Source organism: Buteo buteo, chromosome 11 (assembly GCF_964188355.1).
Source record: "Buteo buteo chromosome 11, bButBut1.hap1.1, whole genome shotgun sequence".
NCBI classification, from domain to species: domain Eukaryota; kingdom Metazoa; phylum Chordata; class Aves; order Accipitriformes; family Accipitridae; genus Buteo; species Buteo buteo.
In genome coordinates this window covers 34,568,085-34,629,348 of record NC_134181.1, presented here as the reverse complement: position 1 = coordinate 34,629,348, position 61,264 = coordinate 34,568,085, and the positions used below count along the sequence as shown (strand labels likewise).

At 36.5% G+C, this 61,264-nt stretch overlaps 1 protein-coding gene across 4 annotated transcripts; it reads right to left on the bottom strand.

Moving 5' to 3' along the window:
* Nucleotides 1-3,803: 3,803 nt before the first annotated feature.
* On the bottom strand, nucleotides 3,804-53,494 carry SFSWAP (splicing factor SWAP). Of its 4 annotated transcripts, XM_075041464.1 has the most exons (20): nucleotides 53,080-53,220; nucleotides 50,985-51,121; nucleotides 50,478-50,600; nucleotides 49,767-49,904; nucleotides 46,484-46,569; nucleotides 42,185-42,410; nucleotides 41,610-41,725; nucleotides 40,595-40,730; nucleotides 37,712-37,949; nucleotides 37,251-37,382; nucleotides 36,793-36,886; nucleotides 34,299-34,476; nucleotides 31,485-31,718; nucleotides 29,750-29,940; nucleotides 18,923-19,188; nucleotides 12,514-12,669; nucleotides 11,074-11,199; nucleotides 7,224-7,394; nucleotides 6,555-6,627; nucleotides 3,804-4,217 (listed from the first exon to the last, which is right to left on the bottom strand). In XM_075041464.1, the coding sequence occupies exons 3-20, from the start codon at nucleotides 50,485-50,487 to the stop codon at nucleotides 4,152-4,154; spliced, it is 2,637 nt and encodes an 878-aa protein (XP_074897565.1). In that variant the 5' UTR covers nucleotides 50,488-50,600; nucleotides 50,985-51,121; nucleotides 53,080-53,220; the 3' UTR covers nucleotides 3,804-4,151. The 4 variants fall into 4 exon arrangements, with proteins under 4 accessions (XP_074897565.1, XP_074897562.1, XP_074897563.1 ...); XM_075041461.1 differs by lacking the exon at nucleotides 50,985-51,121 and having other exon boundaries at nucleotides 50,431-50,600; nucleotides 53,080-53,494; XM_075041462.1 differs by lacking the exon at nucleotides 50,985-51,121 and having other exon boundaries at nucleotides 12,527-12,669; nucleotides 50,431-50,600; nucleotides 53,080-53,494.
* Between the last annotated feature and the right edge of the window lie 7,770 nt (nucleotides 53,495-61,264).

Sequence of the window (61,264 nt, the reverse complement as noted above, 5' to 3'; positions counted from 1 at the left end):
TAATTAAACAGGATTTCCCAATAAAACTTCTTCACAAAAGATAATAGACATTGCCTTAAATCCAAGAAAACATGAATTCTAAATGTTATCCTTTGTTGTCCCACTGCAAAATGCAGAGTATGGTTTTGATTGTCTCTAATGCATGAAGTTTACAAATAAGAAAGTGTACATTCCAAACTAATTAGTGTCAAGCAAAATGTTACGATACAAAGAGTTCCAAGTGACAATAGATGTGAAATCATGATCAATGCCAAGAGACCACAGATACATCTCAATGCCTGTCAGCTTCTTGACAGAGCCAAATCGTTCAATGCCAAACCATTAACTCAGTTTGATAGAAGCTGCCCTACAACTGGAAGCAAGGTCTCTTCACCTGTTCAAAACCAAGAAGTATATACTGAGATGGCCAAATGATTTTAATTTTATTATTATTAACAGGCTACCCACCAGCTGACCTGAAGAGCCAAGTAGGAAGCTGTTGAACGCATTCAATTAATTCAAAGTAGAGCATCTGCAATACAAGTTATTAGGAATCCACATCTTGAACGATGAAGATTATACCTAGATGGGCAGATTGATCAAAGCTCATGGAGTCTGTACTGAGAAATATGCCCTGAAGGAAACTGGTCAGGGATTGGGGGACAGATGTATACCAGCACCTAACACTTACCTATTTCTCTTCCATTTGAAAAAGAAAGGTGGAGAACTTGAGGCTATACACTACCTTTGCTGTAGCAATGCATTTGCCCTATCATCCATCCCTGAGAAAGTATGTCTATAATACCTACAAATACCCAAGTCCGCAAATGATTTAGTGGTTCAAAACTTAACAAAGTTGTAAGTACTTTTTTGATATTTCAGTTGAACCTGAACCTCCACAGAGCAAAAACTGATACCTCTTGAACAGCTCCTACTGTTTTTCTGTCATGGAAATTTGTTTTGAGAAGGCTACTCTGCATGAATACAGAGAATAAAGTTGCATTGTATAAACTGACAATTTTAAAAAAAGTTTGTTCATCTTCCAAACTGATCTGGAACTCCTAAGACGAGGAAAGACTGGCTAGCACATTAGGGACAAAAAGGCCCTTCCAAAGCGCTTTGGAAACCTAGCGTTAATATTCCAAGTGCTTCTGATTTGTTACACACACACAGAGGAAATAATTCAAAGTACCTACAACTAAAGAGTTGCTTAAATTACTGTATTTAACCAAATTTAAAGCAAAGCAACCTCATGTTATATTGTTTCCACAAAACGGAGAAATTTGAAAAATTAAAACTAGTTGCTGACAACTCAGAGCTACCACAATCCCTTCCCCGTGACTACTCAAAAGCCCACTTTCTTCCAACTGAAGCAGTCTCAATTTCTTAACTCCCCGTTGCAGCAACCTCGTGGATTTCCCATCAGAAGCAATATTCTGGCAATACAGCCAGGTGATACAGGGACTCTTTAGGCCCCTTGGCGTGTGGCCAGATCGCAAGGAATTGAGTACGTACAGTTTTCGTGGATGGGAGGTGGGGTGCGAGATGCAGTCCCGTTTGCCTTTTCTGCAAATGCCAGACCTGCTGCCTGTCGTCCCAGATGCATAGATAAGCTCCTATAACTGGGTTGACAGAAAGGTCTCTTTCAGGGGTTGCATTGAAAATCCGTACCTGGAAAATAGAAATTTGAAAATTTTCCAATCTGAAGTTCTTAACACATTTTCCTGATACTGGTTACATTCTCCTGATGTACCAAACACCAGAAATTGTACTGATCGTATCACAAGCTCCATGCTGCATTTACAAGCAGTTACAACACAGCTAGTGCCTGTGAAGACAGACCAAAAAAGCAGCATCGATTTCTAAATGTGAATACATACAAAGGAATTATTCTGGTAAAGCAGTTCAAGCCCCTTTAATATGGTGAAAATGTCCGTTCTGGTTTGAAAGAGAAAAAATAACACAATAAAAACACTACTACTTTTTAAATTCTGGAGAATACAACTACCCATGAGAGAGTGCTAAATGCAAACAAACCTCAGTAAACAGTAAAGAGTATATAAAAATGTAGTTTAATCTAAATTTTCCTGGAGCTAAACGCTCCATCTCACTTCATACCACAAAAGGGAATAAGAAAAAAAAGAAAAAAAAAAAGGAAAAAAAGAAAAAAAAGAAAAAGACTTGCTCACAGGGAGGGAAAATATTTTAAGAAGTCATTAAAGCAACAACCTTCCCAAAGAGAATAAATCTGCAAAACAGCAGCAAAACAAGCTGCCCAGTCTATTTTATTAGAGTTGGGCTTTTTTCCTATTACATGACAAACAACTGGCATCCAAGCTGCCAATTATTTAACCATGGTGAGACTTTTAACTCCATTTAGGAGGGAAAAATATAGGTCCTGTAAATTTAACACTCCACAACAATCTACAACAGCTGCCTACAAAATTTACTTTATCTCCTTTTTTATCTCTGTGTCTACTAGTACTGTTTCATCAACACATACAGAGAAAATGTTCTCTCTCCTGCACTGGTTGAAAGTTATTTTTGTCCTAGTCAACACATTACAAATAACTTTGAAATAATAAGGTAAATGGTGGGTAACATGATTCTGCATTACCATTTGGATGGCTCTGTTTCATCATAACTAATGTGCACAATGAAATTTCTCTGCCTCAGACAGCATTCTATATTGCTTGTAGGAGTGTAAACTCTGCTAATTATTACTGGCCAAAAAATGAAAAGAAACCTGATTGATTATTGTTTCCAGTGGTTTAAATACTGTTCTTGCATTCCAGGTGAGCACTGGCAAGTGGCATACCAACTACCATTTTGACCATCATGTTACTCAAAGCTTGAGTTATATCAATGCATTGTTTCTCCTCCCCTTGCTTTAAACAAAAAGATTTTGCACTGAAGTTATTAATCTGTGTAGTTCTATGTAGTTAACTTACCAACTAGTCTGTGAGTAAGCGTAAACTTTACCACATTAATTTCTCTAATCCATCTCCAACCTCCACCTACTCTCTATAAAATTTGAGAAAATTAGGACATGAGTCACTGTAACCACAATCTTTCTGATTACAGACCACGGAGTTTTTCAGGGGTCTTTAAAAGCCCTGATTTCACGCTTTATGGAATCAGATAACTGGTAATAAAGGCACTTTTTGAATGCACCAACTATTACAAAACCTCACAGTTAAAGCAGCGTTGGGGAAAAATTCACACGTGCCTTTTTGTACTCATTTTAAGGATATTTCAATTAAAAAATTAAATAGTCTCAGTGTACAACAAAGAATAACCAAATGTGCAATTATACTGAGGCCACAAGCTTTCTGAAGAGTGTTAACTGGTATATGTCAGTAAAACATATTAGTAAGCATCTTTCCCAACTGTATGAAAGATGTTAAACCAGAAGAATGTTGGATTTATGTAAAGTATGCCTGTTGAATGACCACAAAAATATACTCTTTTCTGTAGCTAACTAGAGAGAGCAAAGCACATTAAAACAAAGGGCCTACTGACCATTAGTTATTGACCTCAATGGGTCAATTCCTCAAATGGAGGCTCAGAGATCTTTCTAAATGATGGACAGAAAAGCATGTCCCTTGCCCAATACCTGTCCACTACTAACATCCAAGCAAACAAACATCCTTCTTAGATTGTTCTGTGCATGAAGGAAGATAAAAAGTATTTCTCAGCTTAAGGTGGTCAGGCAGGCTAGACAGTTATTTTAAAAAGCAGAAAGTACTAAAGAAAAAGAAAATTAATTTGTAACAAAACTCAACCACAAACAATTAAGGACTCCACAAAAAAAATCTAGCTAATGAAAGATGTTTCCTTCTTTATTATTGTGTAATACTTCTTTCACAGAAACATGGTATTTACAAATATACACATATAGACTGCAGATCATAAAATGTTACTGAAGAATTAGTCAAAAAATCAATTTACAAAACCCAAAAACTTTCCAAAGATATTCTGGCTGAAAAAGTTTAATGAAATTTCAAGGAGACGCTTCTGTACAGAAAGATAGGTTTTAGCTCCTTGAGTTCTGGTAATATTAGGCGAGTTGTGAACCAAGTGAGCTAAGCTCAGCTGTACATTTGAGATGAGGCAGTTTTTTTTATATTGTTCTTTTTCACACAATTTCTTGATGGTCAGTTCAACAGGTCTCAGGAGGCACTAGTTTGTATGTTTTTGGAAGCTGCAAGCATTGCTCTCACTTTGGCCATAAGATCCTGTAGAAAACAAAAGGAAAATGATCAGACATGTCTGGGCTTTGAACAGAGCTAAAGCATGTGATTGCAAAAACCTGCATGAAAGGGTTAGCTTATGCTCCAGTCACACAGAATACTTAGATTCATGATCATCAGATATTAACAGTCCCTAGGCTAAATGTGCAAAATAATTTGGAGAGTTTGTATGACAGCAACTGAAGTCTGTTTTTACTACAATGCTACAAAGTTCTCTGCATAAATATTTAGAACAGTTTCTATGCAACAAAATACAGAAATCACATCAACTGAAATTGAAAGAAACTGTCTGTATCTTCACAAAAACTGTAATGAACATACAACTACCAACCACTGAACGTTTAAAAAAAGAAAATAAAAGAAAGAAAAGAAAAAAAGAGAGAGAGCTGGAAAGAAGAGAGTGCTACCAATTACTCTATAACAGAAAGCTTTTTTTGTTCACTTTGTAAACCTGAGCTAAAAATTTACATAGCAGCTGTATTTTCACATATGACAGAGTGACTGAAACATTAAGACTGTTGTGAAACCAAATAGCAACTCTCAGTCTTGTCTGAGTATCCAGTGGAAACAGCATTACAAAAGGACATGAAATTTCATGTAAATGGCATCAAATAATTGCATTTCAAAAAATGATCACAAAATAAAAAGTGTGTATCAGTAATGAATTAAAGTTACTTAAAAAGTTTCTTCACAAATGCAATATAAATGAATTAAAATCCTTAGTTCTTTTAAAGCGTTTTTCATCTGAAGCTCTCAAAACACTTCATGGGGAATTCAGCATCATTTTTCCACTTTACAGATGGAAGGATTTGAATGAGAAAAGATACTGAATTAGTCAGGGTCAGCAAGCACATTGGCAGCAAAATAATCATACTAATAATTAGGTAAGTTACATTTCTTTGGGCCCTTAAAGATAAAAAGATGCTAAACTAATCTATATTGGGAAATATCTTGCAGATTCACAAAAGTTTCATTCCTCTTTTTTACTTTTTACAAATAGTTACCAAGAACTGTATTTTAATATAGTAATCTTTCCTCCTCTTACAGCTGCGCTTCAAACAAGCAGACTAATATTTAACTAGCAAATGCTATGCCATAAGCATTATTTAACCCAAGAAATGCATGAACTAATTACCTTTCTCTGAAGGGTCTATGTTTTTAAAGGGTGGGATGTTTACTCTACTTTGAAGACCATGATGTAGTTCACATATTATTTCTCATACCAGGAATTTCCACACATTTGTTTGGTAGTCTAAGGAGTGCTATGGTGTTAGTACTCCATTATATTTCTCTGGTGCCTATACTTGTTATTTTCTATTCTCCTAAATATTCTTGTTTTGGGTTTCTCATCGAAAATGGATCAAATATGGTATGTAAGGTACTAGTCTACTAGTATTAATTTCCAACTACCACTATTTCCCTAGCAGAACTAAATCTTTGAACAATATTAATGTATTGAAAGAATAATCTATCCATCGAAAGAAATGAGAATATAAAAAGCAACTCTGATTTTACATTGTAAATTTTCCAAAGCATAATTAAGAGCCTTCCTCCTCTAAACTTGGCATATTCAATTGAAAGAAAGTTAAATATGCATGAAGACTCTAAGAGGACGAGTGAAATTAAGAATTTTGAAGAGTGATACCATGCAGTAGCTTTTAAAAAAGGAATGGAATTATTTTGATGGAGGGTGGGTATCTTAAAACTGCATTAGGGAAGCTGAATCCATTTAGATTGTTGCACAGTATATAGAGGCACCTACCTGATATGTCATGATTCACAGCAAACTTGAGTATGTCAAGGAAATCATAACAATAGTTCAGAAACATAAACGGCAACAAGAGTAAGATGAGTGAGTTGAAGATTCTGCTTAACGCAAAGCATACACTTACTTCAGTTTGCAAGAGGACATATTTTTCCTCTACTGCCAACAGTACAAACTTAGCCTTTGCCAAAATATTTCTCCTTCTTTCCTTTCTTCCACGAAATTTAGGAGCATTACATGGTAAGATGGGCTCTCAGTAATACCTGCTATTGGTAACTGGGGTATGGTGGCATAATGTGGACTTTCATATCTTAACAGTGGATATACTGCAGCATAATGAATTTAGCTTGGTCTTTAGAGGCTTGATTAAATTTGAAAGGACAGCAGCTAGAGAAGCAAGAAAATTGTTCTTCTCATAAGCAAACAACTTAAGAATGACAATGAACATGTCTCTACACCATATGCAAAGCTCAGAATTGTACAAGGTAGTAAGAGGACAAAATGATATGATGGACACACTTAATTAGGCAACATACTCTGAATTTGTTTATTTATACCTGAGTGATTTTACTCTGCACTGAAGACACAATTGCTGAAGAGATTTGGCCATCTTTTTCCTGAGAAACTCCCCTAAAAAAGTAAAATTAGAATCAGAAATTTATAGTAAATGTTTTAAAAATGCATTTTACTCACCATCACAGTTTTGGGTTTTATTGTACAAGTCTCTCATATGTTAGTCAACAGTCCTCTCAATCAACTAGAAGCCATGATAAGTCAGTCAGAAGAGTCACTCATACAAGTGATACAGAGAAATATGAACAGCAGCCTAGGAATTTTTAACAGGACTGTTCTATATTCTGTAGAAATAATTTAATTATGAATCTTGCACATACATTACAATTCAAACCACTCTATTAAAATTCTACTTCAAAGAGTTATCCCATTTAGTGAGAGTTTCCAATTTCTAACTTAGAATTAGGTTGCAGAATTTTCTGCACCAGTTTTACAGTAAGAGTATTGTCAAGATGTTTACTCCAGTAGGCAAGAGAGATCCAATGTCTTCATTAGACTGATGCACGTAGTGCTGTTCTCCCAGTGTCTTCTACTTTTAATATGCACACATTACACACACACACACAGTTCCTCACCATACAAGTTAGGTCAAAAGACACACTCACAGTCAAAAGACATTAGCACTGCAGTATTACAGTAAAAAATCATATTACCTGGAGCGTTCCTGGCTGGATTCCCTGCTCTCCACAGGAGAGACACTAGTTGAATGTACAGAATTTTTGTGTGTGGATGGTTTGCCTGGTGACATGGATGGTGAAGGAGACCTAGCTTTGGACTTGGTACGTGATCTAGACCGCCTCTTCTTCTTCTTTTCATGGGGACTTCTGTGAGAAGAAAATATTTTATTGAAGGATATTTAAAGCAATATTACACTAGCTCAGTTGAAGTTACTTTTCACACTTCTAAAAGCTTATGTAGTCCTCTTCCACAGGATACTTCTCATGCATTCAGCAAATATTAGTCTTACCCCAATACTGCGCTTCTATGGTTACGCAAAATACTTCCTCAGAAGCTCTCTTTAACATATTACATTAGCCAACTACCAGTACCTGAGGTTCTCACTTGGAATGCTGCTGCGTGGCTACACAGGAATTACTGGCCAGTATTTGATAGTTTGAAGGATGGCAATGAAAAGCCTTTCAATGGAGATTTGCAGCCTAACTTTGCTAGAGGGAAGTTCCTTCCCAAACATCAGACACAGAATATAATGAGAAATGTAGGAGTTTATATCCCTTACAATCTTCCTAGCTCATAAATGAGCAAAGCATGGAATCATAGCTATACAAAAGATCTACAAGGCAAATCCATGGTTTGTTTGCTTTTTAAAAGAAATTACCCTTTTCCTTGTGATCAAATCTATAATGCGACAAACCACAGGCTCAAAATTATAAGCAAGCTCTTGGATGCCACTCAAACCTAGACCTAGCAAAATGTTTTATGTGCAAACCATTTATAACTTGGAAATTAGATACACAAATGTTTGTCACTACGAGAGCTGGAAAAGAGGACTTACGGGTACCTGATGTGTTCATTATTGACAAAAGTGGAAAACAGAGGTAGCCTCCTCATATGCAATATTAAGCTCAAAGAGAATTCAGTTAGTAATATACTAGAGATGGAACTACCAAAACCTTGTATACATGGTTATGAATTTATGCCTGTAAGATTTACATACCAGTATTGATATTACTGTAATTAGAATTACTAGAGTAATGGCTTAATTAGAGTTAGGCAATACCTCATTGTAGGCATCTCTCTCTAACATGCACTGCTAGAAATTTATTCAGAAGAATGTTGTTGAAACTTCTAGAACATCCTAAAACATTGTAAAACTTCGAGCGATCTTTTAAGTATCACATTATTGGTTCCTTTATTTTGATTTTCTTAGGAATTTGCTACTTTAAAAGCAGCTATGCTGTAACATATTAAATTCCCATATAAATACTGTCTGATGCTTAGAATTTATCATACTAATATCTGATTTTTATACAGAATTTAGCATTCAAGACTTAAAATCGCAAAACCTCCTTCACTTTTCTTGCATAAATAATCATTAAGTGGCAGAAGAAAAACCCCACAGCTCTACTGGCCTCTAACATTTTCATGACTATACAAAAAACATCAGCTACAAAGTCGGCGATTCCTTGACTAGCTAATTATGTACTGTAATTGCTCAGTTTCTTAAAACATAATGTAATCAAGCTGTGAACATATTCCATATTTAACTCTTGAAAACCTCAACAAACATTCATCATGCAAGAAGAATATTTTACAGTAAGCTTTTTTGGTGTTTTTCATCTCAGATTATGATGTACAAACATCATAACAGCTGAATAAATGTGTCTATCCATTTTCTATTTTTACAACAGTCAATTTGCTAAAATTAGGCTTATTTTTTAGTATTTTTCTAGGTACAAAAGCTAGCATAAAAGAACTACCCATATTCTCTGTGGACAGTAATTCACTGCAGTCAGATTAAAACACTAATTTACGTTAGACTTCTTTTTAAAGTGACTATGATGGCAACTGAGGTACAGGACAAGCAGAAGAAAAACCAATTGTTGTGTTTATTCTGAAGTATACCTCATTCTACAAGCACTGAGCCAGTAATTCCCAAACAAGACAAAGTAAAGCATAGCTTCCTAGTTCTTACATATTTTCTTCTGGAAATAGACCTAAAAATTTACAAGCAATGCTGGCTATTTAGCACCACGACTGATATTAGATTAATGCCCTGAGCAAGTTTAAAACATTGCAGTATTTATCAATTCTAATTTTCAGTCCTCTGACAGTACTGCATTCTAAAGCTTGCCTCCTTACTAGTGTAACTATGGTTAATATAACCATTCAGCTGACTGCTGTCATGTAAGATTGAAACCTGCTCTCAGCTATCATGCAAAATATACATTACTCACTCATAGAAAGCCCAAGTAAACTAATTAGCTTTTAACAGACCTTGAACCGAAACCTTGCTTCCATTACACCATTGCAAAGAATCTATTCCATAAATGAAGATGAAAACTGGTCCATCACAGCATCTACATTTTTACCTGAAAATTTAGCATGTCAGTCCTAACAGGGCTGAAACAGTTGGCTTTCTGCAATCAGAGCTGCAAAATGTCCTCACCCATGTTTGACAACAATATTCTTTCTTCAGTCTGTTTTTTGCACTTACTGCCATATTTTATTGTATAGTGTTCTGTTTTCCAGTCTGAGGCCTAATAAAAGTTTACAATTTCCACCTATATAAACAATATTGTTTACAGAGGAATCTAGTTTGTTTCACAATGATCATCATAATTTACCACTTGGAGTGGCATTAACTCTAAACATAATTTATAGCTTAAAATGCTGAATGGTCAAGCAGCAGACACCAACACTGCATTAAAACTAGCACAGGGCTGTGAAAAAATTCTTCTGTGTGTTTACAAGAAGAAAAACATTTTAAGCTTCCATATTTTTTCTGCTTAACCAAATTCGCATGCTGAATTCTACAGAAGCCTCTATTATCTTGAGTTGATGAATGCGAAAAAACTGAATCAGTTGAAGTATACTAATGAAGTTTTCAATTATACATACCACATATCAATTAATTAGAGGCTGTCAGGTATGGAAAATTATCTTAAGAAACAATAGAAGTTTTTTAATAATCCTAAAGTTGAAAGTGATCTCTTTGCTTCTTATTCAACAAGAGATATGGAGAAACAGCTTAAAGACTAAATCTTCCCCAATGAGGAGAAAAATTCTGTATGCTCAGTTTAGTAACTTCAATGTGTTGGGTTTTGTGTACACTTCAGGTGTACATATACAAGCATGAAAAATTTTCACTTCCTTGCATGTTGAAGACACAACATGACACGATATTTCAAAGCCTTCTGGGCACACACTTCACAGATGTTTTTCTTCTGCAGTTGGTGAGCTGAAATAATGGTTGGTATGCCATTTTGATTATAATAGGTTCAGAGAGACTATATGCAAGGTGCTCTCAAAAAAGGCACCTCTTGTTTTGTATTTCACATTCCACTCTGCCAGTAAAATAATTGCTACATGTAAAGCATACAGTTTGCTAAACTGCAGTTTCCCCTTATTTGTGCAGATATGATGAGATGTCAAGCAATACCAGCAGGAATAACATAATACCACCATATGACCTCTGTGCAGAGGTCATATAGCTTGCACAATCAGAGCATGAGAAAATGACCCAACAAGAAGGAAATACAACAGTCCAAATAAAATATGAACTCTCACAGCTAGGAGATAGCAGCATATTAACATTCACTGATTTGGTTGTACTTTTAGTGTTCAAACATATGCAAGAATGGGGGAAGAAGAATGAGTGCTTGTATTATTTTTTTTCTCCACAGAAGTATTTGTCTATGCAAATAAAGCTCCAGAACATAAAAAAAAGTAAGTTCTACCTAGGGAGTATACAACACATCAGGGTATGTTTAAAGTCGCTTACGATGCCAGGACATAAGCTTCTCCAGGACCACGTATACTTACTTGGAACGTGGGCGTTTCCGACTATTTCCAGGACTATTACTAATGCGATAAGCTGTTGGAACACTTCTTTCATCTCTTCGTCTTTCTGGTGTGTGAGCCCTTCTCCTAGGTGACCTTGATCGTGACCTGAGCAGGAAAATAAACATCCAAAAGTTTGCTTTTTGTTACTTATTTCATTACTTCTATTTCAGTGGAATTGTGCTGTCACCAAACGCAAAAATAACACCTTTCAAATGCCTATTTTGTACCAACATGGGGTATTTAGTCTCCAAGACTTGTCAGCTGCATAAAAATTTCTTACCCATCCAGGACATTTAGGATGTAGTTATCCATTGCTTTTCACTCCCAAGAGGGATTAAAAAAAAGCAATTATTTTTTGGTATCGTGTGCTAATGTCAACTTCTGTACCAGTAGGTGGAAAAGTTTTACTTTAGTCCAGTCACCTTTTGTGGCAACAGAGTTTACTAACACTGGTATGCAGAAGTCCAATTTGGCTCGAAGCCTGGGATTCTCAGGCCTGACCTTGTCTTCTCAAATTAGAGGTATGTTTTTAGAACTGCTGCATCACAGAGGTAAATACAACTTTTTGCTTTCAGCGCACCTCCAACACTGACAAGTCCAGGAAATTTTGTCCCTGACGCTGCAGAATAATCCTAGCATAGCCAATACTTTCACCTGTGCAAGTGACCAACAACCCATGACCAGTGTTGTTTGGCACTAGCACTTCAACTTGAGATACTTTTCCTAGAGAAGTGAGAAAGAGAAAGAGATCAAGAGGGAAAAAAGAAAGCATGCCCAGTTTAGATCAGAGATCAACTTAAGAGCTTAACTCTTTCTCTCTATGATTTGGAAATAAGTGGATGTGCAAGTAAAACCTGAGTATTTCTTAATAACAAAATAAATGGAATGAGAAAAGCCCTGAGAGATGGAGGGGAGGGAGGAAGATGGAGAAGGGGGCAACTCGGGGACCCAGCTTGGAAAAAAGAAAGAAAAAAAAAACAAACCCAAATTCCTGATAGTAACAGTTAGTTTTGTTGTCACTGAAATATATAATTCTAATAATTTTATTTCTATATACTTATTTATTTTAAAGCCTTTCTTATTTATTTACTATAGGTATGTCATTCCATGTATACCAAACATTCACGTTCATGAAAATACCTAATTTGCAGTGACTAAAAGACAAGCCATTTGTGAAATCACTGATCTTCTGCAGACTCACACCATATATGTAATATACATACACACTCCTGAGCCATTTCTCTTACACCTACAACAAAAGAGATCAACTGAAAATGAAAAAAAGTAATCACAATGGCAGTTAAGTGTTGCAAATTAACTGCTTTGTCACTTAGAAATCTGATCTTTACCAGGCCATTCAGAAGGATTAAAAAAAGGAAAAAAACCAACAGATTATAAAGTTTGGGGTCAGTCAGACACCTTGACATTTTACCAGGATTTCCCTCAAAAGAGCTCCAGCAGTCAAATCTTTTCGTTGTCGAAGTTGCCTGATAATTTTCCCGCTCTGTTGCTGCTGCCATTGATGAGCTGCTCAGACTCGGCTCCATGCTCAGTGTCCCTGTGGATGCTGTGAGTCTGTGATACGGAGGCACACACTTCACATTCAGAATAAAATGTCCTAGTTTTGGTATTAACTAGAATCCTGAAAAGGCTCAGTCCCTTAACCAAAAGCTGAACCTTAGTGAAACATGCCTATATGGACCAGCCTAAAAAAAGTCCAAACAATCAGAAAGAAAAAGGCATTAGCTTCATTTTTATGAACTGACGTTTGTGGTTCTACAAAACTCCAATCACCAAATGTTAAGAATTTTGGCCATTAGCTTCCAACAATTAAAAACAGCTTAACAGTTTTACTGCAACATATCAATTATTACTTTCATTAGACTGTTATTTCAAAAGACACTTTGTTCCCTTAAAGTCAGTATCACTTGTGTTTAGTATGGACCCAAAAGTTCAAAGGGTTATGAAGCTTGGCATATCTCATTATAAATTAGGAATTAAAACTGTGTGAATAGACACTGCCTCAGCAATCAGAAAATCAGTTTGGAAGGAGGAAAAAACCCCAAGCAACCTTTTTTACAAAGAATAGTTACTTCCGAGTCTCTTAAATTTCTAACATCAAGGCAAAAAGTCTCACACAAACACACACACAGGTATACCCTATCCAAACGTATTGAAAAGTAACCTGTTAATGAAGTATGCCACTACTAATTACTGTTTATAACTCATTAACTGGATAAACTAAGTGGCTTAGTACTACTCTATTACTAGACAGTATAAAGAAAAACAATATCAAAGAGAAGTTTAGACTTTCCATCTCTACTCTAGTTCAAAATGAACATCCAAATTTCACCTAACCAAATCAATAAATCATTCAGTACTTAACGAGTGCCTCTGCTTTCCTTCCTCTCCTCTCACATACACACATAAACCACACTCACACATACAAATACATCATTAGCTTAAATCATGTACTACAAAGATCCATTGGTAGAAAACAGAGATTCAGATGAACATAGTAATTATTTACACTTACTGCCAACCAGCTGTGAAACCCAACTTCTCAGCTAGAACAGCATACTGAAAACTCCAGCGACTGACAACCTACACTTTTTTAAAGAGCACTACTGGTGGGTACATTTCACATCAAACTTTTTAATAGTGCTTCAAAGCCGATTAGAGAGGCGGGGGGGAAAGACGACACTACAGATGACCAAAGAGTACCAAAGGCTGTTTGTTTTCCAAGACAGATTTAACAAATGTGCCCTATCTTTGACATTAAGTACTTCTTTGTAATAACTAATTATCTCTTTGGGACTAACAGCTCCAAAGCAATCCACACTGCAATACCTTACAGCACTTTTGGACATGGTTTACTGTTTCCATGACTTTTGTTTAACTTTAATCTGTCATGTTGGTCTTGAATCAAAACTGTATGCTACCAGGAGCTTTATGGGACTAACTTTGGTACAGAAATTTTGTTCCAGAAAATAACATGCATTTATACAGCGAATTGCTGTTAATTGCTGCCACAATTAAGCCAATATATCTGGGTTCCTTACGCAGCTACAAGTTTTTAAACTTGTTTTTGTAAAACAGGTTTGGTTGTACTAACCAGAAAAATGAATATGGAAAACATGCTTTGAGTCAACTTCACGTTACTTGAACATAATTTTTCAACTTCAATACTGCTGAAAATGCATTAGAAAATATATAAAAATGCAACTGTACAAATATTGTACTTTACCACCAAAGACTATTTTTAAATGAAGCAGATCCTCTAGACCTCTAACAATGCAAAAATAAATTATAAACAAGTGATATAAAATGGTATACAGAGAAGCACATTGCAAAGTTCATCTGTAGGATTTCTACACACAATACGCATTTTGGGAAAAAAAAAAATTAAGATACACAAACCAAAAAGGAAGAGCTTGAAAAGTATACTGAACATCACTTGAATAAGAGCAAAGGAAGTTACAGCAAATTGCTGTGCTTAACTTCACTTCCCACGTCATTTCCTATTAGCTTGTCACAATAAGTTATATGGTAAAGGTGATTTTTAATCTTACTTTTTGAAACAACTTACACCATTAAATAGTAACTACTCAAAGTGTTTTTAAACAGAAGTTCAACTAGTGTCTATATGGAAATCTCACAAAATCTAAGGCTTTAAGACTGTTCCCCAAATACAGGACATGTATTGAGTGGTCATTATTACAATTTAGAAATTACGATTCATTATCATCTGAATGCAATATAGTCTAATGAAAAGTTACAAAATAAGCATAGCTCCTCTTTTGGCTGTCACAGTTAATTTAAAAATAACAGTTTAAATAACTTCAAATCCAAAATACTTATTTTCACTGTGCAGATACTTGAAACCTAGTAAGCTACTCTCTAAGAAAGTTATGAAAGTTTGTTTATTAAGAAAATGATCTTGCTATTCTGAATTATTTGATTAACAGGAACTGGAGCGGTAATTACTACAGAAAGGGAAAATTCCAGCTTTTTTCAGTCCAATCTTCAGGTAAAATAAAGCATTAATAATCACTTTATATTGAGATTTGTAGGTTAGAATATACATTTTGAACAGAATAAAATAAGGCAACAAAATCTCAAACATAAAACATTAGACTGAGACATTCAAATAAAGCACAGTTACTCAAAATAGGGATGTTCCAGTATCATTTATCATCAGTGTCCACACAACAAAGACTATCTCTAAACACCATCCACTTAATACAAGATGAACACATTAAACTCTACAAATAGTTTACACTTTATCCCAGGATGGTATGACTCTTCACATAACTATTCATTCAGCAGTAAGGTGTAACATCTAATGTTTTGGGAATCTAGGAAAAAAACATTGTTCTAGGTGAAGCACTGGGAAAACTGAAGAGCAAAGAGACGTGAAAGGTGCCATGTTTTGAATGAGACAGATAACGCAGGGAAATCATTTCCTCTGAATCAACACTGAATATATAAATAAATAAAAAAGGGAAATAAACCCAGTCATATCTTCTAGCTAGGCAACAACGTTTGCCTTTTTTTGTCAATTACTAAGACAAGGCATTATTTTTGCTTAAAATTTGAGAGACAAAACACATCAGTATCTGACTGGGTTATAAATCAGCCTCCCACTCTTGATTACTCTAAACATTTTCTCATTTCAGGGGCAAGAGCTTTAATTTTGGAAATACAATGAGTATGTTAAGGCATAGCAAATACCTTCAATAAAGCAAGCCTTCAATCATCACCACTTCTTGTATAATGTGAGACCACATGGACCCTAATTAAAAAGGCAGGGCTAGAAAAGAGTTCTAGAAATAAGACTATTCATTATTCTCCAAACTATAATTCTTGATACAGGAATTTTCCACAATGGAGTGTTCACAAGCTATATTAACTACCTTTACCACTGAGACACTAATAAATGTTTTCTAGCCTCTTTCTTACCAATTTAAATCCATTACTTATCATCTAAACCCCAAGGATTGAAGAAGAATGTTCTATCTCCTCTTTTTTGGCATACATGAAGATTCATTTCATCTTCCTTCAGTCTTCCCAGTTATTCCAACTCTTTTTTTCTTCTTAATTCTGAAAATTTTTGATGATTCCCTCTAAATGTCCTCCAGCTACTCTAATTCCTTCTAAAGGATGCACAAAACTGGACACAGTACTCTAGCTGAGGCCAAACAGCACAACATCTCCAGATGAGGAGACACTTCATGCATCCTGCGTAAGATTTGCTTGTCTTTACTGACTACATTAAAGTAAACCAAAACAGTCACTATATTAAGTATCAGATGCAGGAGTAAGGTATTCATTACAGTTGAATTACAAGAGATCCTTAGGCAGAAGTTTAGATTTAACCATGTTCTTGTGAAATGCTATAGAGAGGAAGGTACATTCAGATTTCTAACAGGTCTCTCACCTATATAATTGCCACTAAAAACATTTCATACAGCCTGCAAAAAGCTCAAAGGGAACTGGCACCCACTCAGCACTGATGATACTGCCTTAAGTTCCCAGAAACAACGGGTTCCGGAATGGGAGACAGACCCTCCAAAGACCCTTGTTTAAACTGGTACTCACAGAACAGAAAGACAGGCTGAATCGAAAGCCCCTTCCCATTCAGCTCTAACTTCTGTCAAGTTTTATAATGTGCAAAATGTTTTCAGTGCAAGATGTGGTGCAGTTTCTCTGAAACATTTCTAAAATTCAGCTAGCCAGCACCAAGCTTATTGGAATTCTCGGGTTGTAGAATTCAACAGCTGATCTAGGAAATATCCAACCAGATTTAATCAGGTGTTGTGTTGACTCACGATGTTAAGGCTTTTATGTATCTGTTATTTGATTTGTGCCAGGAGGCACACTCAAGATGGCACACAAATATTAGCTCCAGTAGATTAACTGTTCTTGGTGATTTTTGTGTAATTTCTCCACCAGCTGAACTATGGCCACCAAAAAAACCCCAACAAACCAACCAAAACATAATGAGACTATCCACTACGTATGTGGTAGACTTCAGTAGACTGTTGTTTGTCTTTTCACCAGCAGAACCAAATGTAGACCAGTTGGTGGAAGTATTCAAGCCTCTATAAAGGACCACATATCTTATCTCCCCGAAGTCACAGAAGACGTATCTCAGTATGTATCAAACCGAACTTGCAAGTTTCCATTAATCTCGTTACTGCCCAATGCAAACTCATGCAATGTGCAGGATTATCTTTATCCTACTGAGTAGCGTACCCAAGTACTGGTAAGGATCTTCTCAGATGATTCTTTGTCCTTTTCAAGGTACCACAGAAGACAAATTATATTTTTTTTAGCATTACTATGTTTCTCCTTGGTTTTACCATGTATCAGTAAAATCATGGATAAATATATGCAATATAGCTTGGATGAAATGGCATGGGAGGTTCAAGTGAAGATATGGCTTGATAGGGAGTTGAAAAGATGAGTGATTCACCTGAGGAGACTTTCCCCAAGATATCCTTAACTCCCAGAAGACTTGCATTCACTTCTTAAACAAGGAAAGCTTCATTCAGCATCATTCCCTTTACATGCTGGTAAGCACAGAAAAGGAATGAAAGGCATACAGTATTTTGGAATGTGCCTTATAACATAGAGCATCATGACCACCTAATGTGAAAGGCAGTCAAATAAGCAGCATGTCAGACTGATTGTTTCAGCCCAAGTTATGTTCATTTAATTCCTTGCATCTCTGAATAGCAGGGATGTCTTCAGCAAAGAACTGTATTTAATCTTAAAAATTTAGTATAAAATAGAAAGTTGTAACATGTTAACACTTAATCATATTAGTGTAGTTAGACACTTTGTTAAGCAAACAAAAAAATGCACAAGGAAAATATAAGATGAGAAGTTTTGTCACACTGCCATGAAGGGCTAGAAGCTGTTTTTCAGGAAGAAGTATGTCATAGGCATGGCCACAAAGATAAAGAAGTGTATGATTTTGCATGCATCACATACATATATAGTTGTATTAGTATTTATATGCACAATTATTCAAAACACTGTTCTGTAGCATGATCCAGAGAATGCAACCTCAAGAATAAGCCCTTCCTACTGACCACAATAACTGCTATGTGGCAGAGCATTCAGATATAACAAATTTTACAGACAGTAAACTTTAAAGGTGCCTAGACCCAAATGTCTTAGATGTAATTAACAGTATTAATATAACACAATATATATGATCTTAGAGCTGGATAATTAATAGAGGGAATTTATGATCATTAATGATTAAATATAGATTTAAATGCACCAGGCTACATTCTTCTATGGTCTCCCTTCCTCATCAACTCTGTTTTCACCCTTCTTCATTTCCTATCATATCTCTCCTGCCATTCATCCATCCATCGTACTTTTTCACATTCTACCAAACTGCTTGCTTTTCTTCTGTGCTTTGCTGTTCAACCACCCGGTTCTCTACATCTATTTCTTATCTTAATATTGTCTGGTTACTTTACTCCAGCAACAGTCACAGACTTATTAGCAAGTCCTCTTCCTGCTATAATCGCTTTCCTACATATTATAACCAGGTATTTCACAAACCAGAGTGAAAAAGCATTTACTAGTACAAATTTTGCACTATGTAATTAGAAATTAATGATTCGTTATTTCATTAAAACTATTTTCAAAGACCTTCCGCATTTGATGATACTTATTTAATGTCTTCAAGGTGACTATGCCCTTTGTAATGGGTACGAAGACGCTTATATAATGGAAGAAGTGCAAAAATGTTTTAAGTGTTAGCCCACACAGAACTCTAAAGAACATGTTTGGTTTCCAAACCCACCTTGAATGCCTGACAGTTCTATAGGCAGTGGGAAGTGAGTGCTTTGCTTTTGAATGTGATCTAGATCTGGACTTAGATGATGAATGATACTTGAATGGTGATCGAGATCTTGTCCGAGATCTTTTCTTGTGTTTTTTTCTTTTCTTTTCTTTTTCTTCATCCCTAGGAGGATCTTTGCTTTTGCTTGAAGGCCTTTCTGCTTGTTTAACTTCTAAGGTGGGTAAAGTTCTGACTGCAGTCACAGGACACGGTATACTATTGACACTCTGAAATCAAAGGCAAACAAAGAACAGTGTTCAGTTTTCAAAGTTGTGTGCAAATTTTTAATTTGAGAAATTCCTCTAAGTGTGGACAAGACATAAGCATCTCTAGTCCTTTATACTAAACAGAGGGCTACATCTACCCCTGAGCATGCCACATACATGCACATTCTGGCAAAGAAACTTAAGATATCCTGCTTAGTAGTCTTGTCAATATACAATATAGTTTTTTTTGCAGAAATTCTGGATAATGAGTACAACAGCAAGGAAAATAATAACTAACCATCACCTTACATTTTTTGACCCATGAAAGTGTGTGAGACATATATCCACCTAGTTGTGAAATCAATAACAAACTAACCTCCCACAAATGCTTTAAAACCTCACAGTGCTGCATCAGTATTATGTAAAGTGTGCGTAAGTAAGGCTGACACCTTCAAAAATGTGCATCTGGTAGTATTTAATGGAGGCCTATACAGTTCCCCAAAGATACATACACAAGCTGGGATAAGCATGCTAAGACTGTCAGCTTAACTAGGACATAGTTCTGAAGTTTTCATCTTTAGTTTTTAGAAGAAATGTGTTCTAAAAAATGGGTACTATCAGATATCTTTTCATCTACTTATCCCTTTCATTTAAAAAAAGATAAACCTGAAAATACAATGAGGAACTATTGACATTTAAAGTTAAGTTTTAGTGTCACTTTCATCCCTGAACTGCGCTGTTTAGATTACAACCTCAAGGAAAACAGCAAAACTAATTAGTGCTGATAAAAATTATTTCTGTACTTTGCGAAATAAATGTTTTGCATGTAAAGGGTTGAGAAGATCACAAAAATTATTATCTCAAAGATAGAACAGGTCCATGCACAATTCATGCTCAGCGAGTAATTCTGACTGCAGTCAGTCAAGCAAAACATACCATACTCTAAGAAATTTTCAAATTATCAGCTTGTACCTGAGAGAATTTTGCTCAATACCTTGTTTAGAACAATTCAAGTCAGGCGCTATAGATATGGTCCTCATTTCAAAGCGTGTCATTCCCCTAGCTGTCATTTCAAGGCAACTGGAGAAATCAGTTTCCCTCTGTCATAATTTCAGCTCCACCTCATCTGACACTTTCACCGTTTGATACAAGGAAGCTTACCGTGATCAGAATAAGAAGTAACACATTAAAAACTGAAATTACCAAATTAGAAACAGGTGATCTTTTCCTCTCTTTTTACCCTTCTCCTACTGTGAATATGTCAAGGCAATAATTGACCACATTTGAATAATCGGAAATCCAGCTTTGCTTCAAGTTAGAGAGCCATGACACTTTTCTGAGCTTTAACGGATAACTGCTATCACAGTATTTACAAAAGTATTTACAAAAATAGCAATAAAGCAGCACTAAAGTAGTTTGCTTCAAGGATTATAAACATTTTACAGCATGATAATTTGAGTGACTGGTTTACCAGATGCCCATTTCCAATTTCACTAACTTCACAGACCACATGTAATTGCAGACACCTCATCTCCAAACTTCAGAGTTTCCTAAGAGACCACCACAGCCGACTTTTGATCCTTGACAATGTTATTCATTTCTTTATACAGTGTCTTAGTCTTCACTTTGAACATTACTGAATATGTAATAGACCAGTTTGCCTTGAAGTAGACACCTCTAATAGCTTGAAACGAAATAGCTGTAGGCAAAGTAGAGTTAAGAGGAAAAGGAGAGAGAAGAAAAAAACAACTGTTTTCAGCACCCCAGTTCGTTTGGCCACATAAAACACAAGCTATCATAACACTGCCAAAAAGGATGTTAATAAATGAATGACACATTCACTTTTAGCTAACACATAGAGATTCTCTCAGCAATCAGAACAAAGAACACCTAAATGCTAAGCACCCCTAAATATCCACCAAAAGCATTGGATGCTGAAACCATGGGCTCTCCTTGACTTTCAGGATACTTACACTAAAGAGTGACAGTGTTGTCCAGACATCTCTGAGAAAAGCACAGCTGCAGGCTGGCTGGCTGTAGATTCAGTCACCACTGCTTCAGGTTACTAAAGAATCATGTTTGGAAAGCCATACAGATGTAACTTTAGCTACTCCCAGGTGAATTCACAGGTTCTGGAGTGCAGGACAACGGCTAACACACAGGGAGAAGTCACCTACCCGTCCAAACCTATGCAACGCATCACTGTGACCAGGAGCTCTGGTGATACTTGTCAGGTCACAACGGCATGATCAACTGTGAACAAACATGCTGATTCCCTCAGTGGCAACTCTGGTTGCCTTCAAGAAAAAAGTCATGAGCAAAATGACCCAATTTACCATCAGAGCAGAACACAGAGCTCAGTGAAAGAACTTAACATCAGCAAGTTGCCAAGCCACAAAGAAAATTTCTAGGTGTATAAATAATGCTGCTGAATAAAAATATTTGGAAAAAAAGAAACTGTTAGCCTCTGTCAAATAGAAGAAGCTGTCACTCTTTTGTGTTTTTACTAGTGAAAGTTGATCCACGCAAACTAAGGTAATGGGAACTAAAATTGGAGGAACAAGTGCAGGAAAAAAGTATCAAAGCAAGCACAGATACTGGGAGATTATTAAGCATTTCCGACAGGCAGAAAAGCTCTGTTTTACTGACCAGGCTCTGCAAATCTGCAGGCCAGTAGCACACCGTTTTGGAAAGCACGGCAACAAACTGGTTACCTGATGAATTTTATTATGAATCTCCAGGGATGAGAGATTTAAACTTTTTGAGATCTCTTCTAAGAGGTTACACTGCAAACATTCAGGTAGCATTCATTTGATCTCACTTTATCCATTTTGGGTAACAGCACATTTCTTTGGCCCTTATTAAACACTACAGTGTCAGACAATTTCACTGGCAGAGTTGTTCTTCAGTATTTTATTTGCACGACTGAAGCAAATCTGACTAAAATAACACTTCCTACAGTAAACGCTTGGTACAAAGAAATGTTTCAGATATACATTTTTGGAAAACAAAGAAGATTCAGTAACCCTTGTTTAGCAGTAATGGGTTAGGAAAGAGTTCTGTATCAGGAAGACTTTATAGCTACATGAGAACAGAAGCGAGCACTTCAGTTAATTACAAGACATTTGCACATTTGCAGTATTCATAAGACCAGAACATACATTAGTTATTCTGGGGTTATGCTACTTAATCAGTACACAAAGCCAGCATTAGAAGTGAACCAAATGGTGCTTATTGCAACAGAACAAAACACTACCATTGTTCCTGATACAAGCAAAATCAGCTGCTAAAGAACATTATCAATAATGTTACTACTACTACTTTTACAACTGGCTAATACTACTTCTGTTCTGAACAGCTGAGTTTTGCAGTAATTTGAATCCTGTGTTAGATCAAAATTGGAAACAGTGAGGAATGTCAGATCTGTGAAGAGTTAATAAACAATTTTCTTACTTCAATAAAACCTGAAAATACTCCAGATTCTTTTCTACCACCGTACCTTGTTTACCGCAGGTTCCCCAAAGCTTATGGTGAAGTATTCCCTGATTGAGAATTAATAAGCAACCGTCTACCAGCAATGGAAGCACATGATTGTTCTGTGCATCAAAGCAAGCAGTTACTGCTTTTAGAAGAGTTTGTCAGTCTTAGCCTCAATAAATTGGCGAAAATGATTAAATAGAAGTGGTAAAACATTTCCTATAGAATAAGTTCCTATAGAACAGATGAGATACTCAATACTCGAAGACTCAACCGTTTCATCAGGGTTTAGCTGCTGCACTGAAACACAGCTATTAACAGTACACTGACTGTGATAAGTTCTTCAAAACCAGACAGAATTTGCATTCTCAATTTTGAAGGGCCAACTGTAAAGAAATCAGTGGCTGTGAATCTGTTTGCTGTATGAATCAATAAGCCTTTGTATCTTGAGTACTTTGAAGACTAAAAATCAAGGCACAGAACATTCTTAGCTGCCTCACCTATCTTAATTAAGATGGCAGTTCCTGATATTTACCTTTTTTCCTCCTGTTAAATTTTAATTAAAGTATTTACAGTATGAGGAATTACAACACTCATGTAGTTTTTGATAGTAGGGTTCTTGCAATAACAAGAAGTTCCAAATGCCAGCAAGCTATCCACCCCCCAAATACCACATTAGTATGTGACATTTTGTTTGGTGTTTTTATCTGTCCTTTTGAAAAAGCAAGATAAGGGAAATTTAAACACACACACTCCCCCTTCCATGCTAAACAGAAGATATAGACACCTGTATTCTGAAAAAAAAAAAAGTAAAGAAAGAAATGAATGGCCCTAAAATATTCTAAAGCATTTTTCCTTTTAAATACTTATTGAATGGTTTTCATTAGACAATTAATTTTGCTCACAAATTAACATTAAGAAAATATGCAAACATAAAATTGTTATGCATTATTATTCCAAAGAGACATGCAGTAATATCTACAAGTCCATTGCTAAAAAAAGTAGGATCAACTACAGTAGCATGAAAAATGTACACTATCTATAGTTGTGGATAATGCTGTTATGCTTGGCAAAACTTGAATGGCATCTTATTTTTAAACATGGCACACTTCTGTTTTACTCATAAACAGACTGCTATCCACACACAAAAAAAGAAGAAAATTGTTACATACAGGACAACAGTAAGGACAAGCTATCTAAAGAAACAAATGATAAAACAGGGCTTCAAAACAGGGAAGATGAAAGAACCAAAAGAAGTTAAGTTTTGCTTTGTACTATAGAATCTTTATATTCAGAGGCACAACAGCAGATGACATTTGGGACAAGCCATTAAAATAGAGTTACTTTCAAATCATGAGCTTGTCTGTTTTTGCAGCAGTATGATAGTGGATTTATCTCCTTGTTTAAATCGGATACTAAGGTTTATACAGGTAACAGTTTGGGTATAACCAACTGTCTTTTACATGCCTATCAAAGTACTATCACCCCTAAAGCATTTCTGACATAGGATAAAATATGAGAGATTAGCAGAATAATCCATATTAGAAACCCATCAGACACACTATTAGTTAAATCATGTCCTGTAGACAAAAGTCAGATGGTACTACACTTGCAGAACACCTGTCACTACATCAAGTAACTTCGCTGAAGAAGTTAAAAACACTGTGCCTTGTCTAGCCAGCCAACAGTGCTGGCCCCTTCTCCTACTTCTGTCAGGTATTACCAGAACCAGTAGATTCTGGGAGACACTTTATCAATTAAATTACTTTAATGGTTACCTACGACCAATTTCTTTGACAAAGAATGCAGGTCTGCAGTCCTTCCTTTCACAAGGACAGCACAGGGGACTTTACCTACACAAATTATATTTACCAAAACTTTTTGTGGGAAGGAATGATTCGGCAGCTTAGATTTTCCCTCTGCAAGACTCCTATAACCTGCTACTATTATCAACCACTGTTAACAAAAACATTAAGCAAGAGTTCACCAGCAAGACACTGAACCATGCCAGTTTTCTCCTGTGAGGCTTGGCTGCACACAGATGGAGAACCACAGCTCCATAAGAGATTCTTTTCCTTTCTCTTTTTCAACCTTTTGCTCCCAGATGCACTTAAGAACAATACTGCTCAGATGGACAGGGTTAGGGATAATCAAGAGTTTTGAACCAGCACATTTGCAGACAATTGACATTTTAACCCGTAAAAAAGATGGCAAAAATGTTACAAGCCTGCTATACCAAGTGCACTGTACCAAGGCCTACTACCAAGGGTGACACCTATATTCAGAATTCAACTCGTGCCAATAGCCAACTTATTTGCTTTATTAAGCTGAAAAATAAAAATAAACATAATAATACTTTTTAAAAAGTAAAACAAAACAAAACAAACATACCATCTTAACATGAGCTCTCCCAATGTCTAATCTACTTAATTCAGTTTTTGATAAATACATAAAGGAACATGCACAACTAGCCTTTATTCTACTTTATATATAAATAAGTCATTTTAATTTTTTAAATTTAAATTAATTGTAATAATTTTGGATAAGGTTTGCATTTCAGATTACAAAACACCTTACTATATTTGTTTAGAAATAAAAAAAGCATTTCAATGCAACACTCCAGACAACCTGGCATACTCCAGCTCTGCGTATCTAGAACTGCAGTTGTTAAAGCTATAGGTTGTTTCCTGTTGTAGGACAAAGAACCCATGTTCACTACAGAATGATGGCAACATCTCTTTACTGACACTACCTGACAGATGTGCCAATTGGCTTGATTTTCTTGTTACAAAAGTGTCTACAGGAAATATATATGTAAACACAAGAAGTGAGATGCCACCCAGTTATAGTTTACCCATGTTCTCAAAAAGGGCAAAGACTTCACTAGCTACAATGTTACTGGAAGCTGATCAGTTTTGGAAACCGAGCTAAGCTACACGTTTTCCAAGTACTGGTTTGAGAAAGTATTACGCTTAACTGCACTGTTGTAATGCACGCAAGAATGAATGGTGAGGAGCCATTTGTGAAAAGCTGTGCTGGTTCATTGCTCAAGCTCATTTTTCAGCCTTTTCCTGTTGCTTGATTTCACTTTAAGGAAAAAACAGGAAACCCTATAAAAGAAATAATTCAGCTATGGAAAAGTAGATCTAAATATTTTTAAGAATCAGCTGAAGTCAAAAAAGCTTAAAAGCACTATGTTCTGTGGTATCAACTGTCCTTTACATGCAGTTAGCAGAATCAATTTTGTTCAAAGGTATAATGTATGCTCAGTACCAGCATTTCTTTCAAGAATACTAGGTATCAGGAAAATCTGACAGCGATCAAAAAAGCTTTGCTCATTTAATGCATTTCTACGTGTGTGGTAAGCACGTTTTCAGCACAAATGTACACTGTGTATACACATAAATAGTATTACTAGTTTTTATACAGTTACTAGGCAGGGGCAATCTCATGGCAATTATGCATCTCCCATGGACATCCATAGAGTTGGGTTGTTCAGCCTGGAGAAGAGAAGGCTCCGAGGAGACCTTACAGCAGCCTGCCAGTACCTAGAGGGGGCCTGCAGGAAAGCTGGAGAGGGACTTTTTAGAAGGGCATGTAGTGATAGGGCAAGGGGGTAATGGCTTTAAACTGAAAGAGTGTGGATTTAGATTAGATATTGGGAATAAATTATTACTGTGAGGGTGGTGAGACACTGGAACAGGTTGCTCAGAGAAGCTGTGGATGCCTCATCCCTGGCAGTGTTCAAGGCCAGGTAGGATGGGGCTTTGAGCAACCTGGTCTAGTGGAAGGCGTCCCTGCCCATGGCAGGGGGCTTGGAACTAGATGATCTTTAAGGTCCCTTCCAACCCAAACCATTCAATGATGACACTCATCTGCTCTTCTGAAAAAGAGTCAGCTGCCACTGAAGAGTTACTGGTTATTTCAGGCATTCTCTTAAAAGAAAAATATCAAAAGAACCTCAGCTTAGAAATACCATGTCCTTGACAAATCCCCTTGAGAAGGAAAGCAGAACTGCAAGTCTGGTGAGTTTTGCATTGTCTTTGCCTCTTTGCATTCACTCTTCAATATACAACTGAAAAAAGTACTGAACATTTGTGCCAGTCAGGCAAAATTTGTTAGCAGTAGCAACAAGAATCCCAAACAGGATCTCTTTTGGGATGTGACCACACTCAATTTGCGTATCTGCTACTCTATGCTGATATGGATCACCTAAACTGCAGGTATGTCTTTCAACTGTTCTTCTGAAAGCCTTTTGAGGTGTAATCCATGATTTATTTGGAAAAATCAAGAACTGGGCAATGATTACTTGTTAGGTACTGGAATTCTTTCTGTGGGAAAGGAAATGATGGAAAGCCATGTCATTCATTCTTGTAACCAGTCTGTCACAATCAATATCTGAAATTTTCTATCAGTATCTAGAGATGAAGTTTTGCTTGATTAGTGCAACCAAGAGTGATTTATTGGCTTTTCTGGAAGCAATGTAATTCCAAACTCAGGAAACTGAGGTTCTACTTCCCAACAATATTTGTATTTGCAATGTGCATGGAAGGTCTGACTGCAGCATATACAGACAAACACAGGAATTTCCATCAGGCTTGTGAAGGATCCTACAACAATACCCCAAGCTGCATAAAATTCCGGCTCTATTTAGGTTAAGTTTCAGGAAACTACATAGTCTACACTAAATCCCATTCCTACTTTTCCCCCACAGCTGTTTACAGCTATTGCAGTGAAGATGTAAGTCTAAGGTGACTTTGTTGAAAATGGATTTTGACAGCTTTTCTTCGATTAAGAAGAGATTGCCTGGACTTGTTGGAGGTGTCCGTACAGGTGCTGGAAATACAGACTCCCCTGTCTTTTAGCAAGCATGCATCAGATCGCACTGAATTGGGATGTGCTTATCATAAAATGATGCTTAGGCTGAATAAAAACGAGTGACTCTCCTGAAAGTAAAATTATCATTTTTTAAGCTAGAACAAGCACTATACTGGCAGAAAGAGGAAGTGGCTCAGTGAAAAAGCTGGAACAAGGGGAAAAGAAAAAAAAGAACAGAAACCAAGTAGGAAAAGAGCCTATTGTCCTCTGTGGATGAAGTTAAGCAATTAGGAACTTAAATGGAAAATACACAACATAAACAGGAAAGTGACTCTTTGATAGAGAACAAGCTCTGCTGCCAAAACCTGCAGATGGAGAGAAAAGCTTCAGGATAGCGCTACGATGCACGAACAAATCAATACTTGAAGGATCTTCCTATACAATAAATTCAAATCCCTCATTTAGGCTTTTAAAATCATAGTTCTTTTATTGAAATCAGAAAGGGTTTATGTGAAACACATTATTTCTTAGCTATTTTAAACAGCATTTTCTGTTTATTAGTAGGAAAAAAGCAGATATGTGGCTTTGATCAATAAAGGTTTTTAGAGTTTTGTTTTATATTTCATTACTGAAGTTTCATTACTAAAGTCTTTTGGCCCAAGATTCTTCTTTAACCTGGCCTACTCGAAAATTCTAAGTCTTAAAACTGACTTCTAGAGGGTCTGCCTAGAAAGGGATTTTTATTATAACTACTCATCAACAGACTGACTAGTAATGGTTCTGTTTGCTGAAGAAGATAATGCCAACTAGATGATTAGCTGTTACTTCTGCATGATAAATCCTCTTTTTCCTCTTTGTGATAAACTCTAGCAATCCAAACTATGGCAATGAGAAAATGCCCAAACACCCAAATGGCAAGGGAACTTACTAGCAATCTTTTTGTGTTCCTAAAACCTAATAATAAGTCATCAGCAATATTCAGGTTACGTTCAGATTTGGCCTAAGAGTGCATTATCATGATGACCTACTCCAAACAGCTTCTGAAAGCCCTCAAATTGACATTACCCTAGTATTACCTATTGTGGTTGACCATCCGAACAGTGAAAATGGGTGCAAATGGATAAGAGAATTACAAGGCAGAAAAAAGATGGAAAGCAGTATGCCTCTGCCACATGACTATTTCCTAGTAGTTTTCTAAAAGAAGCAGAGGATTTGAATTTCTAACACAACTATCACAAACTGTTCTTTGAAAGAAGTGCAGGAATACTACCACTCCAAATTGATTTGCTACAGAAAGATACTTGCTTCTCCAAAATAAAGAGCTTCTGCTGAACAAGCCCAACGGATTAGGTCATTTCATGATCAAGTAGGCAAACGCAGTGTGTCTACTTCCAGTTCTCTGGAAGACAGCTAGCAGAGTAATTAGTCCCCTCAGTTATTTCACTGTGAGTTTTTTGGTTTGACTCTTCATTGACTATGCTTAGTGAATAACATACATACATGTATTTATTTGAATTTTGTGCCACTATCTGTAAACTTAGTTTTATTTTTAAAATCCTATCCTTATAATAATACAAAATCTTTTATAACTCCCATACTAAACTTGGGCCTAAAAGAGAAAGAAGAACATCCTAGCATTCTAAGCTTTTAAGGAGTTTACATGAAATGCTCAACTAACACAAAGATGATGAAGAGCAACCATTATATAGCCTGGTTTTCTCCCACCTATGTATTTGTCTTCTTGATTAAGGATCTCCCACCTAGAAACCTTAAATCACAAACATCAGTTCACTGCTCATCTCAAGTTTCATGCCAGTTAAATTAATAAAAATCAAACAACAAAACCCAGCAGAACGGGTGCAAAATAAGTGTTAAAGTAAGCTCAATTGCCTGTGAACTGTTTCTGAACTTGAAGATGTCTAGTCACATCAAAATACACATTAAATAAGTAAATATCACAACAGATAGCCCAATACTCCTGAAAGGTAAGCATTCTAATTCATGGACCACTAGTACAGAGTTAAACTTGCAAGCTTGTTCTCCCTTCTGCAACTGGCTAACTGACCTCTGAACTATGCATCATATTTCTCTACCAGTTCTTTAATGACAGATGAGAGACATATGTAAAATAACTGAAAAATATTAACAGTGCTTAAAATTCAAATTTCTCCCCATTTAGAAAAGCTTCCATCTCTTCAGTCAACTTCATAACATACTGTCAGGTTCACGCTCTATAGGTAAGTTTTCCGCTAGCTTTATGGTAAAGAGAAATTTATTTCCTGCTTACCTCATTATTGAAGGAATTCTCTTCAATTTTCTCAGTTTCTGCCTCTGCCAGAGGGTTTTTCAGGGTCTGCAAGAACAGTGCAGCTTTCCTTTTGCGCTCTGCTTGTAGCTGCTTTTCTTTTGATTCTTTGGAGGCCTGTGCAAGCTTCTCTCTTGCTGCAGCTGCTAATCTATCCTCTAGTTTCTGCTTTGCTAAGAAAGACAATTAAGCATAAAGTTTAGAGTGAGTCACACTTGGGGAGCTTAGGTTTCCTTGCGACAACTCCCCCCCCAACACAACCAACCAACCAGCCCCTCCAACCATTCTCAAACCTTTCTAATACATCCATTCAAAGACATAATAAGGATGCATCAGCTTGAAATTATGAAATTCCAAGCATCTTAATTCATAGATAAATAATTTAATTGATGAAAAGCAGTACAGGTGAAGTAAAAATTTTTAAGCTTAAAGAAAATGACATGAAAATCCAATCCTGAAAATTCAGGGTACTTAGCTTTTGTAAATAGAAAAGGACATCTAGAAAAGTAGCACTGTAAATCCACAAGCTTTTTCTTGTACCTGTTAAAGCAATGCAAACTCTCCACTTCGCTCTTTCCATAGATCTGTTCTTTACCTCACATTTTCCAGCCCTATTTACATACGTCTTAATGTTTACAAAAAGGGCTGCTCCAGAAATTTTCAGAAACTCTTTCACCATTGTTACAACCAACAGTTATTGTTATGTGATTACAGAAAGAGAATAAGCCAATTCGTTTAACTGTGTGCCTAATGGGTCTTTTTTCTAATTTTTTCATCTTACACTTCCACTTTTGTGTTCTATGCATATACGAGATGACCTTTTTTTTTTGTTCAATTGCACAGTTCTTCCAACACACAAATTTTTCCGAACATGTTTTACACTTCGTTTTTATTATCATACAAAATATTTCATATTTGCTTTATATATGTATCACCACAGCATACTTTGTGTTACTAAAGTTTACAAAGGAACTGCTACTTTGGAGAAAAAAAAACATTTTGAAAATGAAAAATTAAATTCCTGTGGCATACTCATAGTTGTAAGAAAAATATTAAGTTTTTAAGCTGGTAAACACTGACAGCATCTCCACTTTATTAAACACTCTCTGCTGTGAAACAGCCTTGGGGAGGAATGGGGGAAATTTGATCCCTTTAAAAGATCATTTAATTCAAATTCACACAGCATACCCTTCTGCCCTTACATAAACACAGTAACAGGAAAAACCCATACAAAGACTTAATGGCATTGCATTATAAGAGTAACAAAACATCAACAAGGTGATACTAGTCTATATGGGAGTGCTATATAACCGAAAAATAGCTTGAAGCATTTCATTGTTCTCTGAAGAAAATGAGAAACAGACATGCCTTTTTCTGGGCTCTGTTAATGCAATCTGGAAACTAGAAGTTTAGTGTTCTACTCCGAGGTTGTAATTGAAAACCAAAATAAAATTCAGAAAGATCATGCATCAGGGCAAAGTACTGAACTCCAGTGTGCTACAAGTTTGATTTTAGCTGAGCAACCAATGAAGATTTCATTCTTAACAATAAGCAGGAAACTATGGGAAAAGAAGAGATTCTGATTCCTGTTAACATGACATAGTGAAGATTCAAAATACCTAAAACGCCATACTTATTCACATGACAGTTTTGTAGTTTGCCTGACTACAAACTAGGACTCAATCTTTCATTTTGCTTCCAGTGTAACATGGGATACCTTGTTTAGCTTCCAACTCCTCCTGTGTAAGTTGAGGTTTTTTCTCTTCAGCAGCAGTACAAGGAGCAGTAACAGCTGGAGTATGGTTTGAAGCACTATTAGCATTCTCTTGGCCTTCCTTGCCCTCTTCTTCCTCCTCATCACTGTCATCATCTAATTTAACACGGTTTTTCTCCAAAGGAAGAAGGTCATTTTCTTTGGCCTTGATTGCAAAGCTTATTGGAGCAAACGATGCTGTGAATGAATGGGTAAGATTTTACACATCATTAGACTACAGTACAAAGCATTTCTTGACTTTATCCATTACTCATGCAGACTACACCATAAAAAAAGGAAACCGGTATCAACCTTATGCTATACTAACTATTTTGGGGAAAAGGACACACAATCTTTTTGTTTGTTTGTTTGGGTTTTTTTTTTTGTTAAACAAATGTTGGAAACTTCATTTGCCCTGTAAAGATCTATCTCAAAATCTTTTCCCAATACTTCAGGAGCAGCAGGGAAAAAGGAAGGTACTCTAAACCATCTCAGGAATTACATTTCCTGAAATAAGATAAATAATTTCATATTCTGTCCCAAATAAATTTTAGTTTCAGTACTTCTTCTCCCCAATGAACAATCTACTCTTCCAAGCCTAAGATGAAAACGCTCTGTGCTCAGGCTCCTATCTGACACGCTGCAGTATGATATGGTCCCTCATGTTTCCTTCACACTAAATCGATGGTTTGCACAACAATAGCATTTGGCAGGCTCACAGAACAGAATTTAAAGACTTATCTCCATCTATATGAAAATTAATTACTTTGGGGAGTTAACAACATTTCATTACAGGAGATATAAACACAAAAGCTAAGTACTTTTCCCCAAATGTCTTAGCTAGTGTTGCTGTAGCAAGATTGGTGGTCAACTATTCCTTTCAAGCAGCCCCTACTACTCCCACACAAAAGGACAGCATAACACACTCATGCCAGTACACTGAAAGGAAAAAGAATGCCTGTAAAAAAATGGAATATCACAATGAAAAGGAAACTGTGGATCATTTCAAGCTAGGCTGTATTAATGCATCTTCAAAAAATATTAAGCATAGCTAATATCTAACTATATTTGAGTCCGAAATAATCCTTTTGCCTCACAGAATTTTCCTTGGAATGTTTTTTTGAGAACCATTTTCTGAAAAAAAAAAAATAAATACCGAATTAATCTCTAAACAATTTATCCAAAATGCAACTTCTAAGAATAAAGAATGGAATTTCTCACACATCTCAAGCAAAGCAACCTACTACCATATGGTCTGCTGCAATATTTATCTTTCTCAGAATACCTTTTGCATATGTAGCCTATAAGATTCCAATTAGGGAAATTTAAATACAATAATGAAATTACAAACCAAGGTTTATAAAATATAAGCTTTGCATCTTGTAATTCTGGGGTAAGAAAATAGGCTCAGAAATAAAGAACTCAAGAATTCCAGGAGAAGAGATACTATAATAGTGATTTTCCAACTTTTTCATATGACAAAACAAATCCTAAAATGGGATTTCGCTGCCTCAGAGGCAGAAGAAAAATCTAGTGCGGATGTTACATTTGTCTTGCAGCCAAGTACTGTATTTGGGTTACAAGAAAGTGGGATTTCTATCATATTAGAGGAAATGAAAATAAGTTTATAGGAATACAATTGTCATGAAATGACTCACTGGTTACATTCCATCATCTAAATTTGAGCAGATTATTATTATTAAACCATGGGTTCCAGTTTGCCATTTATTAATAACACAACAAGAAGAAATGATATAATTTTCTGTGGTATATTACACTCTCTTAATAGGGCATCTTTGAAGACAGGGAAGATTGCTTGTTCGCTGGGGAAGCTACTCAACCTGCCCATAGAAGAAACTGCAGAGTATGGACAGCCAGACAACCACGGCAAGAAGCTTGGAGCTTGCAGCCCGTGGAGGGAAAGAAACTGCAGTGAGGAGCAGGAAGAGAGAATTCCAAGGGACCACAGGGAGTAGATAAACTTATCAGCAATTAAGAAAGCCACTAAGGTGGCAGGAAAGCAGTACCCATCCATGGAAACACAGGTCAAGAGTGTTTTACCTGTTTTGTTTGGGTTTTTTTCAGTGGCTTTCAGTTCTAGTTAAAAGATTTACATTTCTAGTTTTTACTGAAAAGAAGAAATTTTAAGATATCTTTTCCCAATAGGCCAGGAAATCAGTTCCCAGATACAAATCATCACTTCTCTAACTCAGGACACTAATAGTGTGTCAGCTGACTTTGTTTGACGGACTTCCAAGAGATCCTGCCATTTTGTCCCTCTGCTGCTGTGACTATAAGAGGAAAAACATTCCACTTAGACATGAAAAGGGTCTTTTATTCCAGCATGATTAATATCCAACACAGGAAGACTGAGCAACTGAGTAGTAAGCCTAGCATACTTCCTCCATATGTATGGTTTCGAACAAGACTACTGGTTTATTCAGAAGGAATAACTTCTTTCTTGCACAGAACTTATAACTGTCAAGTTTAAAATGACAAAAATAAGATTCTACTGAGGTCACTGATGACAGCCTTCAACTTTGCACAAAACTGAAATAAAACAATTTATTCTGTCAGATCATAAATACCTGATAGTCTGATAAGAAAGAAATATGAAAGCAATCAAATTACTTATTTCAGTCCTATTTTGATGCTTCCCATGAAAATATTTTCTGCATGATGAAATTCTTTTCCCTACTTTCCCCCTGCCTCTCCCCCCTTTTTTCTTTAGTATATGCTAACAAATATTTTCAGGGCCAACAAATCATGCTAACATACCTTTTACCAATTTACCATCACTGACAGTTTTAGAAGGAGGAACATCCTTTTTACTTCCTGGAACTCCCTTAGCACTTGGCTCAGATGCATCTTCAGGTGCATGTTCATCTGTAAATTGAGTCTCACTTGGTGTATCACTGGCAGTATCTGCTGGAACATCTTCAGATGAAGACACTCCCTTTTCAAAAGAAATGTGCAAACTTACTAACTGGGTAGTTCATGAAAAAATTAACGCAGTGTCTGTGGAGCTGCAATTTTGTCAGCCATTTCAAAAATCACATTATCAGCTAATCACATAACAGCTAATTTACATCAATAAGTACTCATGACCAAAAGTCTGCTTCTTATAAATAATGCACTGCTTCATGTAAACCCATAGGCTGCAAAAACTATAGACCTACAGTAAGAATGTGTTGTTATTTAACAGCAAAGAAAATGTTCTTCAGCTGGTACACTGTTGCCAACAACTGTTTTAAAAATTATGTTTTTTAAAAGTAGACCCTAAAAGCATATACTTTTTTTCCAAAGTATATTCTTCTAGGTCTTGATCTCCAGGGTCCAGGAAAAAATCCATTAAAATTAATTCACAGAGACAGAATGAAAGTTTATGACGTTTTTTCCTAATGTACAATTGCATGATAACTGCTTTACAAAATCAAGTTTTACAGGGATCAACACAGGTTAATGTGTTTGATTTGTTCCAACATTTTGCTGAAGAACACTGGGCCTATCAATTGATACAGTACAGATGTGCTGAGATTTTTCAAGAGAGTAAAGAATTACTGGTTCTACTATTACATGACCGACTCATTCAAAATTACCTCTAAACTCACCATATAGAAATTTCAAGATAGATATTGTAGAAAATTAAAAATATTTACACGGTGAGTCAGGTGATGACATTAAGTCATTTAACATTTAAATGAGCCTCTCAATAAATAGTTTGGCTGCTTTCCACTGGCTACTGTTAAGTATGCTTTGATGTTAAAAAACCAGGTATTGAAGGGATCCTTTCATTGGTCAGGGAGTGGCTGCAGAGAGCAACAGAACTAATTTCTGAAAATCCTCAAAGGGGAAAAACACAAGGAAATCAAGGACTTCATCCCGTATTTACTGAAGCCAGTAGTACAATTTCTTATTAACTTTAATGGCCAAAAGGAGAACAATCAATTGCATTAGTTGCCTATACATACATTACTAAAGCATAAAGATAATATTGAAATCATTATTCTAAAAAATTAAAGAGAATGGCATTATCTACAAAACCATGCAGTAGCAAAATATGCATTGCTACACATGACCTCAAGGGACTTAAACCAGTTTCTGCTTGCTTCTTAGCTGTACTCATTTGAACACTTAAAATGAATCCTTTATTGTTACACTTTGATTAGTGTACAATTTCCCCCCAAAATAAATGTTAACAAGTCCTTATTAATTATGTAAGTATTATGAATTCAACCCACTTGTTTGCAAATTATAAATTCTAGAATAATAGCTATCATTTTGGTACAGGACAACTTTCCATTGTATTTAACAACTGAATAAGATCATGTTTACCGCAGCTTATCTTTAAAAACAGTGTTTGCAAAACATTTTTCACTATTAAAACAAAATATTAGACACAAGTGTTTCAAACAGCAACTAGTAATGAATTTCTTCATTTTCCACAAAGCGATTTTGAGGAGTTTACCCACAGGCCTACCTTCTTCAGTTTAAGGCTCCCCAATCTAAGCCTTGGGATGACAAATGACATAGGGCCTAAAAAAAAAATAGCTCTTTCCCATGAAAAGTTAACATCAGATAATGTATTTCTGATACTATTTGCAATTTTCTTTTCAGTAAGAGAACAATGTAATGAGATTAGCTAACATGAGAACAGTTAAAAACAAGGATGCCAAGTCTGGGTATCACTTTCTAATAACATGGACTAGAAGCAGCAAAGTAAGTAGGAAACTGATGCAAGATTTTGAAGCTCAAATATTGTTTCAGTCAATCATGACAGGACTCTTCTATAACAAAACCTCCCTCAGAAAAAAGCATGGCAGAAACATAGTCTAGCTACTGTGCTACTGTCCTATAAAGAACCATGAGCCATATGAGAATATACGGTTGTTAAAAAACTATACTTCACCTTTCTGACAACAGAACACTAATCCCAATCCTACAAAGCTCTAAACCTCCACAAAGCATATACTCCTTCGTATAGAAAGGCGAAAGATTTTCGGGTTGCCATTTTATATTACAACCACACCGAGTGGCTGCTTATACTAAAAACCAAGAACTAAATATCACACCACCTTATGTATCCTTATTTAAATGCTATACAAAGCTAAAGAGCAACAACAAAAAAAAGCATTCACATCCTTTGCTGAACAATTTCTCCAGAATTCAGTGTTCCATTTTTTAGAAGTCTCATTGCATCACAAGAGATAAGCAAGTCCTTTTCTCACTTATATTGCATTTTTAATATATGTATATACAAACACATATGTACCTGACAGTTATCACTGCTCTCTTTTTGAAGGAAGAACTGTTTTTTAAATTCGTAATAAGCATTATACTGGTGCCATGGTTGCAGGAACTCAAATCTGTTAAAAGAAAACTGAGTATTAGAAAATGCACATGAACATAGTAAATACCAACAACGCTTTGCCATCTAATTTTCTGTAGTGAATGGAATGCTATTTGATGTTAGGAAGCACTGTAACTTATACCTAAACTTCCAGAGGATACACATTCAGAGCATGCTTTCTAGAGATGTTTTTGTTAGGTTGGTTGTTTTGAGGATTTGGGCAACAATGCTTTGGCATTACCTTTAAGTAGGTCCCTGAATTTCAATTAAAAAAAAAAAAGATAGTACTTCTCTTCTTGAGACCCACATGTCCTGGTAATATATTTAGAAATGAAAACCTCAACTTCTATTTTAAAAGTTAAAATAACGTTTTCTCTTACCTGAGATCATTCTTGGCACGAACACTGGTTTCAAATTTTATCCCATTCCTAGCAACATACTCAGCTAGTTTATCAATAACAGGTTGAATATCTGGGGGTGGAGGTATAATGGCAACCACTGGAGCAATTGTGCTGAAAACATCAAAATACACCATTTTTATAAATAGAACATAAATATCTTTCAGACTCTTGCTTTAACAGAAAAAACATCACAGAGGTGTGTTCTCTAGGTTCATCATGCAGTTAAAATAACTTGATTTTCCATCATGCAAAAAATTCCTAGTAGCTGAGTAACAATAACCATGTACAATATCCAAGACCAAAGTGGAGGCAATAAAAGCTGTATAAACACTGGTGAATGTTACTGAGGAATCACCAATAAGAGAACCCTCACTAAATACTTCATATTGAAGTGCAGGAAAGAGACCCCTCCAACCAACAAACAAATCTGTATGTGGTACCTTGTAGATGTTGTGGTAGAAGTCAACCCACTGCTGCTATCAGTTGTTTCTGGGGGAGGTGGAGGTGTAGTACCGGGGGGTGGAGGTACTGTTGCTACTCCTGTAGTGCTTGATACAGTCACCCCTGCAGGCAACGCGTTGTAGTAGGTGGCAACATCTATTCCTGGAGGTGGAGGCGCGAGGCAATAGGTTCCATCAGGTAGCATATAGTAACTATAATACATGGCTGCCACAGTTGCTATAAAAAGACATATTTAAGAACAATGTTCTAATTAGAAGAAAAACACCTAATAAAAAACCCAAACCATTATTGCATCAGAACAAATACATTGAGAATCCAGATTCACACAACACACTAAGAAGTAGTACCTAATTTCTAGCGTAAAAAAAAAAAACACAACCCAAAGAAAAAAAAGAATGCTCCTCCTGATGCACTTAGGATGAATAAGAAATATGTAGATTAAGGGACAGAATCAGAACGTACTGAAGGTCAGTTGGAAGCCGAATAGGTATGAAAAAAGAAGTGAACCAGAGAAGGCCTCTGGAAGTTTAACTCAGTTAAAACTATGTATGTGTTAAGAAATGCATATATATTCAAAACTAATGTTGAGAAATTAAACCACTAGCATCACCATATATATATTAAACTACTACATCATTATACATATAGACACACACCTACTTACTGAAACCTCAAAAAGTAGACAGATTTTGCAATTTAACACCAACACAATGAACAATGTATCTGAGCAAGTTTTCCACACTAGAGGCTTCTTCAATTCTAAATATTTATTTCCTGAGAGTGCAAAGGTTTATGGCTTGCTTGCTTTATTTCAGGACAGTATTTTATAATGCTTTAATTAGCTTAACACTTTTAAATGGTAGTTACTTCTTGTAAATCTAAAGCTTTTCTGCAGAAAGATGTATAAATAGAATGTATTCAGGTAAAATATTTCAAAAGGATTTACAGTAAGAGTTTACATTTCTGGAAGGAAAGTTTCATTGATGCATTAAATTATAATGAATTACCCTCTTAAAAGTTTCATAAACATTCCTGTGTGGCAGTATTTACTTTCTTCAAAGAATAAGTTATCTATAAGGAGAGCAGGATAAAGATCTGTTAAATTTTAAAGGCAAGGAGAAGAGTTGCAAACTTAACTTGTATTGCTACTAAATTATAATCTCCCAGTTGGCATCATACACATTCAGAGTCAAGCCTGGCATGAAAGTAATCAGAAAACTGATGAGCATTATTCTATGGAGATACTTATTCTGATCATAGTCTTTTCTTGGAATAACCAGTAATTTATCCACAGAAATCTTATTTCAGTTTTATTAAGATTCTCTTAAGGTACAGTTTTAAAATTACTTCCATGCATATTCTTCTCCATATATTTCACCCTGACAACACCTGTAATCCTTTAGGGGGTCCTGAACCTATAATGCATCAAAATCAACTCAGATCATTATGGTGATACCTACTTGCAACAACTTTACTAAAAAAACCAAAAAACTCCACCACCACCACCCTGAACTAATACTACTCATTACCTACAAATTTATAATATCATGAAACCCTACTGTAGTGAAGGCTGCAATATAAATTTTCTTATATCTCAGTAGTGTCAAATGGTAAGTCCCATATATGAAAGGGTAAGTTTCATTTCTATATTTAAGGAATCAAGGACTTTCAGAATTCTGAAATTGGGAAAGAATTAGAGGCACATAAACCCAATTAAGTTTGACTTCACCTTTTTGTGTATCAGAATTTGCAAAATTTGCAGGAGCTTTTTACAAGGCCTGCATTAAGCAGCTTCAAAGATAATGGAAAGCAGACACATCCAGAGAAGTTAAGATAATGTTGCTAAAAATTTCATAGCAAAGTTTATTCTTAAAAGAGGTTATAGACAGAAGAGTATTTACATTTATCAAGAAAAATCTAAGATTAAAGATTTAATAATAATTTGGAAATAGGAGGAAGTCTTAGAATTTCAGTATCAGAAAAAGCATTTGAGCATACAATTTTCCACATTGCTTGTTTATTATTTAAATATGTAATTGCTTTTGTTATTCTTTTGAGAAAAAAATAAAATAGGATTATCTACTCCTTTATTAAAGGATGCCCTCTGTAGCTATGGAACTTAAAAGTTAGTACTCCCTCTCAGGTATTGTAATGAGAAATATAATTTAAAAGATCAATTTTTAACTTTGAATCTTGCATATTCCTGAATTTTATTTTCTACATATAACATTGCACCAGTGCACAGAATAAGAGGTAAAAGGAAAAATTATAGGAATTGACTGTATAATAAAAGATTTATTTATTTACCATAAAACTACTTCCAACTTTAGAACAGAGTATTATACTAAAACCTGGTTTTATCACTTCAGTGGGATCCTTCCATTTACATGATTTTACCTTTGCAGATTTTTCTTAGTGTTAGACACTTCAGCAAAACCGCTCAAAGTAGATTTACCATCTGCATTTTGCTTAATACAGTAAGCTTTTTTTAACGGGAATCTCATGAATGACTTTATAGGACAGTTTTATATTCAACAGTGAGGCATTCATTAGGCTTCATTAATAGAAATTGATGGAAGTTATCAAAAATCATTACGGGTATTGTGCTAACCATACTCACAGACTGGAGACTTGGCCTCCCACCTGTCCACTCCCTCCACCCCACTTCAGTTTTTCCTAAGCAGCTAACAATTCCACAGATAATCAGTGGAAGAATGCCCTTTCAAAGATTCAGGAGATTGAAAAAGAATAAATACCAGTTACGAATTATCAGGTATGAAGCTAATGTACTTTCTTCCCACCAGCATCCACATACAATTCATCAAGACACACCACCAGCTGTCTAATCACAATGCACTTACAATCAGAAGAATATTCTGCTTGTGATGTCTGTACAGCTGCCCCATCTGTTGACTGTGGTGTAGATGAGTTATTATCTGATTGCGCTTTGCGCACCAGTGCTGCAAGTGGATGATCAGGGTCTACTACCTTTAAAGGCTGAAAAAATTTTGAGAATAGAAAAGAAGATTAAATTTTAAAGTATGTATTCAAAGCATGATAGTGTCAATCTAATTTGGAAAGCAAATTTATCTAAGTTAATAGACATCAGTAATATTGTCCAAACACTGAAGTTACTGTTTTTGTAGCTCTCACATCAGAATCAACTTCTTTTTTTAAAATTAGGGGAAAACAAAACAAAACAAAAAACACTTTACATTTAATGTGAACAGCAATCCATGACATTAAAAAAAAAGTGGGTATTACTCTTACTCGTTTACTGCCAAGGCTGGGATAAGACACAGAACCTGACGTCTAAATATCAGTCAGCACCACTGCAATTCCTCTGAAAACCTCAAGTGTGTACAACCATCTGTCATTCCTATTATTATTCCATCACTGATCAAACTCAGAAAATAAAAATAACTAAAACACCCAGCAAAATTTACACTTAATGAGTAGTGCATTCTGCTGAAATATTATTTGCTGAAACTATTACTTCATGTCAATATTTTATGTACTAAAATCTAAAAAGAAAACATTCCCTCAGCTTATATACAGAAGGCATTAAATATCTTAATCTTTTCAGCTTCAATACAGGTTCTGCGCGATAAATCCTTGAGTGATGCCCTCAATACCAGCGGGCATCAAAAATAGAAATATAATTCCTTCCAGATGGAAAAATAACAATTTACATACTAGAGAAAAGGTAATTTGAAAGTTTACCAAAACAGACTTAAATTACTAAGACAAAGTCTAGGGGGAAAAAAAAAATAAATCTTTGTTAACAGAAGATCTTAACACCTGCATATTAGAATTTTTATGCCCACGAATCAGATGTTTTACATGATAGAAAGTAATTTTAGTAGGATCAAGTACCTTCATGAGCTCTTCAAGTCTACTGCACTTTTTAGATGCAAAGAGACTCGGATGCAGATAATTTCCATCATCATCATCATCGTCATCATCTTCTTCCTCAGATTTGACTCTCGAGTCTAAATAAAAGCAATGTCTGAATTTTATTTGGGTTTACTATGGATTTGTACTGGGAAAGAAAGATGGTACAGGACAAGCATGCATTCTTAAGAAACTACCGTTTTCATAAATTTGCTGAAAAGCATAGATACAAGAAGATATTGCTGGCCATCAATAAAACTAAAACCTAAGTGCACAGACCAACTTTCCATTGGACTAAAGCTATACAAGTGTTTCAAAAAGCTCCAAGATCATAGCAGCTCTTGTATGTGAAAGTTTCCCAAAACCATCTTTTCTTTTAAAAATGTTCTCCAATTTAAGAAAAATTTTGAATCATCACATCAATCTCAGCTGCAAGATAACAGCACTACCATTGCAGTGCACCAAAAAGATGTAGCTATTTTACCAAAAAAGACCAGTGGATGTTTCAATGATTCACATCCTGAAGCCATCCATTTGACAGGCAGGCAACAACTTACGTTTTTTCTCGTCCGCTTTATTTTCAGAAGGAGCAGCGTATCGTCCCTCTTTCATAGCCTTCTGAATGAATTTGTAGTAGGGATTGAGGTAGTGATCAAATCGTAAGAAGTCAAACTGGGAGTTGCGTGCTTGCTTGGCTTTTAGCATAATCTCAAATTGTGCTCCCTGCTTGCAGACAAAGTTTGCAGTTCGTTCTATAATCGCATGCATTTTTGCTGTTGGTGGCTGTGGGAGTAAAATAACACATATTTTTATTTTCATAAGCAGCTTGTAAAGTGTGTTAGAACTCCAGAGGGAATTAGAAAGAGCAGTAGTTCCCTGCCCCTGTTCTCAGCTTTCTCTAGCAACTCAGTTTCATAATCACTTCCAACTAGCGAAAGCGCATCAGCACTAAAAAAACCCCAGTCCCAATCTTCCCTAGCTGCTCATTCATTTCCTTTTGCAAGATCCTCTCCTTCCATCAGCACAACTATTTTTGCCATTGCACGCCAAACTGAAGAGGGGAACAAATCCTGGTTGAGTTTGATTTAGCAGGAAAGTTATTTTAAGCCAAGTACACTCCATAGCCATATAGACACTTCTCCTGTCACAAGACAGGAGACAGATGTGTTTCCTGACACAGCAGTGCCAACTTAGAGTGGCCCTACCTTACAATACCTCAAGGTGCTCTGAAGGGTCAACATGTATGGTCTTCCTCCCAACAGCTGTCCTTTATTCTGTTATCACTGAATGTGCAAATATTGTTCCCTAACTATAAAAGCTTGTTACTGTGCACTTCCTTGGAAGGAACATGTTGCATCTTAAGATCAACATAAGAATTGCAATTCCTATGTGCTGTCACACTCCCATAAAGAGTCACTGAACACTTTAGCAATAAAAGAAAAAAGAAAATTAATAAAGTTAAGCAGCATCCAGGCATTTTTACTCCTGAAATCCCATCTAAGGAACACTGCTATATCAAAACCAAAAAGTGAAAAGAACAAGAATGAATGAACTTCACCATTCACTGTCTTTAATTTCATACTCAGATAGCTCTGCTTTGTCTTGTGCTTGATAAACTGTAGAAAAACATACTCTGTGTGCTATAAAGATTGAAGTGTCACATTAATGACTCGTTTTAGCTTTGCATTTTTATTGGTCTAGATACAGAAATATGTTGCAAACCTCAAAATCTTTTTCAGAAGATTGGAAGCATGTGAGAGTGTGCTCTGTTTAGGGAAAAAAGTCTGACTGTGATCAAACAGCACATTTTTAGAAATTATTTTCAGCTGATTGGATTCTTTACTAGAACAACATGTTCAATATGGAAAACAATGAGTTTCAAGTTTACTTGTCCCTCTGAAACACTACCAAAGATTATTTTAATTAGAGGCAATGAAGTTCTCAACAAATTGATAACAGTTTGTGCATTGCCATTTTCACTATTTAATCATACATTAAGTTTCTCTATTTCTGCAGTTCTTAGGCAGAAATACAAAATACACTTAAGGCCAAAAGATTCATAAAAAAAGTTACAATCTTTTTTGAGCTTCCTTGCTGATTTGCATCTGAAATTACTATCTGGTCTTGAATTTCAAACTAATACCACTATAAGCACAGGAAAACAGGCACTATGAATATTAATATACTTTTAATTGACTTCTAAGATTATTAACACCACTGATCTACAAAACTTTAGAAACTTTACAAAGTGAAAAACATTCAATGGCAGAGATGCAGATATCATAGTTTGCTATTACATTTAATAAAACCACTAAACTTCTAAACTGAGAACTGCTAAAACTTCTGAAAGTAAGAATACTTGCCAGATTAGAGAAAAAAACGTTCTGAAAAATACTCCAATGACATAAGTGCTATCATCTAGTCAAGATATTCTGTTCCATTCTTTAATTAGTATTGTAATTAAAAGTTTTTCATGAGTGAGTTTCCCTTACTGCAAGTTAAGCAACTATCCTCCAATCTTCAGTAAGCCTGGAAAATAATTTTAAGTCTTATGTTGCCCCTCAATATTCTCATCTGGAAAAAACAAAGCAATTTTCAATCTTTCCTCAGAAGTTTAACTGGTAATTTCCTCTTATGGCCCACGTCCATAGCAGTCACGCACTTCTTAAAATGCAGTGGTCGAGAACAGTCACCTTTGCCCATAACCCTGACATCAACAGTTTTCAGCAGTGGAAGACCTCCTGCATCCTTGACTGAACTCTTCTATTTTAAGTTCCAGAATGACATTACTGCCACAGTTAGATTTGCCACACACTCAACATTCAACAGCTCACTACAGCCTCCGGATATTTTTTTGCAGTAGTGCTGCCTAACTACTTCACTTAACATTTGCACTTTGGATTGCTCTGTATTACAGGAACTATTTTATATCTGTCTTTATTGAACTGCACCTTGCAGATTGTGAACAGTCTCCAAGTCAGTTAGCTGATTCTCAGATTTTATGTTACTTCCAAGCACTACAGTTTCCTCCCCAAAATGATTCAGGGTTTACAAGTTTTCTCCCCCCGCCATGACCATCAACAAGTGCCATGTCTTTTAACTTGAATGTTAATTAGCAGTAAACTCAGGGGAGACTGAGAACACCACTCTGTCATCTCCACAAATCAAATCTCCACAAATATATCTATACAGCTTTACCAATCACTTGTGGATTAACATAATGGCAATGAAATTTATGATGTATTTCTCTCTCTCTTTTTTTAAAATGGGAGCAGGGTAGAGTGAGAAGTATTTTTTAAACATGTCTGTAAAACCCCACCAGTAATTTACCAGGCTTCTATCCTTCACAGCAATTGAATTAAAAAATACAGAATAAATATATTCAGTGGTAAAACTGAATGACTTGACTAGAACAACAAAACCAACAACAACAACAACAACTACTCAAGGCTTACAAAAAACGATTCTCACAATTCCCAATCCAAGGACAAATATACATTGTTTTCAGAGTTGCTGTCTAGACATTTTGGGGTTTTTAGAAATTAAAACCAAATATGCCCACATTTGCTTTCTGTTCATTTGAATATACTAGAGTTCAACAGCTGACTGAGAAATTACTTCAGTAAGCCCCACACTGCATTCTGCAACTTACATGTAAAATACATCTTAAGTTTCAGAACAAAATTCAAGCAAAGCAAATATCTAAAACAGCAAACATCTTTCACCAGCAGTTAGTTTTTGGAAACAGTATCCAAATGCTAAATAAGCAGCTTCTCTCTGACAACTCAAATTTCTTACTCTAAGACTAAAGTATAACTCACAATTTAAAGGCAATAACGTATAAAAAATATCCCCTGAACTCAGAAGTAGGTTTATAAGCACTTCACTAACAAAATGTATTATAAGATTGTAAAGAAAAGTAGAGGAAGTAAAATTAGAACAAGTTGCATATTAGATTTGTTAAATAGCTGTTATATCATACAAAAACCAGAACACAATAAAAATTTTCAATTAAAAGCTAATGAAGTAGAGAAACATTCTTACACAAATACCCTGTGTTCACTGTTAGTTATTCTAATAGAGTGCTATGAATCTTTACTGGCCAAGCTTATCAAGTTGAGAAGGTAGCCCAAATATAAATTAACACTGTCATGACCACAGTATAGGAGAAAGAATATTATCTGACTTCCTAGTATCCTTTATGAAACTTGAAATAAATTGAAAATCCTCATGGTTACAACTGTACTCAAGTAGGCAACCCTTCAGCTCCCTTCAGGAAAAACAGAGAAGTTGCAATTAAGTTTACAGTTTACTATGTAGCAAATCCTGGTAACACCACATGAAGGGAAGAACTTCTATATGCTAATACTTTCAAGTTATTTCAGAATTTGCTAGAAATAAACTATTGCTTTTCTCCTTGAATAGTCTAGTCTTAAACACAGCCTTTATATTTGATCACTTCCTACCCCCTTCAGATTGGGACTCAATTAAAAAGAATCCAGAAAAAAAATCTTGAACAGAAGCAATCTTTTGGTTTAATGGTCCTTTACATTTGGGATGCCAACCTTGACATCTCAGTAAGTATCCATTCCAAGAACTGCCTTTTTTCTGCATTATTTAAAATAATATCACAAGTGATAGTAAATGCACTTAACATAAGCACTGCAATAATTTCAGTGTGAAAAAGATTCAAGAGAGATGACAGAACTCAAGAAAGAACATTTGAAATTAAGCTACTATTCTAGAGTAATTTAAAATTTACCACACTAAAGTTAATGGGAAAAAAAGTCAGTAAAGCACCATAAGCTCCTTGAAAATTGACAGAAATGTAGGTTGCGTTAAATGTACACACATACCAGTTCCACATCAGAAGGTACATTCAGTCCCGGAGGGGCAACAAAAGGTTCTTCATTTTCTTCTACATTTTCTGTTTGAGCTGCTTCTACAAGAAATGACAGAATAAAATACTATAGGACAAAACATGTCAAAGTACCCAAACGTTAACAAAAAATTATTGAAATAAAGTACATCTAAAAGGATGTGCAATCAAGGAATTTATCAAATGAAACTACAACCAGCATTTGCACTGAAGACATTTAAATACGTTTCCTCTCCCAGGTGTTATGTGTAGTTTATTTAAGATTGCACAAATTATGTCTTGACAGAGGTATTAGGAAGAGCAAAACGCTATAAACCTTAGCCCTGACTACAGCGCTGAAGACAAACAAGTGTCAAATCAAACAGAAAACATTCATTTTCATGAATATGACTTGTTATTTTTACAAGAAAACCCATTCAAAATTAAGAGGAACCATTTGCAATGCACTGAGTGAATCCTTTCCTAACAATGATTAAAATATTACAGATATCCAATACCTTAAAGCTGTTAAGACCCATACATCTGGTCTATCTGAATTCAGTTCCCTGTTAATCAACCATTTCAGCCTATGCAAACAAAACTAAGTTTTGTAAGCTTCCTAACCCTAATGAAAGTTGTACGGGAATGCAATAGGGAGGCTAAATCCACTTTCATCACCTACAGAGATAAAGCAGTAGTTGCCTTAATAATTGATTAAAATAAGTGTTGCCATTCATCTGTGAGTTCAGTCTAAAGCTGGTATGGTTCTTTTTATATCGTTTAACATATCCAAATATTTAGCGGATTCATCACATAACTACTCATCTAAAATAGTTATTCTTTTATAAAGGCCAATTGGTATTACATTCTGTTATTTGGTATACAAGAAATGTTCCTCTGAAAACGTTTTGCTTTACAAATTTTTATAATTGAAGTGGAAAGTTTACTTTCTAAAGTTAACTTTTAGTATTATCTATTCTACTAGCTTTAAGAGAAAACGTATTCCAGTTTTATCCTAATAAATTAGCACAAACTGCATGAAAACCTGACTATGGGAACTATGGACACAGACAGCAGAACAGCCTAATCATGCGTGAGATGTCATAGCAATTACTGCATACAAGCTCTTACCAATGCAAGAAAGAGAGTTAACTTTTACGTTGCTGTCAGGCGGGTGGGGTTTTTTTTTTACATGAACTCAAATACTTTAACTCCACAAAGGCACACAGAAATTTTAGCATCAAGGAAAGGAGGAAGATGCAGCAGACAAAGCAGAATAGGACTGTTTCTTTTGGCAGCAGCTCCAGCTAACACTTGAAGTGTTCACAGAACTCCATCCTGTAATTCACATTACTGTTATCTGCATCTTCCAGTACTGGATTTTACTCTACTATGATTTATAAAAAATGAATGTTAAGAATGTATAGTCCTGTATTATTGGAAAGTGTTACCATATAGCAATCTATTATAAGTCTGTATAGTTCAACTACAGCAAAACATAATACCGATGTTTCTATCTCACTTCTGTCCCAAGTACTTTTTCCACAAGTACTATCAAGTGTTACTAGAAAATGCCCCTTTGTTATCCATCATTACTAAAAATTTTCTAGAAGATAAAGAGTTTGGTAAGAAAGCTCACAACTGAGACAATGTTCCAATGACCCACTGTGAGGATCTCTACTTATCAGCAGCAGCACTGAGAATTCTCACATTACGCTGCAAGATTTTGTAATAGCTTAGCATGATGCTTCCATGACGCAACAAATATTAATTAACTAAATATTAACTTGTTGGAAGACTGTGTAGTTATATCTCTCTTTGCCAATGACAAAGTCATCACATTTTAGCATTATTCCTAAAAATATGACTTCATTAAGGCTGAAATACATTATTCTAGGTATCATTCTGGGAAAGAAAAATAAAGTGGAACAACCCAGACACAACTTGAACTCACGACAGCTCTCTTACCAAATGAAATTGGATTTTTTTATTGATTCCTTATACACTTAATCAAAGGTAGATTCTGGAACATTATGGCACATTTTCATGCAGTTTTATAAAGGCCTCCTACAATACACATACCATATAAACTTCAGCAGATTCCCTTTTTAGCGACCAACAGAGAGAGATCATTCACCCTTTTAAGCTTTATGCAGTAGAGAAAGATAGGAGAACCAAACTACAAACATGTTTTTCTCTATCACCTCCAACTTTTCAGTAGGCTTATCCCTATCCCAGATCCACACAACATGAAAAACACCCCTATGACAAGAAACACTCAAAAACTGTATGTAAAGAGAACTTAGAAACTATTTGGTTATGGAATCTAGCAGACAAATGGGAATAAAACAAATGAAATAAACCCCAGAAAAGACAACGCAATTCACCATCAGTACTGAAGAGTACAGGAGAAACCTTTGGTAGAATGCAAGCAGCATGGACACTGCCCTGAAACAACCTGTCACCCACAGCAGCAAAAAACATAGAATCATTTAGGTTGGAAAAAACCTTTAAGATGATCGAGTTCGACCGTCAACCCAACACCACCATGCCTACTACACTAAACCACGTCCTGAAAAACACTAAATAAGCTTTAGCACCTAAAATGATCCTGCATTGTAGCACAGACCTTGGTGAAAAAAGCACACCTCATACCACGGTAACCCACCAATATGTAAACAACCCAATTGTTAATTAAATAATCCTAACTTTACTAAACATAATTCAATAACACTTGAAAGCTTCCTTAAGACTTCATGTTAAAAACGCAAAGTTATCGTAATTAAAGATGGAAACACAAGAACCTGAATTCTGCATTTTTTAAGATAGAGAGGGGCACATTATGTTGAAGACAGACTCATTTATAGTAATTAAGATGACAAAATCTAAACTTAAACCCCATATATTCTCATTAATTACTGTTCTGTCTATATTTGTAATGAGCTCTTCCTTCTTGACCAAGAAACATAGTGTTAACAGGCAGCCATGTGATGAATTACTAGTTTCTTCTGGATAAGAATCTGCAAGACAGCAGAATTAGATTTCCTATCCTGACTACTGTAGTATTGACTGTGCCACAGAAGGAAAACATTTAAGCACATCAGGAGTGAAGCCTGCAAAAACTCAGTAATGCAGTTCCATAAAGACTTTGCTAAAATGCTTTGAGATTTTTTTACTTGTGTTATAATGAAACACACATTTTCAACATTCAACTGCAAGTGAGAGACACAGAGGTTCTATGTTCTTCCTCTCAATTAACCCTTGCTATTTTAACCCCTTACCTCTTTGTTTTGCAGGCTGATGCTCCTCCTCCTCAGTGGGTTCTGAAGGGTCATAATAATCACTGCCATAACGGAATCCCACTGCATTATAGGTACCATCCTCTGCCAAAGCTTCACTCAGCCTTTTATATTCCTCCTCTTGAACAAAAATGCAATTAGCAATTATTAGAACATATTTAAAAGCTAATTTCTTTAAAAAAAAAGGTAGTATTTCTTAATATAGTTTTTAAATGAGAATTTTTACCTAATCATTTTAGCTTTCATTAAAAACTGAACAGAAAAACACAGCATGTACATATGCTGACCATTTATTTCTTCCTGAAGAGATAAAGGCTGTGGGTTAAAACATTCTAATATAATTATGCATATAAAAGCACAGAATTTCATTTATTCAACACTAAAAATGTAGCAGAATGTGTTTATTTTGATTTTTTGGGGGTCTGAAATCCCAGTCTGCCCTCAGAATCTGGGCAATTTCTGTGTGGATCTATATTTAAACTATCCTGAGGTCCTCTCACATACGCAAACGATTCCCGTTTTTCGAATCCACTGGGTACTGTCAAGATAACATCAGAAAAAGAGAGTATAAAATTAGGAGTAAATTTAATTTCATAATTATTTATTTAAACATGTGCTAAACTCAGGAAGTTTCCTTGAGCAATACCTTGCCTCGCCTCCTCCTCAAGCAAGTCCGTATGCAAGGCTAAATACCTCTCTTCATCACAGAGGGCTTCTATTCTAGCTTCCTCTTCAGACAACTGATAATCTCTGTTCCACGTGGAATACTCAGCATCATATTCAGAAAGGTCATGTAGGTGACCACGCCCATCATACCTGCAAGATGAAACAGCTGGTCAATGCAAAAAACTTAGGGCTTGGGTTTATGCGACTACTTAAATACTTACCCATTAAAAATGAAAAAAAAAAACAACAAACTTATACGTTAAAGCATATTTCCTTTTAGAAGTTACGTTTAATTTTGCTAATCATTTGTCACCAACTATCGAAAATTTGTTTAATATTCTAAATTCCTCTCAAAGAAACTAATAAATTATTACAATTAAAGGCAAAGGTATCCTTTAATAGTTTAAGTGGGATCCATTTCCTTAACAGCTCTTACCGTACGTGCTTCAACCAACCAATCAATGTCACTTGCAAAATACGTTTTTCTGGAAAGTCAAATAGCTTACATTCACACAAACCCGAATACATAAATACCTATCCGTAAGAACCAAACGGTCGAAATTTCCTCGCTTCTTTCTGCTAGTCCCGAACTCTCAGGAGATATCTTCACCATAGAAACTTGCGTCCATTGGAGGTAAAATCATGGCTAGGCTCGGCCCCTAGCCATTTGGCTGAGGAAATAAGTTCTGGGTTATGTGATAGAGAGACACACATACATAGGAACAGTAACATATACATGCAATTTAAGGAGGTTCACCGTAAAAACGGCAAAGATCAATGACGTACAGTTCCCTTCTAAGCAGAAATAATTTTATTTGCAGGAAAAGCACTGCATTGGGATAATGTTTAGGCATCAGTAAGAGAAACTGATTGAAAAGTAAAGTGACAGTAAACTCGACTCCGCTGAGGTGTCTTCCCACACACAACTCTTGACTTGTGCCAACTTGCTAGACCAAAAACAAAGAAAGTAAATATTCTTATAGCAAAAAGTTAATGAAACACATAGGTCTGGTTAATCAAGCTCTGTCCACAGGCAAACTTCAACCCGTGTCTTCTCATAGCAATGTGCTTTTCTCAAAATGGTGAAAATGAAGACTTCCTGCTGCTGGAGATAAAAAGAATCTAAGCTTCCAAAGGAGTTTATAAGATTAGTAATTGCAAGCTACCTTAACTTACAAATGTATGTTATTTAGATTTTTCGGTATTGTATGTACATACATGCACATACTTAGTTTTTGCTCCCAACAATTTCTGTAACGCCTGTAAATTGGGTTACTGTTGCACAGGACCACAAAAATGGCCTCTACCTACTAATGAAATCTGTCACAAAAGTGATCTGGGTTAGAAGTGTGCATTGTAACACTTCTATTCTCAAGTAAGAAAGAAATTAAACATAGCTACAAACATCTATGGTTGGGTTTTTGTGTCTTCGTGTTTATTCTAATTTAACAACTTAATTTCAATCATAAAAATCATTAATGTCATAAACCCCAAAACAGTGCAAGGGCATTTCTTTTTTCTCCAGTCTTACAGAAGGAAACGGAAAGACCTTCCCTTACTGGTATTTTTCCAAGCCAAATACAGTTGTTAAATCAAAACAAAAAAAAATCATGTATAGCACCAAAGCAATGATGAAATTGAGGGAACAAATATCTATAGTATGTCATGTGATCCTTTTCAAACCAAAATCTTTCCATCTTTCCCACTGAGGTTTTCAGGTCAGCCACAACTCTTAAACTGTACTTTTAGTGCTCCACTCAAATATACCCAACCTGACCTCCCGCTTTCCCTCTCTCCATGAAAATATTCAGAAAATTCATTCTGAATGACATTTATTTCTAAATCCCACCCTGTGCTGCTGAAACAACTTAGAGACCAGAAGAAACAAAACAGTTTCTGTTACTCTCTCTGGCCATGAACCTGTACCTACCGCAAAACAACCAAAAAAAGCCACCTCTACCATAAAATTTGAAAAGCAAGCACCCAAAATCAAAGCCATTCTGCCTAATACAGTGAATCACGGCAAAGGAAAAAGTAATTAGGCCAAGAATTGCTTTTGGGGCATCCCACCAAAAGCCTGCAGCCAGATTATGTAGAAGAAATAAGAAAGCCCCATTTCCCCTAAGGTGGATAAATACCTTTCCACCCCTCACACTGCACCCTTCTCGCTTAGAGAACATATAAAGTGTCTAATAATGCAATAAGGCTCCCTTGGTTTCCAAGTGAGAAAAGATGATGTTTGTGGTTTGCATTGAAAAGGAACAGATCGCTCCCACTCTCCACTCCACCCTGTAAACCCTACCTTAACAAGTGGAGCAGAAAGAGCCAACGCACACTGCCTGTCAGAAGGAGGGGGACCTCCCAACACTGCCAGAGCGGGGAACCCCAAGTTCCCGCTGCAGGGGGGCGGGGGGGGCGGCCCTGCAGCGTTACAAAAGCAGCACTCGAAGCACTCTACCAGGACGAGCTGCCCTCCAACTCTGCCAGTGAAGAAGATCCCCACACGTCTGCCAGAGTGAGCCCTTTTGTTCATCCCCCGCCCTCACTTGCCCACAGCATAAGGGGAGGAACAGAAAGAGGCTATAACAGGAGATCTCGCAGCAGAGTCTGGGGGTTGTGTTACACCGACCTATCGATCATGATCTTGGGGTCTCCCATCCAAGGAATAAGGTGTCGCCCCTGCTCCTGGTACTGAGCCTTCTCATCATCTCGAAACAGCTTGCAGGCATAGCCGAACACCAGCAGCTCCACACGGCTATTCCCACCTCCACCTCCTCCTCCACCTCCTCCGGGGGGCCCGGGGACCGCTCCCCCGCCTGACAACAACATTAGGGGCGGCGGGCCTGCTTCTTCTGCAGTCCGTCGAGAACCTCCGACCCCTCCGTACATCACCAGGGGATGCAGCGAGGAGGAGGAAACTCGCAGTAACAACGACTGTCCGAGAAGCGAGTCCCCCAGAAGGCCGGGCCCGCACTAAACTCCCCAGCTCCAGAGCACCACAGTCGCCATCACCCGAAACAAAATGGCGACTCTTCCGCTTCCGCTGGCAGAGCAGAGCCTAGGCTGGCTTCCGGCAGCAGGCAGATTCGCGGCGGGTTTTGGCAGCCCCAGCGGGAAACCGAAGGCAAACGCGGCGCGGCGAGGGGAGCCTCGGCGCCACCGGCGCGGCGTCTGGCGACAACGGCCGGTTGCCAGGCGGGAACTGTGACGCCGCGGGCGTGACGAAAGTGCGGAACCGAGCGGGGGGGGGGGGGAGGGAGGAGCGGCGGGTTTGGGGGGAGGGGCGGCCCCTGTGAGGCGCTCGGCGTGGCTGAGGGGGGGCTGCCCGCGCCCTGCCGCGGCGGGGTGGGGGGTTTGGGGGCTTTCGTGGCACATCTCAGCTGAAAGGCGTACCCGGAGTTTAAAAAGAGAACGAGGGCGGTGGCGGAGGCTCCGCGCGGGGCAGGGAGCTGTGTCTCCCGGCGTCTCTGTCGCCCTGCTGAGGAGCCCCGGCCGGGGACCGGCGGCGGGGAGTGCGTGGGCGAGATGGGCAGCGGCAGAGCCGAAGCCAAAGGAAGCGGGGAGACGGAGGGTTACGGGGCTGGACAGAAGGAACGTGTCTCGCAAGGAGAGTTGCGGGAAGGCGTAGCAGAAAGCGGGGATTCACCTCAGGCTTCGCTTCGGAAGCGCAGCGTGAAAGTGGGCCGGGGAGCCAAGGCAGGAAGGGCAAAGGCTGTGGCCCTGAGGAAGATTCTTCCCCCAAATTGACAAAATTAGACTAGTTTTGCTAAAATTGTGTAAGCTGGGCTGAAATTTTCAGTATTGCTTACCTCAGGGTTATTATTTTCATTACTCTTCGAGAAGCATGAGGAAACACGTTGTTTTGCATGTTTTATAATAAAACTTTGTAAGGAAGCACGTTGTGTTTTGCAATTCACAATGGAGTTAATCCATAGCCTTTGTAATGTGAGAGTCTGGATGCCCGTAAATACAGGCAGAGCTGCTGGGGTTTTCCTGTGTGAACAACTTACTGGCATCATCACACACAAAGGAATGAAATATGTGAAACAGCGTGAGGAAAAGCAGTGCACGAGCACTGGAAAAGAGGTGGATAGCTTGTCCCAGCATTCAGAAATACATCCTACCACGTAAACTTGCTGAAGGAGCAATCTAGAAACTTCCTTGGACACTCCTTTATTCACCTAGAGTAATGAAATTGAAAACAATAATACATGGGATTTCCACTGTGTCTGTCAAAGTGAACTACAAAATCTGAGTGAACCTTATAATGCTGCTTTAAGGTAATTGTGATGCATATACAGTTCCACCTACCATTCCATATCCTAGAGTAGATGGTTAAAAATCTACTCAAGTTAACATCTGTATCCTTCACAATGAATATGTGGAAGTTACCAGTAATTATCTGATACTTCAAAGCTATCGGTGAACAAATCTGCTAAAGGTAGATGCTTCAGACATATCTTACTGTTTTATAAAAATAACGACTGAGTTGTTTTAATGAAGGGAGAACTTCTATGTGTAACACTCGCCTTTGAGAAACAAAGTACAGCCTTGAACACCAAGGAGGCAGGTGGGAACACGCTTCAACATTGTGCAACAATTTTATACCGGCTGGGAAATGTTTGGAGTAAAGAAAAGAGCAGGAGAAAACAAAAGAAAGAAATCCAAGAAAAAAATAAAGACTTTTTGATGAGGACTATAAGAAAGCAATATGTGGCAAGGATTTTGTGACTTCCATAAGTCTTCTGGTAACGCAAATGATTCAGCAAAAATATAGTATGGCACAAAAATGGGTCTGTGCAGTTGAAGCAGCAGTGTAATAAGATAACTTTAGACCATTTTACTGGGATATCAGCATTTGAGACAAGGACATGAATTGTGCATGAGTCAAATAAAGGACAAAGATGGAAATCTTAGTTACAAAGCAATTACAGAAAGATGGGGGTAGTATTTTAATGATCTCTCTAATGGTGAAATGGATAAAGGCAAACAAACAGCAATTTTCCAGCCAGCTGAGCCATTTGTAGAAGAACCAAGAGGCGACCAGGACACCCAGGAACAATAAAGCACCAGGTGTTGATAATGTTCCCACTGAATTATTAAGAACAGGAGGGGATAAGACTTAAAAAACTAATTTGTGTTAGTTTGGTGGTTTGAAAATAATGTAAAGAAATGGAAAAGGGGAACCACATGTCTAATTTTGAGAAAGGGGACAAAATGAAACCTGAGGCCTGGGGCAGCATCTTGCTGTTTATTACTGCATGTGATGTTCTAGGCTAATTGTTCACATGTAATTAGCCTGTAAATAGAAGAGAGATTAAGAGAGGTTTCTGGAAGAACAGGGCTACAGCACAACAGTTATTTTCAGATTATTGAGTACCTGAGGAAAAGAAGTAGGAAGATGAGCAGACTACATACAGGGATCTTTAATGTATTTCAGAAAGCATGTCATAGTGCATTATGAATTTGCATTGTAATAAAAAAGTACCAGTCCCTTCCTTTTTTCCCAGTATGTGTAAAAAAGTAAACATTTTTCCATTTTTTTTTGTGTTTTTTACTGTACATCATCATGGGGAAGGAAACTTGGTGCTAATCATAATATAGGGTATGCTTTTTTACTCCATTTAAAGACACATCCAACTTTAATATCTACTAATAAGAAAAAATACTCTGAAATGACTACAGGCTTCTGTTTTAAAATCTTTATATGGTATGGTGCCCATGTTATTTCATTCAGACCCTTGATTAGTCCCAGCTGTCCTGGCTGTGACGAAGACAGGCTAGCTGTAACAGGCAAAATTTACAAAATTAATCTCTCTCACTCTTTCTATGCTCATTTTGCTGTAGGTAGAAAAGCAAGAATAAAGCAAGTAAAAACAAGCCTTTCTTTCCTAGGCCAATACCAGTCTTTTTTTCTGTGTCTTAATGGAAGTCTAGTTTTCTAGTATTGTTCTGCAGTTTATCTTTAGCTAAAAGTGTGTAATAGCACATTATTTTTTAGTTCTGAAGTAAGTTTGAAAGAAGAGTGTGTTGTGCATATTTCTAAAGAGAAATACCATTTATATCACATTTCAGTGATATAAAGGAATTTTCAACATACCAAAAGAATGCAGCAAATGTTATTCCAAGCACATGGGAGATGAAATCTGGAGCTCTGGAGTTGAAGACCCTGCAGAAAACAAAGCATAGGATGGGTAAGCAGTTCAGTACAGAAACACATGCAGTTTTTCATGCAGTAATTAAGAGTCTATAACTTGGGAGTGGGATTTGGTATAAATTCAGAGAACAGGTTTGTAGTCTTCTATATCAGTTATAAGGGGACAAAACTGTATATGAGAGAGCTACCATAAAGGATTTTGTTGATCAGCAGAAGTAAAAATAGAAAGCTTGTGCATCACTGTATTAATCTTGACATTAGCACTCTCAAACTATTGAAGTAGGTTTGTTATTTTTGTAGAAAATGCTCTGCTTAGGCTGGAGTCAAGATCTAAGTTTTTTTTTTTTTTTCTTGGTCATCATTTGTTCATTATGGAACTTGGCATGAACCCGCACTGCTGTCAGACTTCTTTATTCTATCTCAGTGGTGTCTGGTAACAAAAGAGCTGCTGTCTTCTTTAGGGAAGGGTGCACAAAACTGGCAAGGTTTCCCTGTACACTGAAATTGTACATAATTATTCTCTTAAAGAAGATATTGTCTAAATTATCATGACTGAGCAGATTTTATAGTTACTTCTGCCATTACTGTAGCATCCACATATAAAACATATGGTAATTCCAATCCAATTGAATTGCAATCACATTTTAAATACAGAATTGCTGTATAACAGGAGCTAGGTAAACAATTTATGGGTATGTTAATGACTGCAGTATGTAACTGGCTGCATTAATGACTGGGTGCACAGTAGTGGTTAAGGATTTCCAGCTCTTTTTAGTTATAAGCTTGCTGTAATTCATAGCTTAGTTCCTCACTTTATATCCAGAGAGTTACTTACCTCTTGTATGAATTGTATAAAGATTCTATTTACCTCATTTTCTTAAAAAAAAGGAGGTAAAACCCCCTTTCTTCTTTTTAGCACAGTGTTTTTATCTGTTCACCACCTTTCTTATTCTGGCAAGTTACACAGATATGCCATGTATCCTTTGGCAGGGTTTTTTTCTTTTGTTTTGTTTTGGGTTTGTGTGTGTGTGTATTTCACAGCCTGCCAATTTCTATGATTAATTTATTTGGTTACTGTCTTTAGGCTAGAGGACTCCTTTCTTGAGGGTGGTTGTAGGAAGCAAAGATATGCTTAAATATAAACAGAAAACAATACACAAAGCTTGTCCCTTTTCCCTTCCCTTTGCTTTTTCTTTATTCAAAAACCATCTTCACTGTTGTATTTTATAAGGCGTTTTATTACTGTGTGGTTGAAAAGGGTAAATTAAAACTTATGAGTAGCACTAACAATCAATGTTGGATTTGCTCTTGAATTCTCTTATAGCAGCAGCTTTGTCTTACAGTTTTTCCCCCAAAAAGTGCTTGTGTGTGAGACATTTTCAGTTAAAGTGTGCAACAAGCAATTTCTGTTACTGTACAAAGTATTCATAGAGCAAATAAAATAGTCTTAAAATATAAGCAGTTTATAATTAACCAAATTCTTTACATTCAGCTTTCATCATAGATTTGCTATTGATGTTACTGCGGAAACCCATGACACAAGTTCCATAAGGAATGTATTGTGGTTTTGTTTGCAAAGCATAGTATCACTGGATAGTAACTTACATTGTTTTGGTTTTGTTTTTAAGTAATGTTCTGTCTTGCAGATAAAATAATCAAAATGAACTGCTACTTTATAGACAGCACTGATGTGTTTAAGAGCAACCTTCTAAGTTGGTAGTGTATCTGTCTTATGGTAGGGAGGTTTTACACTAAATTCTTTGTGCAACAAAGCAGCTAACCTTGTGTTACAGTCTGGCCAATTGTATTTAATCTCCTCTTAGCCATTAAGAGGAATCCTCTCTGCAGAAGAAGAGAAGGTCATAGCTGAGCAGGTTTACTGCATACAGAAAATAAACTTATTTTTCCTATGAGCGGTACCATTTGTCTAACAGTGTGATAGCATTCCTAACTGAACATTGATGATCATTGATCTGCTGCTTGAAGAGAACCCCATTTGATACACAAAGAAATAAATGCTTTCTGCCTTTTTTTTTGTGCGTGTATGTTTCATCATTGGGAATATACAGATATCAAAAGGTCAAAGTCTGCCCTTGTGCAACCCTTTATTAAAGCCACTGTTATTTAGTTATGATAGTAGCATGCCTAAAGAACCCAAGACAGATTCATTAGCTTTAATGGATTGTGAGGCCATATTTATTACTAATAACAACAAGGAAATATAGATTATTAATGGCTGTCATTTTATATGATAAAATGAATGTAGAAGCTAGGGAAGGGCTTACTTGCAAACTTCATGGCTCTGGCAATTCGGGGTTTTTTTGCAAATGAAGTAAATGTTGCTCTTCAGCAGCTACTGCTTTTTTGAGGCTTCTCTCTCAAATGATGCTAAAGCACTCCTGGTCCTCTGTGTGCTTTAGAGAAATCAATACTGCACTCCTGTGTGGAAATAATTACTAAAGATTTGGGCTGGGTAGACTACTAATCATTCCTAGAGGAAAAAGGTGGAGCAGCAGCAGTTTGTGTTGTTTATTAGCTTCTTTAATGTTCTGTGATCTTCTGTTCTACAGAGTATTTTTTGAAGATTTTCATTTTATTTGCACTTAATTTTTAAATGCTTTACCAAAGATTAGTCATTCAAGAAAATTTGTTGAAAAGTTTCATAGGTAGGAAACATCAGAGGAGCTCTTAAGTCTCCCGTGGCGGGGGCTATACTGGGTGGTGATCTTGGGGGTTTTTTAATGCTGGCAGTTGAATGTCAATAAACTTAGTTCATTGGTTCCTTTAATCCATAAGAAGAGACACGAGAATGTGTAAAAAGATAAAATAACTTTTAGGTAGACAGTTTACAAATCAAAGCAGACTACAATTGACCTATCAGTCATGTAGCTGAGTAATAGCTTGTCAGGAGTGTGAAAGAAGTCACTGGTAGACGTATTAACCCAGTGCCAGATGGCACAGTGGGACAATAGACTGCATGCTGTTGCTTATGGCTCTCTGCATCTTGAAGTTGACTAGTGTGCAAAGACCTCCAGCAACAGTGTCTTTTGTAAGGCTACATGATTCACAGAGATGCCAAATAAGAAGGCTGAAGTGTCTTCATATTGATATTGCCAGTTTGAGTAATCAAATCCAGTTAATTCTTCCCTCTAAGGCTTCAAATTTTCTTGGATGAAAAATCCTTAAGTTTCTCTTTCAGTGTTCAATGTTTGGCTTCCAAATGTCTCAGCAGTGTCAAGTGTTTTATACTTAACAGCTGGTGCTTTCAGTGTGTTACACACTGTGCCTTCAAATCAGTCAGTGTAAAGCTGTATGTAGTTTGCCACTTCCTTCACGTGTTTTTTTTCTCCAGTGCAACTTGCCATCATCCCTTGCAAAACTCTTGTCTTTCTCATTCACATATCTGCTGGGATCAAGTGAGGGCCATGGGAAGACAGTGGAGCTGTTGTCCCCTCATGGTGGATCTGCTGGGTACAAATTGCTAGTGTTTCCATAATGGCAATACCTAAGAATTGAATCCAAAATAAAAAAAAAAAACAACAAAACAAAACCAACCTCACTGCTGATGTTCATTGACGTGTGCTTAAATACCTTAGCCTCTGCTATATGTGATTGAGATAACATCCATTTCTGAAGGTGGATGAAGTTGGAAAAGATACCTGTACTCGATAAGACGTGTACTTGAATCCAATGATTTATTTGAAATACTTCAATGTGAGACACATCTGAGTAGAAAATGCTAATTAAGTGATGAAAGAGATATCTTGTATTAGAATTTATTTTTCTAAAATTCATCGACTTTTTTTCAAAGTTGTGCCTGTCATGCTGTCTTCCTCCATTGATGTGAATTCCCACAGCTTCTTTCTTTTTTGATGCTGCTTTTCATAATACATAATTCTGTGTGCAAGGCTCAGAACATTATTGCTCTGAGATGAAAAACCTGAACTACCAAATCTGGAAGCAAACTACTCCAAGATCTCTTGATGCTTCATAAAGATGCCTCTCTGCATGATGCAATGGTTATGGTTTTCTTAGCTTGAAAGTCTGAACTGCATAAGACATTTCAGTTAATATGACTTGCCTGTATAGGAGAAGCCAAAACAAATGCTTCATAGTGCTGCGTAAGTTAATAAAATCTGCTATGATTAGTAAAGACACACAGGCAAGGTGTGTTTGCCATCTCCATGCTGTGTGCAGTTTTGACATAAAAAGAAAGCACACACAGTAAGGAGACAATATTGATCAGCATGATAAGCTGAAGTCTCAGCATACAAGCAATCCAAGCCTTGTGATGTTTTTCCTATTTTTGTAGGCTTTATAATATAGGAAAACTTCAAAGACAAAGATCTCAGCCTAGTATCTGCCTTTTCGTGGCCAAAATGATCTGTATATCAGCACAGCTGCTCAGGCATGTCGTTGTGTCTATGCTGATCCAGTTATAGGATGAGACTTTCAGTAATGTTTTCTTCCTCGCTTGCTACTGTTTGCAGTCCTAAATCTTTATTAATTCACATTTTGTGTGGGAGTACACTTGTGCTGAAGATATTAAATCATATCTCAGAATAACTCGATTATACTGGCATTGTAGTTCTTGAATAATCTGATGGGTCAAAGAAAAACTTTACAAGCAATACATGTGTTAAAGATCACTTTGTGT

Excerpts from the sequence above, each read along its gene's own strand:
- SFSWAP (XM_075041461.1), bottom strand. The coding sequence starts at position 53,339 with ATGTACGGAGGGGTCGGAGGTTCTCGACGGACTGCAGAAGAAGCAGGC. Across the intron at positions 49,905-50,430 it reads TGAGGAGGAGGCGAGGCAAG|AGGAGGAATATAAAAGGCTG; the intron begins GTATTGCTCAAG and ends TTTTTGTTCAAG. Across the intron at positions 37,950-40,594 it reads AGCAGAATATTCTTCTGATT|CAACTGTGGCAGCCATGTAT; the intron begins GTAAGTGCATTG and ends GTCTTTTTATAG.